The following is a 72,089-nucleotide window of genomic DNA, read 5'->3' as shown; positions in this document are numbered from 1 at the left end:
GGTTGTTGTCTCATTGCACGTCTTACTCCTACACGAAGTTCACCATTCTCGCCTCTGTAAATTTTATTCACAAATATTTGTCAAGAAATCAAGTGTATGAAAGGGATGAAAAACAACAAGTTTATGATTTGACTTTGACCTTAGAAATATAAAAGCATCACCAGCTACAAGCCTTTTTGAACTAACAAATACACTCCAACCACTTTGAAGCAGATGCCTTCGGGGTTGACCTGCCATTTTGATTTAACAAACAATTATCAAGAAACATGAAATGACACAATCTGCTGATTTTGGAGCAAATTGAACTGTATTTCAGCGATTACCTCGGAATATGTGCCTGAAACGCCATTCACTTCCATGTAAATCCTTAGCCACCAATTCCTGTGTTGGGGGTTGCCTTGACATGTCCTGTCAAAAACAAAACAAAAGAAAACCCTCATCAGAAACATTACAAATGAAGTAACTGGAAAAGATTAGTTTAAAGTAAGATCCTAACCAATGGAGGAAGGCATTCATCAGCATGACGTCTCAGAACTGAAAATCCACCATGAGTGCTAGTATCTGAAGCAGTCAGCGTCTTGCAAAAAGAATGCACACGAAACTGTGATTCTGGTGATGGTGGTGGTTCCTTCTTGACCACATTTTCGTCTTGCTGTCGTCACATAAATTTAGTAAGAAGAATAGAGGTTTTTAAATAAAGGAGCTTCGTTACAAATCTTGATAGACTCACAATAGGTTCAGGCATCAGAGTAATTTGCGCGAACACCTCATCCGTGTCTGGCTCTGCCTATACGCACATGCATCGATGAAAAAAAAATTAATTAAACCAAGACACATCAGCTAAAGCGAAGAAAAAAACCCTCTAAAGAAACACAAATTTAACGGAAAGTTCAACATCTTCAATAATTGTACCTTCAACTGGACGTTAACAACACGGCAAAGTATCTTGGCCGGAAGGTTATACACCGGCATCTGTTGGTCCGCCACCTGATTTGTCGACGCCTCAACCTAATGGACATCAATCAAAGGAAACTCCTTAAAAGTCATCAAGAGAAACAGAATCATAGATATGAACCTTCTGAAAACCCTAATTCAGAAAGTGGTGTTTAACAAGACGGCTTCATAGATTAACACAATAGATATGAAATAACCAAACTAGATTTACAAAATAATTCAAAATTAAACCTGTTCGATGTGTCCTTGAGGGAAATAGAACACTAGTTCGTTCTCGCGAGGCACGGTAACAAGCGGACCCGCACATGCTCGCCATAGATCCTTATAAAGAGCTATGTCCGCATCAGCTACACAAGAAAACAGAGAAAAACAATCAGCTACACAGAAATTAAACCCCAAAACGCTTGACCGTAAATAAAACTCGCCGGAAAGTACCTTTACCGGGACCGGAGGCAGCCATACCATTTCTCGTATCAGTAACTCCGTCATTTCTGTCACTAAAACAAGATGAAGAAAGCGTGTCTCTGTTGCCTTTGCTTGAAACCTCAGAAGATGTCATTTTACTCGATGAAAGAGCGTCTTCAACACATCTAAATTTCCTTTACTACACAAAACCTTGAATCTCCACCTTCACAAGCTATAAATCAACTCAAATCACAACCAGAACAAGAGAAATCTTCAATCTAGCATCAAATTGAGCGAATTAACTCCACAAAACACCTTATCCCCCAAGCTATAAGACAATCAACAAACTTTTCTGTCGTTTAATCCCACACAAACACAGCTGCTGAATCTTTTGTTTTCTGAAGAATCAACTAGCAATCTTATAATCAGAATATAAAATCTCTTTTTCTGATGAAAGAAGATTTTGATGAATTTAGAGAGAGAGAGAGAGAGAGAGAGAGAGGAAGGAGGCTTTTGAAGAGACAGAGGGGTCAAAACTGCTAGTGCAAATGTGCAATCATTTCATTCGCGGGTCCTAATTCTAACACCACTGTGTTTGGCGACCGGCTATCTCCGGTTGCTCGGGCTTTCTGCCCGGTTTCATGCACCCAATTGAACAATAAACAATTTTGTTTTCTGGTTAATAATTGATGAAATATATGTAAAAATAATATAAAATGGATTTTAAATAACTTTTATTTAGAAAACTAATTTTAAAAATAATCGTTTCACGATTTATGTTACAGGTTTGTTATTATAGAAGTGACTTTGTTATTAAGAAAAAAGAAAAGAAAAAACAATTATTAATAACGTGCTTTTTGTTTTAATAGTATGTCTCTTGTTTGATTATAATTCATTTAGTATCTTTTATAGATATCAACTTAATATCATTATTCAAGAGAAAATATATCAAGTGTATTTTCAAAACAAGAAAAATGAGTATAACATGAAATACAATAACCAAATCAATAAAATCTATAGTACAATGTGCAAAACTTTTGTAGGTATGCATCTCCTATATTGTAACATTCGTTTCATGACATATCGAATCCGAGTATGTGCCCATCCATCAAAAAATTTACTGTAATATATTTTTGTACAAGTACAATATTAATTTAAAGTGTCTCGCCCTATTTAGGTTATTTCGTATTTCTAGTATGTGTAACTTTTATATTTGCTACAATATATTAATGATGATCGTTCATTTGACCTACTATCTTATCGTTTACATTGTTAAATGAACCTATATAAGAAAAAAATATTGTATCCCTTGGTTAAAAAGACAAATATGATATTTACATATTTCTTCTTTTCAATAGATGTCATGACTAATATTGGAAAAAGAAGTTGTGACTTTGAAAGTAATTATCTCACTTATTAGATTTTTATTTTTTTCACTTATAGTATTTTTTTTTAATTAGATCGGAAGCCAAAAGCAATTAGACCAAAAGGTGTTGATTTCAATTTGTGTGATTATTTAATTATGTTGCTTCAAAAAGAGTGTTTTACATCATTAATATAAAAAATTGTATGATACAGCTATAACTTTAGTTAAAGTGTTAAACTATTAGATTTATTACGAAACAAGTAGACTTATGAAAAATTGAAATGTAAAATATGTAAACTAAAAGGGGGGCAGATGGATACATCCAAAAAACAGCGCTCCCTTGTAGTATGTATTCAAAAGTTGAGGGGGGCTGAGTGTCGGTTTAAAAAATATTTAAACCGGCCAATAACAGTGACCCCCGCTTTCCCGACCGTAGTGCTGTGTACCCTTGGAAGGACCGGGTGTGCAACTTGGACAAATATGTGCAATAAATTAATTGGTCAATGGGAAACGCCTTTCGATATACTTTTTTGTAGCGATATATTATTTGATAATTTACTTATTTTATATTGGGATTTAAAAAAATAGATCATGAATATGAATATGATTCAACGTATAGTTAAATTATACTCTATAAATCACCAAAATTAATAGTAATTGTTTTATATAGATGTCTTAAATTATTTGAAAGATATTTAATTGATTGATTTTCATTTTTATTATTTACGTGAACTTGTAACATTTAGGACTGATTACTTGCTAATAAGTTAGTAATGACGTGGTTTTGATGTGCCAAGATATTAAGACAATATAATTAAATAGTAATCTCAAACTTTTCTTTAAATAGTCAATAACTCAATTTTCTGTTTTTTTTTCTTACCAACATAATCTTCTTTTGGCTTTTCCTTCCCCTAAAAACATTTAGTTATTCAACATTTTGGATTTCTTGCCCAAATGGCCGAAATTGAGTTAAATCAGCTTGTAGTTCACATGTTGCTCTCTATAAAAAATATGAGTTAGTGTTTTTTATGAAATAGAACTTTCTTAATGAATGTTTCGGGTCAGTTTTTACGTACTGACTAATCATCCGCTGCAAACATAAGACTATGTCTCATGCAGTCATGCTCTTGAGTTACTGCACATGAACATTGTAACGTCCCATTTTCACAACAAAAAATTTGCATTTTTATTAGAGTAAAACTTCCAAATTATAAATCAATTATTAAGAAAACTGTTTATTCCAACATACATTTATTGAAAATCAGAGTAATATTAAAGCGCAGAATCTTCATTATGTTGACGAATGTGTAAAGTCACACGTTCGTCTGCCCATGATAACCGATGATACTTGAAACAATAAACAATTGGGTAAGCACAAAGTTTAGTGAGTTTCCCCCCAAAATACCTCATACGATAAACATACAAGCATGCGTAACGGCCCACAATCATCGGATTGGAATGCCCATGCCCAATCAGTATGCGGATTGGAATGCCAACATACAACGGGTCCAATCAGCCATCGAGTTGGAATACCCAGGGTTTGTTGGCCTATCGCCTTAACCTAACCGCTCTTCTCGAGCCTCCGTGCCTACGGCTTACAGCTGAAGGGTTTTGAGCATTCTAACACTCCTAAGGTGTACATGCAACCCTAAATACCTCGGATCTATGTTTTCTCTATTATACATGCAAACTTTCTTTTTCTAATGTATTACCCTAACTAGCATACAAAACTTTGATACTTGGGTAATAAAACAAGTTAGATAACATACCTTTTTGTAACACCCCGTTTATTTAATAAATAAATAAACGAATTAATGAATGAATAGTGGCCCTACAATTTATAATTTTATAGCAAGGTGTTGGTCTCGAGGAGTTAACTGTCATAATTTTTAGAAGGCGGGGATTAAAGTGTAAAATTCGGACTTAATTTGTAAGTATTATTGAAGGCAGTGACTAAATGGTAATTTCTGGGACTTCATTTGAAGAAATTTTAGAGGATAAGGGGCTGTTTGGTAAATTAGGGATTTAATTTGAGAGGAATTATGGAAGCGGGGGTGTAATTGGTAAATTTCGTACCTAAATGTAACGGATTTAATGTTGAAGGTTTATATGGTAAATATTGGATTTATTGTGAAAGAAATGGGGAAAGGAGGGTGTAACATCCCAAAAATTCAAGCCAATTTAAAACTTTTTAAAACATTTAAAACCATTAAGTTATTACAGTTTGTTTTCAAAATAGTTTAATCATCAGAGTATCCCCATAATCAAATCATAAAAATCATGAGATATGAGGAGCTATACGATCACGCCTTCGCCTTCCCGCGGTCATCCGCTGAACCTGAAACAAAAAACTGAAACTATACACTCGAAGGCTTAGCGAGTCACCCCCAAAATACCAACGCCATACAAATATAATCATATCATATAACAAATACAGAACAACATGCATAATGAGCCTTCAGCCTGACTGGACCACCTTGCAGGCTTTCAGCCTATCTGGACCGCTCTTCGAGCCTTCGGCACGTTTGAACCGCCTCGCAGGGCCTACAGCCTATCAGGACCGCTCGCCGGGCCTTCGGTCTGACTGAATCCCTTTGCAGGGCCTTCAGTCTATCTGGGCCGCCCTGGGTATGTTGGCCTTCAGCACAAAGCAGGACCACCTCAACCCAACCCCAAATCAAACAAACATGTGTACATAAATACCATACTCTTGCATATATATAACAGTCATACCGATCTAACAGATCATCAATCATAGCAACATCCTATAACCAGGATACCGACCTAACCATGTCACTAACATAGCATCATCCTATATACCAGGATACATGTAACGTCCCAAATTTCACGTCTAAAAATTTCTTTTAGATAATAGTTTTAACAGAAACCTTTGTAAGAAAATATTGTTAATTCATAACATCTCATAAAACATTGTGTCATAACTGAAAACCAAACTCATAAAACCGTGATAATGTCAGAGTACAATCCCAAGGAAAATCTCCTAATGCGGAACTGAGGCGTGTGTATGATGTGCAACTACCGTGCCGGCTCATTCCCCTTCGCTGAAGAGGTACCTGAAACAACACTGAAAACTATAAGCACGAAGCTTAGTGAGTTCCCCCATAATACCTCATACCATACACATATAATGAACAGCTAGGAGATACGGGCCTCGCCCACACTCATGGAGATACGGGCCTCGCCCACACTCCGCTAGCTGGGAGATACGGGCCTCGCCCACACTCCACTATCTCTGAGATACGGGCCTCGCCCACACTCAGCTAGTAAACCATAACATACAAGTATCACACAGACAACGAGTATAAACAATTCTATCATACAAGCATATATCATAATCAAACTCAACTATGAGATACGGGCTCTGCCCACACTCCAATACTAACGTATCATCTATACGGGCCGGCCTTGGTGCCTTAGACCCGTTCCTACTGGAAGGAAACTCACCTCATAAGACTGACTGCTGGAAAGCTGCTCGGCAACTGTCTGGCTATTCCGGTAACTCCCCGGCTACATTTCCATAAAACACTCAATCAGACACCACTAACTAATCTTTGGGCAAAATGACTATTTTATCCCTGGTCAAAGTCAAGGTCAAAGTCTTTTCCAGCTGTCCTGACTCGCCAAGTTGGGCCGCCAACTCGTCGAGTCCCTATCCTTTCCTTTATCCAGATCCGTGTCACTACTCGTCGAGTTTAGCAGTGACTCGACGAGTTCTCCTTCTACATGAACACTAAATGGTCCTTCAACTGGCTCGCCGAGCCGTATGAACGACTCGTCGAGTTCGCCTTCATCAGATGAACTGCTAGGCAGCGACTCGCCGGGTTGTTGAACAACTCGTCGAGCTCGCCGTCATCCTAAGAAGGTCCAGTCCCGACTCGCCGAGTTTCATGAACAACTCGTCGAGTTCTTTGAATATTGCCTTGGACTCGCCGAGTCTCAAGAACAGCTCGTCGAGTCCTATGAACTCCAGGTTCACTGCTAAGTCCCATACGTTGGGTCACTTCCCTAGGACCCTCTAAAACCCTTCTAACACTCAGCTGGGTTCATTCGCACCCTAACAGAAAAGGGCAGTCACGCCTCGGACTCGCCGAGTCCTAAGAGCGACTCGCCGAGTCCTAAGAGCGACTCGCCGAGTCGAGTTTGTCCAAGTCTTATTTCCTGATTTCCAGCGTACAACTCATGACCAAAAGATAGATCTAGGCTCCTACAATCGTTCTAGCACGTAAAGTTACAAACTTTACGTGCATGCATGGGACTTTGAGCCCAAAAGTGATGGGTTTTGAGCATTCTAACACTTCTATGGTGTACATGCAACCCTAGAAACCTTGGATCTATGTTTGACTAAGATACATGCAAATAATTATTTTTCCAAGGTTCTTATCCTAACTAGCATGGCATGGGGTACTTGAATCAAATAAAACTAGTAGAATTACTTACCTTGTAGTAGTAGTTGATTGCTTGGAGTTTGAGAGCCTAGCACCAATAATGTGGATGCCTCAAATGGAAGTCACAAATCACCACAAACTTGGAAACTTGAGAGAATAGTCACAAACTTCTTGAAATCGGCCCTCTTAGTTTACACACATCAACTAGTGCAATTTCAAGAACCAAAGCCTCCTTTATATAGTGTGGTGGATTAGGGTTACATCCATGTAAACCCTAATACCCATGTCTTTTCATTTCCATGAGATCCATGGGTTAAAGCTCCATGGAGTATCCATGGACATTCCATGCAAGCCTAGCCCATTCCAAATAAGCATTAGCCCACACTATATAAATACAAGAGCCCATATTTAATTATTCATACTTTTGATCTCTAAATTAATTATAGATCAACACTAATTAAATAATATGATTTTATATTAATATATTAGAACTTATAATATATTAATAAATCATAACTTATACTATTCTCAAAAGATTATCCGTAAATTGTTCGGGTGAAGTGCAACCCAAATGGACCATGACGGGTCGGGTCAAGTACATACCAAATATAGTTATGGACTTAGACACTATATCCAACAAAAAGGTCCTAAAACAAGCTCTTGGGTTGCATGGAGTCTTTCTTGGGTGTAAAAGCACCCACTTTCTGCCTTGTGACCCCTCTAAGGACCTAGATCTGAAGCCTTGTCCCCAACCATGCTTGCATTCATGGTTGGCTACCTAAAATGGCTTATAAAAGCCCTAAATCTCCACAAAATGGGATCTAGCAAATGAACAAGCAAGTTAGCAACTTTATACCTTCTGAGGACTGAAAATGAAGCACAAACTCGAACCCCTCTGGTCTCCTCTTGTTTCCTCAAGCTCTTCTCCTTCCTTCTTAAGACTACCAACACCAAAATCCACCAAAATGACTTAGATTGCTTCAACAACGGCTAGGGTTTCAAAGGGAGCTTTTCTGGGAGCATAGGAGACGTTGTGGCCGCAATAAAGTCGTTTAAATAGGGTGCAAACCCTCATATTAGGGTTTTTGTTCGGACAGTACCTACTCGCCGAGTCCGGTCGCTGACTCGCCGAGTAGCTCATTAAACTCCCGCGTCCAAGATGCTCCTACTCGGCGAGTTGGACCTCAACTCGCCGAGTCCCAGACCAAAATGCAAGATTACTTAGATAAAAATACATACCAGGAATCGGGTGCTACAAATCTCCCCCACTTATTTTAGACTTCGTCCTCGAAGTCTGCTGCTCGATCCTGGAAAAGTTCTGGGTAATGCTCCATCATTTCTTCCACCGGCTCCCAAGTCCATTATGAGCCCTTCCGGTGCTGCCATTGCACCTTTACCAACTCGACCTTCTTGTTTCTCAGATCCTTCGACTTCCGGTCCAGGATCGCCACAGGCCGCTCAATGTAGCTCAGGCTGTCATCGACCTGAATATCCTCTAATGGTACCACTGCCGAGTCGTCCACCAAACATTTCCGTACTGGGAGACGTTGAAAGTGCTATGAATCTGACTGAGTTCGGCTGGCAGATCCAACCTATATGCCACCTTGCCCACTCGGGCTATAACCTTGAAGGGTCCAATATACCTGGGACCCAATTTGCCCTGTTTCCTGAATCGGACGACGCCCTTCCATGGCGACACCTTCAGGAGAACCATATCTCCGACCTGAAACTCCAGGTCCGATCGGCGCTTGTCGGCATAACTTTTCTGCCGACTCTGAGCAGTCTGAAGCCTGCTCCGGACCTGCTGAATCCTCTCCGTCGTCTTGAGCACCACTTTGGTGCTCCCCATGACCCTCTGGCCAACCTCGCCCCAGCATATCGGGGTCCTGCACTTCCTCCCGTATAACATCTCAAAGGGAGGACGATCAATACTCGCGTGGTAGCTGTTGTTGTAGGAGAACTCAGCCAACGGAAGGTAAGTATCCCAACTACCACCAAAATATAACACACACGCCCGTAGCATATCTTCCAGAGTCTGGATGGTCCGCTCGCTCTGGCCATCCGTCTGCGGGTGAAAGGCGGTGCTGAAATGCAGACGAGTACCCAACTCGTCGTGGAATTTCTTCCAAAACTTGGAAGTGAACCGAACATCTCTGTCAGAAATCACGGAGACGGCACCCCGTGACGAGTCACCACCTCTCGAATATAAATATCGGCCAGCTTCTCGGCCGATATGCTCTCCTGGATCGGTATAAAATGGGAACTCTTGGTCAACCGGTCCATGATGACCCATATGGAATCCACTCCCCGCGCGGTCCTGGGAAGCTTTGTGATGAAATCCATAATGATGTCTTCCCATTTCCACAGCGGAATATCCAACGGCTGCATCTTGCCGTGTGTCCTCTGGTGCTCGGCCTCGACCTTCCTACAGGTCAAGCACCGCTCCACATACCATGCTACATCCCGCTTCATGCAGGGCCACCAATAATCAAGACAAAGATCCCTATACATCTTCGTCGCCCCGGGATGAATGGAGAATCGAGATTTGTGCCCCTCCTCCATCAGGACCTGGCGCACACCCCCGTGGTACGGCACCCACACCCTACGGTGTAGTGTCAATAATTCGCGGCTGTCATAGTCGAAGGAGGAAACCTGACCTACAATCCACTCGCTCTTCCGATGTTCCTCCTTCATGGCCTCCTGCTGGGCCTCCCGAATCCGCTCCAAAAGCGGAGTCACCACTGCTATCCTTAGACAGATATCCCTGATCGGCGCTGCCTTGCGGCTAAGCGCGTCGGCCACCACATTGGCCTTTCCCGGGTGGTAGAGGATCTCACAGTCATAATCCTTTACCACATCAAGCCATCGGCGCTGCCTCATATTCAAATTTGGCTGGTCCATGAGATACCTCAGGCTCTTGTGGTCCGTGTAAATCGTACAACGAACCCCATAGAGGTAATGACGCCAAATTGAGGGCGAACACAACAGCACCCAGCTCCAAATCATGCGTCGGGTAGTTCGCCTCGTGAGGCTTCAGCTGCCTCGAAGCGTAAGCAATGACATGCCCTCTCTACATAAATATTGCGCCCAAACCCGAGATGGACGCATCATAGTACACAACGAAATCCTCCATGCCCTCTGGCAGGGGTAAGATTGGCGCCTCGCACAATCTCTGCCTCAATGTCTCGAATGCAGCCTGCTGCTCAGGCCCCCAACGAAAGACCACGGCCTTCCTCGTCAGCCTGGTCAGGGGTACGGCTATCTTGGAGAAATCCTGGATGAATCTCCGATAGTAGCCGGCTAATCCTAGGAAACTCCGAATCTCAGATGGAGACCTCAGAACCTCCCATCTCATCACGGCCTCCACTTTGGCCGGATCTACCGAAATCCCGTCCTGGTTGACAAGGTGCCCAAGAAACTGCACCTCGCGCAACCAGAACTCCCACTTGGAGAACTTAGCATACAAGTCCTCCCTCCTCAAAGTCTGCAGAACCTCTCGCAGATGCTCCTCATGCTGCTCTCGCGTCTTGGAGTAAAGCAAGATATCATCAATAAACACTATCACAGACCGGTCTAACATCGGTCTACACACGCGGTTCATGAGGTCCATGAACGCGGCAGGAGCATTGGTGAGCCCGAAAGGCATCACCACAAACTCATAGTGGCCAAAGCGCGTCCGGAACGCAGTCTTCTGTACATCCTCCTCTCCGACCCTCATCTGATGATACCCTGATCGCAAATCAATCTTGGAGAACCAAGATGCTCCCTGTAGCTGGTCAAAGAGGTCATCAATCCTTGGCAGTGAGTAACGGTTCTTCACCGTTACCTTATTCAGCTCCCGATAATCTATACACATCCGATGCGACCCGTCCTTCCTCTTCGCAAACAGAATCGGGGCTCCCCATGGAGAACTACTCGGTCTAATGAATCCCTTGTCTAATAGCTCCTGCAGCTGTGTAGACAACTCCTGCATCTCAGGAGGAGCCAACCGATACGGTGCCTTGGCTATCGGAGCCGCACCAGGGACTAAGTCGATCCTGAACTCCACCTGTCATTCCGGAGGTATTCCAGGCAACTCCTCGGGGAATACGTCCGCAAACTCTCGTACCACGGGCACATCGCCCACTGTCGCCCTACCCGCCTCTCGGGTATCCGTAACATAGGCGACATAACCTGCGCAACCTTGCTGGAGGTAGCGCCTAGCCCTCGCTGCCGAACATAAAGCTGGTCCTCGCTGTGGCCTTTCGCCCTTAACCACCATCTCTCCCCCACTAGGGGTCCTAATCCGTACTGACTGCTGCGCGCACTCAATCACTGCCCCATTGGGGCTCAGCCAATCCATATCAATAATAACCTTGTTCCCCTGCAAAGGTATGGGAACCAAGTCCACCAGGTAACGTTCCTCGAACAGCCTCAAAACACAATCCCGGTAGACCTCTGACGCCCGTACCGACCGGTCGTCCGCAATCTCGACCTCTAGAGGACAATCCAACATGCCCGAAGACTCTGGAAACTTCTTGCTAAGCGCAAGAGATACAAACGATCGGGTGGCACCCGAATCAAACAACACCTGAACTAGGATACCGTTCACATGGAACGATCCTAAGCAAGGCACATAATATATCAAAATTACAGCGACATAACATAATAGGATAAAAACAAGAAATCATACCCGTCACCACATCGGGTGCAGCGCGTGCCTCCTCGGCTGTCAGCTGAAATGCGCGGCTCTGAACCACTGGAGCCTCCAACTTGGCCTTCCGGCCATCCACAACCCGTGATGTCGCTGGAGTCGGCGCCACTGCCGGCGCCGCTGCTGCTGTCAATCTGGGGCAATTGGCCTTTTTATGGCCCTTCTGATTGCAATGAAAGCAAATCAGGTCTGACATCTGAATCGCAGGAGTAGGGGCAGTACAATCTCTTCCAAAATGCCCAACCTTGCCACACTTATAGCAGCATGAACCCGGCCCAGTGCGGCAAGCTCCCTCGTGTGACCGACCGTATTTCCCACAGCGGTCCCGCCCTGACTGGCCTTTCGGCCTACCATCAGATCCCTTGGGCTTCTTCCCCAAAGCCCCGCCGTCAGCCCCTCCGCTGCCTTCCTCTTCCGGATGTGCTCCAGATCAATCTCCCTCTCCATAGCCCTGGCAATCATGGAATCCAGGGTAGGGCAAGCTGAGAAACTGACATGCTCCCGGATGTCAGCTCGTAACATATCATGGTAGCGGGTCCTCCTCATGTCTTCATCACCCGCATACTGGGGCACCATCAATGCCCTCTCCCGGAACTTGGCGGTGATCTCCGCCACAGTCTCCGTAGTCTGCCTTATGTCCAAGAACTCCCTGGCCAGCTGCTGAAGCTCCACAGCTGGCGCAAACTCTGCCTTGAACCGGGTCACAAAATCCGGCCATGTCATACCCTCAACAGCCGAGGCTCCCAGAGAGTCACCAACCGACTCCCACCAATCTCTAGCCCTGCCTCTCAAGCATCCTGCTGCATACCTCACCTTCGACCCCTCGGGGCAGAAGCTAGTCAATTGTGCAGACTCAATGTCTGCAATCCATCATCTGGCAGCAATGGGGTCCTTCGCCCCATGGAAATCCGGCGCACCGCTCCCTCGGAAGTCCTTGAAGGACAGTGTGCGCGTACCCGCCTGGCTAGACGCCATATCACTCCTAAATGCTTGGAGGCGATCCTCCATCAGCTCAACAATCCCTTCCTTGATCAACCCGAAGATAACCGGCGTCGCATCAAGGATACCCCTCGTGATCTCAGACGCGATGAACTCGCGTAACCCATCATCCACATGCTCGGATCCTACGCCCGAGCCCGATCCTGACCCAGATCCTGAACCTCCTGCTCCATGTCGCGTGACCACCATTCTGAAAATAAACATACGAATGTCAGGGTCACATATACTTTCAGAGGTCTCACACACTTTCCAAGTTTCCAGGTTCCATCTAAGCCCTCCTTGATTCGAGTACGGGTCCTCTGCTTTCAGTAGTACGGGCCCATACTACCTTCCACATCTACCCGTACTTTCCTCAAGGATTGCTTCGACTTCACCAAGTCCCTTCTACTACTACTGCTGATCTCTTGCTAATCTCATCCTAGGCTTGCCCTAGGGTAATCACCAACCCACTCTCTGCCATCAGCTGCATAAGAAGTCCCTGCTTTATTCCCCTAACTAGCTCGCGAATACTATTACATATTACTCAGACTAGATAATTCTTCGAATGAGAGATCCTACCCTACAACGGTTGGACTCAAACAAGAGCCACGAAATAGAGCTAGACCTAACCTTATGAAATTATTTAGTCCTTGCAATATGTAACTTAACATATTCATTTACTAGTTAGTGAAAGACAACTAGAACTCCTAAAAGCACAAAGCAGCAGCATTCGGGCGTTGAGTACACATAATCAAGCATATACTACTCTGGCTATCATACTGACTAATCTGTACTAGCATGCAGTTCTCAATTAGCTGATACTCATATCATAACATAAACTTGTATGGGTAATTTGGGAGTACTTACTTGAGCTCGGCCGGTCGCGCACATCACACACTTTGTTCTTTTTCAAAACTCTTTATCTTAACTTTTAGAAAAATAATTTTCTTTTGTAAAAATATTTTAGTCCCTTGATTTGAGTCCAGACACTCCCGAAGGTGCGTCCGAATCCCTCAAACCAGGGCTCTGATACCAACTTGTAACGTCCCAAATTTCACGTCTAAAAATTTCTTTTAGATAATAGTTTTAACAGAAACCTTTGTAAGAAAATATTGTTAATTCATAACATCTCATAAAACATTGTGTCATAACTGAAAACCAAACTCATAAAACCGTGATAATGTCAGAGTACAATCCCAAGGAAAATCTCCTAATGCGGAACTGAGGCGTGTGTATGATGTGCAGCTACCGTGCCGGCCCCTTCCCCTTCGCTGAAGAGGTACCTGAAACAACACTGAAAACTGTAAGCACGAAGCTTAGTGAGTTCCCCCATAATACCTCATACCATACACATATAATGAAGAGCTGGGAGATACGGGCCTCGCCCACACTCCGCTAGCTGGGAGATACGGGCCTCGCCCACACTCCACTATCTCTGAGATACGGGCCTCGCCCACACTTAGCTACTAAACCATAACATTCAAGTATCACACATACAACGAGTATAAACAATTCTATCATACAAGCATATATCATAATCAAACTCAACCATGAGATACGGGCTCTGCCCACACTCCAATACTAACGTATCATCTATACGGGCCAGCCTTGGTGCCTTAGACCCGTTCCTACTGGAAGGAAACTCACCTCGTAAGACTGACTGCTGGAAAGCTGCTCGGTAACTGTCTGGCTATTCCGGTAACTTCCCGGCTACATTTCCATAAAACACTCAATCAGACACCACTAACTAATCTTTGGGCAAAATGACTATTTTACCCCTGGTCAAAGTCAAGGTCAAAGTCATTTTCCAGCTGTCCTGACTCGCCGAGTTGGGCCGCCAACTCGTCGAGTCCCTATCCTTTCCTTTATCCTGATCCGCATCACTACTTGTCGAGCTTAGCAATGACTCGACGAGTTCTCCTTCTACACGAACACTAAATGGTCCTTCAACCGGCTCGCCGAGCCGTATGAACGACTCGTCGAGTTCGCCTTCATCAGATGAACTGCTAGGCAGCGACTCGCCGAGTTGTTGAACAACTCGTCGAGCTCGCCGTCATCCTCAGAAGATCCAGTCCCGACTCGCCGAGTTTCATGAACAACTCGTCGAGTTCTTTGAATATTGCCTTGGACTCGCCGAGTCTTAAGAACAGCTCGTCGAGTCCTATGAACTCCAGGTTCACTGCTAAGTCCCATACGTTGGGTCACTTCCCTAGGACCCTCTAAAACCCTTCTAACACTCAGCTGGGTTCCTTCGCACCCTAACAGAAAAGGGCAGTCACGCCTCGGACTCGCCGAATCCTAAGAGCGACTCGCCGAGTCGAGTTTGTCCAAGTCTTATTTCCTGATTTCCAGCGTACAACTCATGACCAAAAGATAGATCTAGGCTCCTACAATCGTTCTAGCACGTAAAGTTACAAACTTTACGTGCATGCATGGGACTTTGAGCCCAAAAGGTCCTAAAACAAGCTCTTGGGTTGGATGGAGTCTTTCTTGGGTGTAAAAGCACCCACTTTCTGCCTTGTGACACCTTTAAGGACCTAGATCCGAAGCATTGTCCCCAAGCATGCTTGCATTCATGGTTGGCTACCTAAAATGGCTTATAAAAGCCGTAAATCTCCACAAAATGGGATCTAGCAAATGAACAAGCAAGTTAGCAACTTTATACCTTCTGAGGACTGAAAATGAAGCACAAACTCGAACCCCTCTGGTCTCCTCTTGTTTCCTCAAGCTCTTCTCCTTCCTTCTTAAGACTACCAACACCAAAATCCACCAAAATGACTTAGATTGCTTCAACAACGGCTAGGGTTTCAAAGGGAGCTTTTCTGGGAGCATAGGGGACGTTGTGGCCGCAATAAAGTCGTTTAAATAGGGTGCAAACCCTCATATCAGGGTTTTTGTCCGGACAGTACCTACTCGCCGAGTCCGGTCGCCGACTCGGCGAGTAGCTCATTAAACTCCCGCGTCCAAGATGCTCCTACTCGGCGAGTTGGACCTCAACTCGCCGAGTCCCAGACCAAAATGCAAGATTACTTAGATAAAAATATATACCAGGAATCGGGTGCTACAATACCAATCTAATAGATCATAATAGCATAACAACATCCTATCTACCAGGATACCGATCTAACAAATCATAATAGCATAACAACATCCTATCTACCAGGAATTGATCTAACAGATCATAACAGCATTCAACATCCTATCTACCAGGATACCGATCTTAACAGATCATAACAGCATACAAGCATACTATAACTAGAATAACAATCCAAAGAGCCGGCCTTGGTGCCTTAGACCCTATTGATATAGTGAGGATAACTCACCTGGCACTGCTGAAGTCCCGCGGATGAAACTCCAGCTGTTAGTTGACAGGTTCCTAAATTTCCAACATCAAACAATACCCAGTTAATAATTGGGTTCCAAGCCCAAGGTCCAACTCACACTCCAAAGGCCCAAAAGTCCAACTATGGCTCACAGCCCAACATATGGCCCAATTTTCCAAATTGGGCCCAAACCTTTACATGGCCTTATTCAAAGTCCCAACCATTTAGTCCAGTCCAAACATTCAACATTCTAATGGCCCATTATTATCTCAATCATCAAAGCCCAAAAGAAAGGCCCAACTTAAGGCCCAAGTGAAATTAGGGTTTCACATAAAATGATGATTAGGGTTAAGTGTTCCTACTTAACCCATTAAGGAATTAATCCAGTAAGCCCAATATTGCCTTTAGGTTAATTTGCCAATGTTGTTAATTATTATTTTAGGTTTAATAATTAATTCTTGTGCGTGTCCCGAACAATTCCCACAATTTAGGGTTTTATGTCATTAGGGTTTTCCAACCCAATACTAGCCCATTGTCCATTTGTTGGGCTTCTAGGTCACTTTGGGCCTTATTGGGCCCATTAGGGTTTCTTTAGGTCCACTCTTGTCCAAGCATCCCAAACGAGTCCAATACACAAACAAGGCACGCCGCCACCCAACACGGCGGATGGTGGCGGCAGCCACCACCTCACGGTGGTGGTTTGAGTTTTCTTTTCATTATTCGCATCTCGGATTACATGTTACAATGATTTAATCAAGAAAATAACACACACACACACTAATAAATGATACACATACAACCACCTTGTGGTGGCTGGCGGTGGCACGTGGTGGCAGCCACCACCTCACGGTGGTGGTGGTGGCTTATTTTCTAGTTTCCGGCCAAAGGTTTCACACGCACACACTGCAACACACACTACAATAGACCCACCTAATGAATACAGAAATCACACACACACACAGCCACCTTCCATGGTGGCTGGTGACGACGGAGACATGACAGCAAGCGGCGACCACCATGGCTGGCGGCCATGGTGGTTCCTTTCTTCGATCTCCGACGAGCATCCCACACAATGACATCCCGCTACCCAAGCATGCACCCAAACGTCGATCTAAACTGAACCACGCACCCTACACAGCCACTTCGTGGCGATAGGCGATGGCTAGCAGCGTCTAGTGACGACAGAACTTCCCCCACGTCAAAGGCTGCTTCGAATAATAGCAACAACAGCCGAGGAGCGGACCTGCTGGTGGTCCTCGTCTTCATCAGCAGCTCTTGCAGCGACAATGGTGGTTGGTTTACGACCTCTACAGCGGGAGTGACGATTTCGGTAAGGTGGTAGCATGGACGTCACGTCGGAATGGAATGGGGATAAGTGGCAGTTGCACAGCAAGACGGATACCGATGGTCTTTGTCGCTGGCAGCAAGGGTCTCGGCAGCCTTTGGTTGCTCGGAACAGGAAGAAGCTGATGGGAGAGGCGGTTAGACGAAGGAGGTGGCGGCTAGATGGTTAGAGCCTTTAGGGTTAGGGTTCGCTGGTCGCTACATTATATACCGGCTACATCCCAAACTTTGGTCCATAATGACACTCTTAGTCCCTCCTTCCTTATTTTCTTTCAATATAAATCCCAAATTTACCATTTGACCCCTCCGTGACAAATTCATTTCAGCTTAGGTACATAATTTACCCTTCTTGCCCCAGCCATCCAAAAACCTTTCATATTAAGTTCAAATGATACCAAACGCCCCTTAACTTATGAAAATCTTTACAAATTAAGTCCCAACTTTAACTCCCAGAGATTTAATTCTTGTCGTTTTGCTTCCCGGAACCAACACCCCACTAATTATTATTTAATTTTGGGCTATAATAATTTAATACAATAATAAAATTACTTCTCGGGGTCCCGGGTTTATTATTTTAATTATTCTATTTAAAACGGGATGTTACAACTCTCCCCCACTTAAATGTGATTTCGTCCTCGAAATCGTTTCTTATCATCCCTTACACACCAGTCAACTTGAACAACACGACTATAACCCCGAGCATAACACCAGCCTTTCCAAGGCAACCGTAACCAACCCTCACAGGGTTCTAAAACCTGAAAATAAATGAATCACTTGCAATATGATCACATTTACTCATTCCGAATTTGTAGTCTCGAGATGGTCTGGCTCTTGTCAGACCTCCCATACTGGATCATTGTCGAGTTCATTGCACTTATCTCCCAACTAGCTACTCAACTGCTAATAACCTGGGAGTTTCCATCCGAAAACGGAATAACAGATCCCATACTGCTACCTGTAACTCTCTTCTAGACAAGAGATTAGGTACTCCTTCAAGAGAAACCCGTTTTGATAACCGATTCCCAAGGATCTAATGAACAACGGGATGTAAACTGGGAGATGAACCTTTTTAGGTCTGTCAAGACAATGTTTCCTTAGCTCCCGAACCACATACACATAATAATCGACTTATAAGCACCAACACTCATACCTGGCCCAATCAGCCTCGGGCTAGAATACCAGGCATGCCTATGACGGGTCCAGTCATCCCTAGGATGGAATACCCTCGTATCACGCACATGTTTGCTCTAATCAACCCTCGGGTTGGAATACCAAACACGTCAGTTCCACTCAATCGTAGGGTCCGGTCATCCTCACAATGGAATACCCTAGATTGGAATACCACTATATACATAACTCGGGTCTAACCCATAACTTGAAATCCAAGGACCTATCCTTGCATCTCATCCAAAATCCTCTGATTCGTCACAACCGAGTAACACTCATCTGAAATACTGGGTTCCAGCCCGGTCGCGGAGCTAAAGGACTCCCACATAGTTGCCTCACACGAATTCCGAACGAAATCCTTCCATGGAACTAGTTACCACTAGCTATCATGCCTCTGCGACTCTAACAACCTCCTGATCCAACCGATCGGATCCATGCGTCAAATCCAAGGCTAAAAGTGATTGCTACCTGACCAACGGTAGACTTATATCACAAACGACCTTAAGCAATTCGTTGCTTCCTTGATCTCTTAACTGTAGTGCCATTCCTACAGTCTTATCGTTGGCTTAACCAGGTCTAATCCCTCTGGGGAAACCCATAAACCCATCCGTGGATTTCCATATCCTCACTGCTACACCCGAACTGGTGGTTACTACTGTCACTTCCGCGTCCTAACAACACGCTCATGCTATCTACCAACATAGTGAATGTTGCGGCTACACTCACAGACTTACATCACTCTAGCACTATCTGCTAACCTGGTGAATGCTACGGCTACACCCGCAGACTTACAACACTTTCCATACCAGTCAAACACGCACTCGACCTAACACATAACTGAACTTAATTCATGGCTAGAATCCCAGCCTGATTTCCCCAACTTCTGTTATCAAACAACGAGAAGACGCGATTCGCATGCTGGGGAGTTTTACCGAACTCCCAACTCACACCACACTCAAACCAAGCAGCCATTAGGGTTGTCTTCCTTCCTGAAAACGATGCGAAACTTATCCCAGTTTCAAAACCGATCCTGCTTCTACATTTGTCACACCCCCGAACCAGACGGCGGAAATGTCCGGGGGCTTGATGTGACTTTCAACATTGTAGTATCATTACAGAGTATATAATTGAAACATAACATCATCATCATCACACATGTAATATAACAACATTCATTGTTTACATCGAGTATTGTATTTGAATATTACATGCCAAAATAGTCAGAGTATGATGAAACAAAATATAACAAAATATCCATTAGTTTGTTTCGCTCATCCTGCTTCAACGGTTTCCTAAGAATACAAGTTAATTTAAAAAGGTCAACATAAAAATGTTTGTGAGTTCATAAGCATGTTTTCGAAAATGATTTGTATAACTTTGAAACCACCAGAAAATCCTATATTTTCTGAAAACTGTTTAGTATGTTTGTGTCAGATCTTGTATTAATGCATGTATGTTATTGTTTATTTGAATAAAAGGGTAAAGAGAATGTAGAGAGAATGTAAAGAGAATGTAAAGAGAATGTCCCCAGACAACCCGATGTTATCTGTAAAAGAGAATGCTGCCATACCAACCCCAGAGGTTGAGTACCAGTGAGAGTATGTTTCCGAGTAATCCAAGAGAAAAGAGAATGGTCTTCCGTAAACTTCATAACGTTAATTCCTCTAAGTGAGCCGTCATAACCATACTAAATAATGACAATTTCGCATGTCTTGGCATTTTCCAAACGTCGATTTTGATTATAAGGTTTTCGTCACCCTAGACTGAGTTAGATCTATACACAAATCCCCGCTCTCCCTCCAAGAGACTATTGTTATAACTACAGGCTATGATCATACACTTAATAGGTGTCAACCGACAAAACTCACTAGATCCTTAATCGAATTTAAGCGAAGAAAAGTATAGACTCATTCCAGGCCCAATGAACCATGTAAGTGAACCACTAAGGCATCGCTAAACATGTAAATCATTTCAAGGTCCAATTGGAATGAGATTATATAACATGGGCCCGAAATATATGTAAAAGGACAACTAAGGCCCATTTCACATGTAAGGCATTTACAGGCCCAAATAGCACGCAAATAGTATCCAAGGTCCGTCGCTCATGTTAATGGGTCAATGAGGCCCAATAAACATACAAATAGTATTCAGGACCTATCACACATATTAATGGGTTACTAAGGCCCAATAACATGAAAATGGCAAAATTTAGCTCGTTTGTTATTGTATTGCTCGTTTTATTCAATTCATTTACCAAAATAGCATAAAAAGCCCACTTTTTTGTAAAAATGACATTCTTGGCCCTATAAGCCAAAAATTTACAGTTAAAGCCCAACTTTTGTAAGAATAACACTTTAGTCCCCATTTTGTTCAAAACTTGTGTTTATGACTAGTTTATGGTAAAAATAACATTTTAAACCCGTTTTTGTCAAAAACATCATTTTTGGCTTGATGTTTGTGAAAATACACAATTTTCTGGTTTTGGGCTTTTTTGACCTAGTTGTTGGAAAATTTGTAGAAAAATCATCGTATGTCGAAATTTGGATCCGTAAATTCTTGAAGTTTGGAAATTTTGTCTACTTTGTTCACATTTTTTCTCATAATTTTTAATGGCTTCTAACAAGTGTGAAATTGCTCACCTTCACAGGCTGGTCCGAAATTATTTCAAATCTGATAGGCAGTTTTGTAAAATTCGCCAAAAATTTTAGAAAATCGTATGAAAACGTGAGAGTAGTCATTTTAAAGGTAGAAACCTGAACTGTTTGCATGTAAAACAATTTTGAAAAATATTATCATTTAGGTGGTCAAAACAGTTCGAGATTGGACCAAAACATTCATGTGAAAGGCTGATTTTTGAGTTTAGTTTATAGATCTTGGAACACAACACTCATTTTTACTATTTTAAGTGTATAAATCCCAGATCTACTAGTTTACATGTATTATATGTGATAACACATACTTTTCTCAAGGTTTTCATGTAGATCCAAGTTATAAACTTAATATTCTTAACATACTTTTAGATTTATGAAGTAAATAACACATAACCACCAAATAAATCATGAAAAACACACATATTCATGCATACACACATAGATCTACACAACACAATTTATTTTCTCCCCCAAAACAAAGTAAAAATCGAAAATAGGGGGTATGAACTCACATTGGGGTTTTCAAGATGTAGATGAAGAAGGAGAGGGATTTTTGAGTCCTAGCTTGTGCCTTGAAGAGATCTCGAATTGATGGTTGCTCTAAGACCCATATTCACGAAAATGGAGTGTAAGAGGAAGGATTTTTGTTTAAACTTGGACATAACAAAAGAGTTTAACCAATGGCTTACCAAGTTAAGAAGCTTGAAGAATACTTTCTTGAATAACACCCTCACAAACCCATGAATCTTTGAAGAAGAGGAGGAGAGAATCTTTGAGTGTTGAGAGAAAAATGTGAATTGTTTGTGTGTATGTGTATGGCCGAGAGGTAGAGGAGGGAGGAGAGAAGTAGTAGTTGACTTCTTCAATCTTGGATGTGATGTGCCTAGATGTTTGGTGGTTCAAGACATGGAAATATGTTAGACAACAATGAGGTGTCACCATGTTTGTCCAATTGTTTTCTTCCTTTTTTTTTTAATTGGGCTAAGCTATCGGCCCAAAGGAGAAAGGAGAGAAAGGATTTTTGGGCTAGAAGACAACTAAGAATATATTGGGTCCAATAATGATTTTCGACCCATTAGAGCCCATATATGGGTTCTCGGCCCAAAAGGAACAAATTGAGAGGTTATCGGGCCATCAGGCCCAATAAGAGGATCCTAGTCCATGCTAAACTTGAACTGGGGTGTTTAGGGTTTTCGACTTACACTTGAATATGTGAAATGTATTCCATTTGGTTTTGAACTCACTCAGGGGTTTTGATTCAAATGAATGGTTTTGATTAAGCATTGAACGTGATATTCACTCAGATTACAAGTATTACAAGAGTTGATGAGAACATAATTTCCTAACTAGAATGCCAGTTGTGACAACATTACGGGACGATTCTCCCCCACTTAGACTCAACTAAGTCTTCACAATACATGAAAATTTGAGAATTCCCAATCCTTCTCACTTTCCAACAATCGATCTGATGACAACCAGACCTTCCCAACTAGTACTCCTTTACTAGCCAACTACAAGTGATCACACACTTCTAAGAACTAGCTGAACACTTCCTGAATCCCAGTGAAACCGAAAGTCCCTAATTCTTGAATGATCCCACACTCAATTCTTGAAGTCCAAAAGATAGATGATCCAACTAACATCTCAGCAACGATCTACTTCCCTTGGCGTTTTCCTCCGCTAACCAATAACGGTTACTGAACTACTGAATCATGAAAATGCTGCATAACCATCCTATGGGACCCTGTCTGCAGACCTCCCACATAATATCCTTCTTTCCAAAGTGTTCCAACAATCTCTCGCTCTCGACTCTATAAATCATATCATTCAGGGTCTCGCACCCTGACACACTCACCAGCTCGATCACCCATAGCTGAACTCCAGTAGCTGAAACAACCTCTGCCCTAAACGGGGCTATGACTACTCCTAATACATAGTCTACAATCCCAAAAGTGCAGTAGATCGCACAATCAATCCTTACCGCCAGATGCAAGAGATCCAAGGTGAATCAGATCTTAGCTCCTATCGGTCGGAATGGTAATCGCGTACGCCTCACAAGATACTCATGCCACATCGACCCACCTGCGCTCACCAACACTGAAATACTGTTGCCAACCCCTGCGACTAACTGACCCGAGCTGGAACATAACCTGATCCTGGGGTCCCAAGTCTGCTCACTCCTTCGAGCTCGAAAACTGAAAGGGCACAATCCTTGCCCTAGAAAACGATATTCCAATCCTACAAATTAACCATTCTACTTCCAGTTGTATAACCCCAGCTGAACATAATCATTACTCGTTTTCGGAGTCCCCGCGACTCACATTCCGACCTCGAGTAAAACCCCCGAAGCCTCTAATCTAGAAACTCATGTGCTAGACTCTCCCGCTTAACCCGCAGAATGTAACAAGTACAGAATATCTCCCTGATCCCAAGTAACTGCAGCCCTCTGCTCATCAGAATGTCCCAGTAATAAGTCCTGGTACTGGAAAGATCGACCAGCTCCTCCCCTTGCTGTCGTTACAGCTGATATAGCTGCCGCGGCAACCGTCTCGGCAATGGCTGCATATCACTCGTCAGAATACTCAACCATGGCGGTCTTAATAGACCGAAACATCCCCGGAAACTGTTTCCGGACATCGCCCGATCACCTCCTCCCGGATGATCTCACTGACACGGTCCGCTGACAATGTTGGACTATCCTGGCTGCCAGCTCCCGATCCTAACCTGGATCCGGTCTCTAGACGTCTCGTAACCACCATTTTGGTAAGACTCCAGAAAGATCTCCGAGAATCCATATAATGATAGGGGACCAACTCCCTACCCAACCCTAGGGGTTGTGACTTCCTTGGTACGCGTATTGGTCCTGTGCTTTTAGTAGTACGGGCCCATACTACCTTCCACACCCACCCATATTTGTCTCAAGTAGCACCCCAACACCCCAACAATATACATAACATAGCGAGAGCTAAATCCTCACTTCTAGAGGAATGCTAAATATCTCATAACTGGCCTCCCGGCCTCTCACTACCCACCCATCAATGAAACTTCCACCAACCCTACAGCACTAGTGTATGCTAGCCATACATAATGCTGGACCCTATAGACATTCGAATATCCAATCCTACCCTAAGCTCCCAATCAAACAAGAACAGAACATAAGGCCAAATCAAACATTCCCAGGCTATAAGATCTTAATTATGTATAACTGTGATGCATACACAAAGCAACTATAGTAATGATGTCAATCTCATATAAAGGAAACCCTAGGCTAGCAGGCATCATGTAATCAGGCAATTCTATCATGCAATTCCTGAAGATCCCTAGCCTAGCACTAACATGTTTTTCTAACATATCACATAATCAAATATCTGTATGGTATTTTGGGGTCTACTTACTGGCTCCGGCTGATCGTACACCCTGCATCCTCCTTTACTTATTTTGAAAACCATTTAAAAATCATTTTAAAATACTTTCCTTGACTTGAGACTGGATTCACACGAGTGTTCCTCCAATTCACTCAAAATAGTTTAATCATCAGAGTATCCCCAGAATCAAATAATAAAAATCATGAGATATGAGGAGCTGTACGATCACGCCTTCGCCTTCCCGCGGTCATCCGCTGAACCTGAAACAATAAACTGAAACTGTAAGATCGAAGGCTTAGCGATTCACCCCCAAAATACCAACGCCATAAAAATATAACCATATCATATAACAAATACAGAACAACATGCATAATGAGCCTTCAGCCTGACTGGACTGCATTGCAGGCTTTCAGCCTATCTGGACCGCTCTCCGAGCCTTCGGCACGTCTGGACCGCCTCGCAGGGCCTACAGCCTATCCAGACCGCTCGCCGGGCCTTCGGTCTGACTGAATCCCTTTGTAGGGCCTTCAGTCTATCCGGGCCGCCCTGGGTATGTTGGCCTTCAGCACAAAGCAGGACCGCCTCAACCCAACCCCAAATCAAACAAACATGTGTATATAAATATCATACTCTTGCATATATATAACAGTCATACCGATCTAACAGATCGTCAATCATAGCAACATCCTATAACCAGGATACCGACCTAACCATGTCACTAACATAACATCATCCTATATACCAGGATACCAATCTAATAGATCATAATAGCATAACAACATCCTATCTACCAGGATACCGATCTAACAAATCATAATAGCATAACAACATCCTATCTACCAGGAATTGATCTAACAAATCATAATAGCATTCAACATCCTATCTACCAGGATACCGATCTTAACAAATCATAACAGCATACAAGCATATTATAACTAGAATAACAATCCAAAGGGCCGACCTTGGTGCCTTAGACCCTGTTGATATAGTGAGGATAACTCACTTGACACTGCTGAAGTCCCGCGGATGAAACTCCAACTGTTAGTTGACAGGTTCCCGAACTGCCAACATCAAACAATACCTAGTTAATAATTGGGTTCCAAGCCCAAGGTCCAACTCACACTCCAAAGGCCCAAAAGTCCAACTATGGCTCAAAGCCCAACATATGGCCCAATTTTTCAAATTGGGCCCAAACCTTTACATGGCCTTATTCAAAGTCCCAACCATTTAGTCCAGTCCAAACATTCAACATTCTAATGGCCCATTATTATCTCAATCATCAAAGCCCAAAAGAAAGGCCCAACTTAAGGCCCAAGTGAAATTAGGGTTTCACATAAAATGATGATTAGGGTTAAGTGTTCCTACTTAACCCATTAAGCATTTAATCCATTAATCCCAATATTGCCTTTAGGTTAATTTGCCAATGTTGTTAATTATTATTTTAGGTTTAATAATTAATTCTCATGCGTGTCCCGAACAATTCCCATAATTTAGGGTTTTATGCCATTAGGGTTTTCCAAACCCTAATTAGGGTTTTCCAAACCCTAATTAGGGTTTTCCAAACCCTAATTAGGGTTTTCCAACCCAATACAAGCCCATTAGTCCATTGGTTGGGCTTCTAGGTCACTTTGGGCCTCATTGGGCCCATTAGGGTTTCTTTGGGTCCACTCTTGTCCAAGCATCCCAAACGAGTCCAATACACAAACAAGGCACACCGCCACCTAACACGGCGACTGGTGGCAGCAGGAGGCGGCAGCCACCACCTCACGGTGGTGGTTTGAGTTTTCTTTTTATTATTCGCATCTCTGATTACATGTTACAATGCTTTAATCAAGAAAATAACACACACACTAATAAATGATACACATACAGCCACCTTGTGGTGGCCGGCGGTGGCACGTGGTGGCAGCCACCACCTCACGGTGGTGGTGGTGGCTTCTTTTCCGGTTTCTGGCTAAAGGTTTCACACCCACACACTACAATACACCCACCTAATGAATACATAAATCACACACACACAACCACCTTCCATGGTGGCTGGTGGCAACGGAAACATGACAGCAAGCGGCGGCCACCATGGCTGGCGGCCATGGTGATTACTTTCCTCGATCTCCGGCGAGCATCCCACACAATGACATCCCGCTATCGAAGCACGTACCCAAACGTCGATCTAAACTGAACCACGCACCCTACACATCCACTCCATGGCGATAGGCGACGACTAGCAGCGGCTAGTGACGACAGAACTTCCCCCACGTCAAAGGCTGCTTCGAATAATAGCAACAACAGCTGAGGAGCGGACCTGCTGGTGGTCCTCGTCTTCATCAGCAGATCCTGCGGCGACAATGGTGGTTGGTTTACGACCTCTACAGCGGGAGTGACGGTTACGGTATGGTGGTAGCATGGACGTCACGTCGGAATGGAATGGGGATAAGTGACAGTTGCACAGTAAGACAGATACAAATGGTCTTTGTCGCCGACAGCAAGGGTCTCGACAGCCTTTGGTTGCTCGGAACAGGAAGAAGCTGATGGGAGAGGCGGCTAGAAGACAAAGCTGCCGCCAGGTGTTAGGCTCCTATTACTGCTGTGAATCGCCGCTAGCCGCCGCTTTATCACCACCATCAGCCACCATGGCAGTGAGTGACCGGTGGGAAGGGTCGTTTGTGGTACGAACGTCATTCTTGCTGTTGTTAATGTTCTTGCCCAAGCCGCTGTTGCCGCTAGTGTGCTGTTACCGTCTTTCGCCCCATAGATGTTGCTGCCGCCATTTTTTCTTCTGCCACATTGGACCACCGTGTGTAGGTGGCTGTGGGTAGATGTTGGTGTGTGTGTTTACTTTCCGATGGAATGTAGTATGAAGTGTATGTGTGTGAGTTTTGTGTGGCTGGAAAATCAAGAATAGCCACTGCCACCACCGTGAGGTGGTGGCTGCCGCCATGCGCCACCGCTGGCCACCATTAGGTGGCTGTGTGTGTTTATTTTGTGTGTGTGTGTGTGTTATTTTTGGATGTTGCATTGTAAACTGTAACCATCACGGAATAATGAAACGAAACTCAAACCACCACCGTAGGGTGGTGGCTGCCGCCACCGGCCGCCGTGTCGGGTGGCGGTGTGCTTAGTTGTGTTGGGATTGCTTGTTGGATGTTTGGACAAAGGACTAAAACCCTAATGGGCCTATTAAACCCTAATGGGCCCAATGAAGCCCTAATGGACCCAAAAGCCCAAACATGTGACTAATGGGTGTAATAAACCCTAATTGACCTAAGGAAAACCCTAATGGGCTTAAGGACTTGGTTTTGGGCCTATTGGGCTAAGATGTGATTGGAAACCCTAATTAGGGTTTAGAAAACCCTAATATTGGATTTATGGGCTTGGACTTATCGGGACCCACATTTGGGCCATTAGAATGGAATTGTGTATTAATCCCAATCACACCATATGAATTATCTAGTAGAGTGATGGACTTAATGGATTAAGTCCTTAATGGGTTAAGTGAGAAACACTTAACCTTAATTGTCATTTTATGTGAAACCCTAATTTTGGGAAATTGATCGGGACCGCACTTGAATTAATCACTAAACTCGATATATTAATTAATAATCACTGCAATCAACCTAAGTCAATTTTGGACTTATTAGATTAAGTCCTTAATGGGTTAAGTAGTAAAACTTAACCCTATTCATCCTTTTATGTGAAAACCCTAAGTTCACTTGGGCCTTGAGTTGGGCCTTTCCATTGGGCTTTGGTAATTGGATTATTAATGGGCCATCCAGGAATAATAATATGGACTAGAATATGTTGATGGGCTTAGGGTAAGGCACATATGAGGAGTTGGGCCCAATTTGGAAAATTGGGCCATATGTTGGGCTTTGACTCATAGTTAACTTTTGGGTCTTTGGATTGGGCCTTGGGCTTGAATAAAGCTAAGTTAGGGGTAAAGTAGTTTTTACCCCCAAGTATGTATTTATGGTTATGTGTTGGAACCTAATTATTAATTGGGTGATGTTTTGATATTGACAGTTCGGGAATCTGTCTTCCAGCAGTTGGGGGTTACGTCTACGGAACTTCAGCATTGTGAGGTGAGTTACCTTCTAGTAGAGGTGGGTATACGGCCACAATGCCGGCCCACCAGCACGGATTGTCGTTAGATGATTGACTGTGTGATAATTATCTAGGTTGATATTATTAGATGTGCTTTATGTGCCAGTATGATATGTTGTATGTGATAGCGGTAGTAGGAGGGAATAGTCCCTCGCCTCGGTCGTTAGGACCGAAGGGTAGGCCAGTACCCTAGGAATGCTTGATAGTATGATTATGACAGCATGATTATGATAGTATGATTATGAGTTGCTAGTAGTAGGGGGTGAAATAGTCCCCGTTGCCGGTTGAGATAGACCGGAGGGTAGGTCAGCACCCCAGAACTGCTTGACAAGGGTTGGTCAGCACCCCAGAACTGCTTGACATGGGTAGGTCGGGCACCTCAGAATTTCCCGACAATATGTATGTTGTGTGGTATGTGGTATGATGGGGAAACTCACTAAGCTTCATGCTTAAGGTTTACAATTTTGGTTTCAGGTACTTCGTTTCAAAGGAAAGGAGTCGGCTTGGTCGCAACGCATCACACTATGTTTTCCGCACATGAGATCTTTGGGATTACACTCTGATATTAATTGATGATAACATGCTTTGATTATTGGCACTTTGGCTTTGACATGGAATGTTATTACTGGCAGATTTATACTTATGGTTTTATAATAACTTATTTAAAAATGAAATTTTTGGCCTTGAATTTTGGGATGTTACAAGTTGGTATCAGAGCCTTGGTTTGAGGGATTCGGACATACTTTTGGGTGTGTCTGGACTCAAACTAAGGACTTGGTATGAAAAATTTTCAAAAGTGAAACCATTTTATAAAAAGAAGTTTGAAAAGAGAAAGGAACTTTGAAAAGAACAAGGTGTGTGATGCGTGCAATCAGCCGAGCTCAAGTAAGTTTTTCCCCAATATAACCCACTCAAGGGCCCAAGGCACACACACACACACACAGATATATATATATATATATATATATATATATATATATATATATATATATATATATATATATATATATATATATATATATATAATCCCCTGGTCCAAAACTCTAGTGCAACAAGCCCAAACTCCAGGCCCAACACTCAAGGCCCAAAATGAGACTTAGCCCAAAAGTCCACAGTGAGGTTACGCGGGGCGTACCTTCCTTGGTATGCTGAGCGTACTCACGAATCCAGATTAGCCATCGGGGAAACTTGGTCAGTACGCGGGGCGTACTGGAATTACGCTCAGCGTACTTCCCAGGTTCACTATTTCTACTCATTTGGTCTAAATCAGTTAAGACCTTGGCTCATATCACAGATCTGGACTCCCTAATAGCTCTTAATCCATAAAGTCAATGACTTTAAGCCTTTGCATGGCTGATAAAGTCAAATACACTCACTCTTTACTCCCAAAAATGCTCATATCTCATGCATGGAGAGATCTTGACGATCAAGATCTCATTTTTATGACTCCAAACGACTAAAAGCATCTATGAGGACATATATTATACTCTGGAGTTCATCAAACTCATAAAGCTCCAAGCTTGGGACATAAAACCATAAAATGGACTCAAAACAAGAACTAGCACAACAATGAGCAAGCTTCGAACTTGATACCTCTGGAAGATGCACCAACAAGTGTATAACTCAGATCCAAAAGCTAGATGCTCAAGCTATTCTCTTTCAAGACTCCTTCTTCCAAGGAAAAACATAACAAGTCATCACCCCACTAGATCCACATAAGAAAGCCACTAAGATTCAAACTTTATGCTTCCTGGAGCTAGATCAATATGATTAGGGCTTGGATCCACAAGCTCCAAGCCCAACAATGCTTCCTCAAGGAACTCCTTCTTCCACAATAAGCACCAAAAACTTCACTAAAACACCAAAAAGCTCAAGAATCACTCCAATGGAGGCTTAGGGTCGATTTCTAGGGTTTAGAGGAATGGAGGTTGAAGATATTAGGGTTAGGTTATGAGATAAGTAGCTTAAATAGGGTCCAAGACCCAAAAATAGGGTTCATGTCTGATTGGCGTACGCCCAACGTACATACAGTATGTCCAGCGTACACCGAAGAACATTCGCAACCATCTTGGTCAGTACGCCCAGCGTACTGCCTTCTTCACTAGTACGCCTCGCGTACACTTTCTGTACGCCCAACGTACTTGCCTAACCCTGAAACCACAAAACTTCCGATGGCCATAACTTCTTCGTTATAAATCCATTTCCGGCGATCCTTATATCCACGAAAAGTTAAAGAGAAGCCCCACGCTTCTATCAAATTTATTCCTTTTGAAGCTCACTCGAACTCATATCCAAATTCATGAAAAGCCCGCACCAACGCCTTTAACAATACATTTGGGCTCTAAAGCACAAACCGAACTCTTTTATCACATAACCTACCTTACCCACATCCCAAAAAGGGCCTAAAACTTTCTCCTTCAAAGCCTCAAAACCTTCTCATACTCGGATTAAGGCCCACGGGCCTTAAATCACAATACAATCCAGAACAGGATGTTACAATTCTCCGCCACTTAAATTAGATTTCGCCCTGGAAATCGTTCTTTATCTTCGCATCGATCGAAACAAATAACCCGAGAAGCACAACCGGAAAATCTCTTAACATTCAACGATCCCTCTCCCAAGAAATCCGAAACCAAATAGAAATTCCCAAGCCGAAGAAGGACGGACCCGTTTTCCGTGGAAGTACCTGCTCTAACTCTCCAGAACTGGAAACTATAGTGGTATGTCTCCCCGACAGACCGCCCATGCAGAATATCACCCTAATAATCGCTCATCGAATAATAGACTCGGATAAAATACTTCCAACTCTGAGTACCAGGTCAGCTCCCGACCCAACGGTTGAACCTCCAAGGGCTACCCCTTGCACACCCAATAAAATGGCTTTACAATCCTCATTTTCACAATAGCTATCTCAACCCATCATATGACACACAAATTTACGAAGTTCGCTTTACCTCAAGAGAATACTTCAAACCTTTTGATGTAGCCTCACCTCCGGTCTCTATCGTCTACCACTTACTAGTTCCATGCGTATCCTGGTCCTTCCCAACCAACGAACCGACCCACTCGGGTCTAAAAACATCATACATAAACCATTACCACCCAGAATGAGATCCATCTGAAATCCTGAATCTCATCCCGCCTACCCAATGCTCAAAAAGAGCCAAACTCGAACTCGAGAGTCTGGTTCAACAGCAGAATTAGAACCACTCATATCCAATCTGATACTCAACTCAAAACCCGAGATCCGTGAATTTTCGTATATATTACTTCTCCAATCCCTTCCGATTAACGAAAAACCCTCCCTAAAATCGCGATATAACAGTCCCCGACCATCATGGACACCCCAGTCTCGCCCCTGGCCCGGCCACCAGGTTCCCGAAGACTCAAGTGGTAAGGCTACCCAAGCCTAGGAACTCCTCTGCGTCATACTCTGACTAGTGAATACCGCAGCTCTCCGCTGAGTAGTATTCTCTCTTATGGACTACTGAGTGCTACGGTTTTCCCCATGTAGTCTTTACGACTCCCCACAGACTTACGACACCCTTTCACTGATTTGTGAATGCTAAGGCTCCCCACAGTATCACAACACTTTCTCACTAACCAGTGAATACTACAACTCCTCGCAGTATCACGACACTCTCTCGCTAATATGTGAGTACTACGGCTCCCCGCAGTACCAGAATACTCTCTTCCACTAACTCACCATGGGCTCACTCCATGGTTTCTCCTGATAATCCCAAGCGATTACTCTCACCCGGTTTGACTTGCTCTTTTATCACCCCATAATCTCATTATCAAGGCATCACTACACTGAGTTCACTAACTCATGCTCTGCAACTCATCATAGATAGGTGCTTACACCCACCTAACATATACACCACCACTCCTGATGTAAGTTCTCGTAGGCAAGGCACTAGTTTAAGCACAGATACACCCTTAGAGAGTCCCACTCCAACGGCAATTAACTGTTGGGTTCCCACTCGAACAAAAATCACTCGGGCACCTCGGTACACCATCACATCATCTCACGATGTCTTGCCTTCACCACTGATCTTCCACTTACGCAACTCGAAACCTAGAAATATTCCCATCTCACAAACTAAAACACGGAGGAATCATCAACGACGGAAAACACGTTGACGAAAATCCGAAGCTCCATCCTCTACTGATCACTTCCCATACGAAACTACTCATACTGAATTTGAAATTGGTTGACAATACAACTGCTGCCCCCTCTTGGAGTATAAATCACAATCTTTACCTATACCCACTAATCTCAGCTATCGCACCCTGACTCAACGACCCAACCATCTCGAACTCAACATTTGCAAACCCGAAAAAAAAATACTTGGTCACTATAAATTCTCTGAACAATGGCCACCTGCCATGGATTCACTCATCCTTTCATAAGCACATACACATACATCATCTTGCCTCGAACCTCGCCTCTTCCACCCAATACCCAAGTCTCATGTCCGCACCGCAGATCTCCATATCTAGTTCTCTACCCTCACTTCGAACAATCAATGATCCTCCCAATAGAATACCCAGTTATCCCCCACTCAGGGTTCGAACCATCATTAATTGGTATACTAACAATCTACTCCAGACTGTTTTACCAGGTACATCACTTGACTATTGGAACGTACTACGTAATCACTCAATGATCTTCCCAATAAAAACCAACCAACTCCCAATACCCCGCGACTCAGACAAAAATCTCGGAATCCTCCTAACGTGACTGCCTCTAGTCATCTCGAAGCCTCAGACCGATATACCGCCGGACACCTCAACTGTTCCGAAAATCCTGACCCTCAGTCCGGAATAATGCACTATCACACACCTCGTCTCTGACTCCTCGACCAGCCTCCCAACACGGGAATTATCATCCAAGCAGAAGACCTCACTTTCACAACCGATACACAACATAACAACGAGGGCCACCACCCCCATATATTCCTCTTGACCACCTGAAACTGCTGCTAAAAGCATGCCACACTAAAAAAGGCACCTTCCTGGGTCTCTTCCATCTCAGCCTCCACTAATGACTCCATGGTACAAGAAATACCTCACAGCAGACAAACTTCCAAATACTCTGATGAAAAGGCCACCACCAATGCTACCCCATGGGTTTACCTCCAAACTCTGAAATCGGAAACTCGTTAACTCTTTCGCTTCTCCCAGAAAACAAGGACATCGCAACTCTTGTCACCGAAGGTGACGTCTTATCTATCGGTCGATTGCTCAACTTAGACCGCGATCCTCCTATAAGCATCATCTCTACCCATCCCTGAGTCTCGCGACTCCAACTGGTATCTCACCAATAAAATCTCCCGGAAACTAACTCGATCTCCCTCTCAAGGTAGGCTCCACTAAAACTCGCTCAACATGGCCCTCGGGCCCCACGTTATCACATCTGATCTCAGTCTAATCAATCACAACGAGATAACTGGTAAAACCAGAAACACTAACCGCCACGAATCATGGTACTCGAACCATGTTATTGTTGGATATAGTGTCTAAGTCATGACTATATTTGGTATGTACTTGACTCGACCTGGCATGGTCCATTTGGGTTGCATGACATTGCAATACTTGGATAGACCAAATTGAGAGAAAGGACACTTAAGTTTCATTAATATATTATAAGTTCTAATATATTAATAATATTATTTAATTAGTATTGATCAAAGAATTAATTTGGAATTAATTAAGTGATCAAAAAGAGACTAATTAAATATATGGGGTTGATTGTGTAAATCATCTATTCTTGTATAGTGGGCTAATGATCAATGGTTTGTATGGATTGGGTTAAAACCCATAAGGTGCTCCATGGATAGTCCATGGAGGTTACAAACCCATGGATCATGGAATATGGAAAGCCATGACAATTAGGGTTTACATGGTGTAACCCTACTTGTGTCACAACTATATAAAGACCCCTGGTCTAGCAAAATCGATGACTACTTGTACAAGTAAGAGGGCAATCTGATTTTTAGGTTTAGTGAAACTTCTCTCAAGGTTATTCCAAGTGTTGTAGTGTTGTGTGAGACATTTGAGGCATCACACTTGAGGTGCTAGGCTCATAAGGTTCTCAAGGAATCCAAACTACAAAAGGTATGTTATTCTTCTAGCATTTATGTTTAAAAGTTCCCCATGCTATGCTAGATAGGTTAAGAACCTTGGAAAATCAAATTTGCATGTATCATAGTAAAACATATATCCAAGGTTTCTAGGGTTGCATGTACACCAGAGGAGTGTTAGAATACTCAAAACCCATCAGTGGTATCAGAGCCTAGGATTGTTTATTTGATACTTGATGCAAATTTGTTGAAAAAACTCAGTTTTTTGCATTCTGTAGCATGAACTCGCCGAGTCCATAGGGGGAATCGACGAGTCCATGAGTAAATTCATCCTACTCGTCGAGTAGGTTCGTGCACTCGACGAGTAGGAGCCCCTGAATGCTGATTTTCGAGTTTGGCTGAGAGGATCACCCATCGAACCGGGACCACCAGCTGCAGTTTGGGACTTCATACTTGGGATCAGATGCTGGAAGCTTAAAGGGGTAAGTGATCATGGCCAGGTAGTTTTCATGAAGAATTATGCATGCAATACTAACAACTGTAGGATATACTATAGCAATGGATGTTCTTAGCCTTGCGATCACTACCGCTGAGAGGATCACACTTGATCATGTTTGAACCGTTAAGATGAAGCACTGGTGCTTGTCCCCGAGTAGAATCCATATCCGGTCTCTTTACATCACCATATCTTTTTGCGATTTTCTTAGGATCTTAGAGAGTCTTTTAGTCCGCATATGGACATTTTCATTATTTTTGAAAAATTGCAAGTTTGAAAAGGAGCTTACATTACATCTTTATGCTCCACACATGGTCATTTTCACACTTAGACCATTCGGATTATATTATTACCCTCTCGGTTCCACTTACATACTCTTGGGAACCAAATTTTGAGTCAAAATGTTTTGTGTTTTAAAAAAAAAAAAAAAAAAATTCAAGCTGCAATAATCGTAGATAGGTGACCGGTTCAATTATTGAACAAATTTTCCTACATTTTGGTCACCCGGCGTTTGATATTCATTTATTTAGAGTTGTTTTATTGTATATAGATCGAGTTGTTTTTTTTCGCAAATTGGTGATGTTAGGGAGACTGTCGAGTCGGATACTACGGGAGGTTTGGGCCAACACTAAGTGAACCGATTCCTATAACGGTGCCCGAGCGATTAAACCCAATTACACATGAGAGTAGCCGGCAGATGTGAGATCAGAGTGTACACTTAAAAGAAGAGCTCCACACGAGCCCATCCAACTGCTTTCTCCCTACTACAGATGTTCTTCATTGTATGCATGTTCCATTGGGCTGCGACTGCTCATCCCTCCTTACTCACCTAAAGGAGTTGTCCTGGCTGTGGTTTATGGTCCCATTGTCATCAGATGAAAAATTCGTGAGGTAATAGCAAGATCAATTCTGACCATGTTGACTAACGGTGATCAGGTTCCGCGGTTCTATCCATTCTTTTTATTTTCCCTAGGATAGTTCATCCCGAGTTCATTTTAGTCTTGTCTTACTTGAGGACAAGTAAGGTTTAAGCTTGGGGTGATTTGATAGCTTCATTTTATTTACTTCTTTTTATAGTTTATTTTAGCATATTTCATTCACAATTTAGATAATTTCCATGCATATTTTCCTTTTTGTTATTTTATGACCACTTTCGGGTTCTTTCGAGTTTTGTGAGCTTAATTACAGATTTTAAGGAGACTAGCGGAGCGGGATCTTTTGGAAAGCAATTGGACTTGGAGGATAACGAGGATTTTAGGCTTGATGGCTATAGAGGTGATGCATGGAGTGGGATTGTCAATTATTTGAAGGGTTGGAAGAATTAAACTTTAAATTTGAAAGCCACGGGAGAATTCTTGAGTGTGCAAGATCGATGTTTAGGAATTTGCGGAAGTTTTGAGTGATGTGGAGAGACAAATTGGGCTCAAATTGAAGAAATATTGAAGAGAAATGGGCTAGAAGCAGATTGGATTCGAACTGGGCCAGTGGATTAGCTGTGGGGGCCCAAGACTTGAAGAAGCCCAAAAATTTCCGTCGAAGTCACGCGGCCCGCGTAAGATTCCCCGCGGCCCGCGTGGATTTCTGACAAGGGCAATTTCGGGATTTTACTTAGAGTTCTATATTGGGAAGGTTGGTGTGCCTCTTCAGCCTAATCTTGGAGGTCCGATTTTGATACTTTCTCTCTGGAGTTTGGAACATTTTTGAAGGCCAAGAACCCTCAAGAACTTCACCATTTCATCTCTTAATTCTTGTTAAATGTTTGGTACAATCTTAACTAACTTTGTTTCCTTGAGTTTAGTCATGCTTGGCTAAACTAATCTTGGTTGACTTTTGTTGAATCCTTTGAACTTTTGTTGAATATTGAAGAATCCATGAATTTTTGTTTGAATCTTTATGAAAATGTTTTGTGTTTTAACATCTTATCATTACTTGCATGTTTTTATTCATGAGTTTAAATGTGTTTGTGGTGATTAGTTGGCTAATTTCTTGATTAAGTAAAGGATCTTCAAATTAGCAAGCAACAAGTGATTCTTGTGTTAGTTTTACTTCACACAATCATAAAAACATTTTCTCCAACATGGTGGTGAAAGCATTTGACCCCTCTTGGATTTGGTGACTTTTTTGGTTCTTAATGCTAGTTGACTTTCACTAATTACATGCTTAATGGAATTAGTGACTTTAACTAAGGAAATTGTTATGAGCTTCTCTAACCATTTCAACAATTAAGAAAAGTCTAGGTAATCTCAAGCTCCTTGGATTACTATAGCCAAATTAAGGGTTTAAAACAAGTATTGCACCATTTGATTCTAATGATATGTTCATCAAAAGTCAAAGTGAGGAACCTTAAGTCAACCATCCTTCTCTTATTGATTTTACATCAAACTCTTATTTTTGTTGAAATTGTCTATTTAAATCTTAGTTAATTCTAGTTTGTTTCAAGTATTTCAAAACACCAAAACCCCCAGTTTTAATTTATTGTCATTTTCCAAGTATTTTTACAAAGAGATTTTTCATAGAGTTATTAAATTGAACCAATCCCCGTGGATTCGATCCCTTTACCACTATACACTATTTTAGTGTGTAATAATTAGGGTTATTAATTTTGTTGGCCTCGACAACCACCAAATTTTGGCGCCGTTGCCGGGGATTGGTTTATATTTAATCAGTTTGTTTCTCTATGCCCAGATCTCAGCGTACAGGTGACTTGATTTACAACCCAGAAATTGAAAAAGAAGCAAGACGTTTGGCGAAGGAAAAACGAATTGAACGTGGTCAAACTTCTAATCCTCACGGGGATCCGGAGGTTGAACCCGCTTCATCAAGCGATACGGAACCCGATTCTAGTCCCGACCCTCGCCAAGAAATTCCCGAAACACCACCTCTACAACAAAATCCACCCATTATTGAACCAATTGCAATGGCGGACGGAGGAGAAGTTCCCGAAAGAACTTTGAGGCAAATGATGGAAACCGATGTTACACAAACTCCAACCGGCATCAATTACCCGGTTTTGGAAGGAGGTTCGGAATTGAAGTCAAGTTTAGTCCATCACCTCCCGATTTTTCATGGATTGGAGAACGAAGACCCGCATAAGCACTTGAAGATGTTCCACATTATTTGCACTAGTATGAAGCCACAAGGGTCAACCGATGACCAAATCAAGCTAAGGGCATTCCCCTTTTCATTGGCCGATAGAGCAAAAGATTGGTTATTCTATCTTCCCCCGGGGTCAATCAACTCATGGACCGACATGGCAAGAGCTTTTCTTGATAAGTTCTATCCCGCTTCAAGAGTCTCAAGTCTTAGAAATGAGATTTGTGGAATCCGCCAAGGTCAAAATGAGACTTTTCATGATTATTGGGAGAGGTTCAACAACTTGTGCTATAGTTTCCCACAACACCAAATTCCGGAACAACTCCTCATTCAACACTTCTATGAGGGATTGTTGCCAATGGAGAGAAGACTAGTCGATGCCTCAAGTGGTGGTGATGTCTTTAGTAAAACTCCACAACAAACAAGACAACTTTTCAACACCATAGCCGCAAATTCCCAACACTTTGGCCCGCGCCAAGATATGAAGAGAGAAACTCAACAAAAAGTCAATGAGGTGGGAACATCAAGCCTCGAGTCTCAAATCAAAGATCTAACTTCCGTTGTCCAAAAGCTAGCCATGGGACAAACTCCACAAGTGATGGTTTGTGGAATATGTGCAACAATGGGACATCCTACGGATATGTGTCCCATTCTCCAAGAAGATGTGGAACATGTAAATGCCACGGGAGAGTTCCAAAACTATCATAACAAGCCATCCGGTTACCAAAATGCATATAATTCATGTTGGAAGCCAAATCCCAACATGAACTACAACCCAAGACCATTGCCTCAAAATGCATTGGTTAGACCATCCTATCCACCACCACAACCTCACTACCAACATCCACTACCACACTATCAATTCAAACCACACCCTCCACATCACCAACAACCTCCTCAATCCCAACCAAGTAGCTCCGGAATGTCTCTTGAAGACATTGTCAAATCCTTAGCCACTAGTACCCAACAATTCCAAAAAGAGACAAGAACTAGTATCTCCAACCTTGAAGCACAAATGGGAGATATAGTTACATCCATAAGCAAGTTGGAGTCCCGTGGGAAATTGCCTTCTCAAACCGAAAAGAACCCAAATGTCAATGTGGTGGCCTTGAGAAGTGGCAAACAAGCCGGAAAGAGTAGTTCAAAGAAGAAGCCAAGAGATGAAGAGGAAGAAATAGAAGTTATTCCCGTTGAAGAACCTATAGTCAAGAACAATGCACAAGCCGGAGTTCCAAAGAAGACTATCCCTCTAGTAACACCCATAGCCACTCAACCGCCATTCCCCTCCCGACTTGCGACTTCGAAAAAGAACATGGAGGAGAAAGAGATTTTGGACACCTTTCGAAAGGTGGAAGTAAACATCCCTCTACTTGATGCAATCAAGCAAATCCCGAGATATGCAAAGTTTTTGAAAGAACTTTGTACCAACAAGAGGAAGTTGAAGGGGAATGAGAAAATTTTGATGAATGAAAACGCATCCGCGGTTTTACAAAGGGAACTTCCACCCAAATGCAAAGATCCCGGAATGTTCACGGTTCCTTGCAAGATTGGAGATGTCACTTTTAGTAGTGCTATGCTTGATCTTGGTGCCTCTATCAATGTCATGCCCTATTCGGTGTATGAATCATTGAATGTCGGACCCTTAAGTGAAACCGGTGTCATAATCTCTCTTGCGGATAAATCAAGTGTCTTTCCTAGAGGTGTTTTGGAAGATGTCCTAGTGTAAGTGAACCAATTGGTCTTCCCGGCGGATTTCTATGTGATTGATCTAGATGAGCAAGTGTCCTCCAAATCGGCTTTAATCTTTCTTGGGAGACCGTTTTTGAAAACGGATAGAACAAAGATTGATGTATATGCGGGAAGTTTGACAATGGAGTTTGATGGTGAAACAATAAGCTTTAATATCTATGATGCTATGAGATATCCTAGTGACGTTTCATCTATGTACTTTGTAGATGTTGTTGAGCCACTGACCCAAGAATTGTTCGAGTTGTCTAATGGCGATGTGTTGGAAATGATTTTAAGCAAAGGATTTGATTTTGGGAAGCTAGTCAAGCAATTAAAGTTTTATTCCTTGGATCCGGAGGTTGAGAAGTTGGTCAATAATTTAGAGGTGAAGAAATCCACAAGATTTGATGTCAAGCAAATTGAGTTGACCCCAACCCATACGAAGTTGTCTCCATCCCTTGTTCAACCACCCGAATTGGAATTAAAGGTCCTACCTCAACATTTGAAGTATGCTTACTTGGGCAAGAATGAGACTCTTCCGGTTATCATTTCGACTAATCTAACCGAATTTGAGGAAGAGCAACTCCTCAAGGTGTTGAAGGAACACAAGGAAGCCATGGGTTGGACGATTGCGGATATCAAAGGTTTGAGTCCCTCCACTTGTATGCACAAAATCTTGATGGAGGATGAATGCAAGCCGAGTCGGGATGCGCAAAGAAGGTTGAACCCGCCTATGATGGAAGTTGTAAAGAAAGAGATTTTGAAGCTACTTGATGCGGGGATGATCTATCCAATCTCGGATAGCAAATGGGTGAGCCCGGTGCAAGTCGTTCCCAAGAAGACGGGAATCACGGTGGTCGAGAACAACAAAGGTATGATGGTCCCCACCCATGTGCAAAACGGGTGGAGAGTATGTATTGACTACCACAAACTCAATGCAAGCACAAGAAAGGATCATTTTCCATTGCCTTTCATCGACCAAATGTTAGAAAGGTTGGCCGGGAAATCTCACTATTGTTGTCTAGAAGGGTACTCCGGTTTTCACCAAACCCCGGTGGCACCGGAAGACCAAGAAAAGACAACATTTACATGTCCATTTGGCACTTTCGCATACCGGAGAATGCCATTTGGATTGTGTAACGCCCCAGCCACTTTCCAACGTTGCATGGTTAGTATCTTTTCCGAATATGTCGAAAACATAATTGATGTTTTTATGGATGACTTTACGGTATATGGGAACTCGTTTCAAGAATGTTTGACCAATCTCACCAAAATTTTGAAAAGATGCATTGAAACAAATTTGGTTTTAAACTTTGAGAAATGTCATTTCATGGTGAGTCAAGGTCTCATTTTGGGTCACATTGTGTCTGAAAAAGGAATTGAGGTAGATAAGGCCAAGATCGATGTTATTCAAAGCTTACCTTACCCGACTTGTGTTCGGGAAGTTCGTTCTTTTTTGGGCCATGCAGGTTTCTACCGACGATTCATCAAGGACTTTTCAAAGATAACAAGACCAATGTGCCAACTCTTGCAAAAGGAGACCGATTTCGAGTTCAATGAGGCGTGCAAAGAAACTTTCGACAAGCTCAAGGAATTGCTTACATCCGCCCCCATCATACAAGCACCGAATTGGGATCTCCCTTTCGAGATCATGTGTGATGCAAGCAATTATGCTATCGGCGCCGTTTTGGGTCAAAAGAATGGAAGAGCCTCCCACGTGATCTATTATGCATCAAGGACACTAGACAATGCTCAAAGCAACTACTCTACCACGGAGAAGGAGCTATTAGCCATAGTGTTCGCTTTGGAGAAGTTTCGACAATACCTACTTGGCACCAAAGTTATAGTGTATTCGGATCATGCGGCTCTCAAGTACTTGATGACAAAGAAAGATGCAAAGCCAAGACTCATCCGGTGGATCTTATTATTGCAAGAATTTGATTTGGAAATCCGAGACAAAAGTGGATGCGAGAACCTTGTTGCCGACCACTTAAGCCGGATCACTTCAAATGAAACTCCTCTCCCTTTGCGGGACGAGTTTCCGGATGAGCATCTCTTTTCCCTTATTCAATCTACTCCTTGGTATGCTGATATCGTTAACTTTTTGGTCACAAAAAGGTATCCCGACACATTCTCACGTGCTCAAAAAGACAAGCTCAAAAGTGATGCAAAATACTATGTGTGGGATGAGCCTTATTTGTGGAAACATTGTCCCGATCAAATCATTAGGCGATGTGTACCCCAACAAGAGCATCAATCCATTTTACAATTTTGTCATGAATTTGCTTGTGGGGGACACTTCGGACCTAGCCGAACTTTGAGAAAGGTTCTTGAATGTGGATTATTTTGGCCAACCATGTCACGCGATTGTTATATGTTTTGTAAAAGCTGTGAACGGTGCCAAAGGACGGGAAACATTTCACAAAAAAATCAAATGCCACAAAATCCAATCCTTGTTTGTGAAATTTTTGACGTATGGGGGATTGATTTTATGGGCCCATTTCCCGTCTCGTTTGGCAACATTTACATATTGCTCGCGGTTGACTATGTCTCTAAATGGGTTGAGGCCAAAGCCACAAGATCGGATGATGCCAAAACGGTTATCGACTTTTTAAAATCTAATGTCTTTGTGAGATTTGGTGTGCCTAGGGATTTGATTAGCGATAAAGGGACGCATTTTTGCAATAAGATGATGGAGGCCTTGCTGAAAAAGTACAACGTGACCCATCGTGTCTCTTACCGCCTACCACCCTCAAACGAACGGTCAAGCGGAAGTCTCAAATCGTGAGGTGAAGAGTATTTTAGAGAAAACAGTGAATCCGACAAGGAAAGATTGGAGTTTAAGGCTTGATGATGCCTTATGGGCCTATCGGACCGCTTACAAGACCCCGATAGGAATGTCACCCTTTAGGTTGGTTTTCGGAAAGTCATGTCATCTACCCGTCGAATTAGAGCACCGTGCATTTTGGGCGGTCAAGCAATGTAATTACAATATTGATGAGGCGGGGAGACATAGGAAGCTTCAACTCCAAGAGCTGGAAGAATTGAGAAACGACTCCTATGAAAACACAAGGATTTATAAGGAGAAGACGAAGCTCTTCCACGACAAGTCCATCACCCGGAAGCATTTTGAACCGGGGCATAGGGTCTTACTTTACCATTCACGATTGAAGTTATTTCCAGGCAAGCTAAGGTCAAGATGGATTGGACCTTTTGTTGTGATAAAGACTTTTGACCATGGGGCGGTGGAAATCCAAAGTGAAGCAACGGGACAAATCTTCAAAGTCAATGGGCACCGATTGAAGCCATTCTATGAAGGTTTTAATGCAAATGCTCTTGAAATCATCCATTTGGATGTCCCGGTGTGTTGAATCAAGCTAGAAGGACGTCTCGCCAAAGACGTTAATGAAGGGCATTTTTGGAAAGCATTATGCTTTCACTTTTTCCGGATCCAAATAAATCATTTTTCAACGCGTTTTCGGGATTTTGAAAAAATAAATTTTTGAAAGGTTTCACCTTTCACTCCCCGTTTTGTTCCCAATTTTGTCAAATTTTTGAAACCGGGCCTTATGGGGATCGTTTTGGCTTAAAAAAAAAAACAAAAAAAAAAACAAAAAAAAAACAAAAAAAAAATCATTTTTGAAGTGCAGGAATGACCCGCGGCCCGCGTGGCTTCGCGTCTTAATGTTTGCGCGGCCCGCGTAGATCAAGGATCAGATAGAGTACAGCACCCGCGGCCAACCCGCGGCCCGAGTCCTACCCGCGTGAAAGATCAGAGAATTCAGAAGTTTTTCAGCAGCTAGACGCGGCCAGCATGCGGCCCGAGCCTTACCCGCGTGGGTGTTCGAGCACTTAGCAATTTTTTGGGCCATTCAGTTCCCGCGGTCGGCACGCGGCCCGCGCCCTGCCCGCGTGGTTGGTCGAATGGCTGATTCTTTTGAGCTGTTGACTGCTTTGACTTTTGTTGACTAAGGGGTTTAATGAGTTGACCAACATTGACCGGGTTTGACCTTTCTTGACCATGGATTAAACATCTCCAGCACTCATCTTCTTCATTCTAACCTAACAAATTCCACCATTTACTCTCAAGAACACCATAACCCACTCCTCACAAAAATCCATTTTCCCGGAGTTCTACCGGTCGGAATCTCGCGAGACCACCGCCATTCTTCGCCATTTTTCATCCTCTACAAACCCCACCCAAATTCCGGTCCGATCTGTGGCCGGAATTCCGGGCGCCACCACCACCCACCACCACCTTCTTTCGCATTTTCCGGCCAACTCCGGCCAGCATTGGAGATTCCGAGCACGAGGTTTTGTTTCTCTCATCAAGGGCTTTCTAACCATACCCATCTTTTCCCAAAAACTCACGAAAAATTTCCAACCAATTCGGGTGCCGCCACTCTAGTCGCCGGAAAGTCATCTTGAAGCTCGTTTGTAGGGTTGTTTTAGCGATTAAAGCGTCAAATACGGAGCAAAAATTGTAAGCTTGGGGTGTGTCTTGACGAAATATTTTTGGTGGCACTTATTCATCCCGGGTCTAAGAAAATTGGGTACTTTCATTCCTTTATCTTGATTATTTGCATCTTGATTACCCATTAGTTGTTGGAATTGTGTGGTCTTTGGTGTCATTTGAAGATTATTGTTGATAAAATTTTGTCCCGGATAATGTCTAAACGTGCCAAAACGGGGACGGGAGCTACTTCCTCTAAAGGTGGATCAAAAGGAAAATCCAAGGATCCCCCGTTTCGTTTGTTGAATCGCGAGGACCGCACAACATATGATTTTCTCGTTTCGAACAAACGTCAAGTCAAGTCAACAAAATTCCTCCATAGGGAATCTTTTGCTAGTCTTGGGGTACTCGATGGAGTCCAAGCGTTATTTAACAATATTGGATGGGGCCAATTCCTCTATAACCGCGCCGCCACCTATGTTGAACCAACCTTGGAATTTCTCGCCACATTCAATCCCGGAGAGGAAGGCGAAACCGTCACCTTCCAAATGCTCGGCGAGAAACGATCCCTACCATATCGGGTGGTGAAGGCCCTGATGGGCACTCCAGTGGACAATCTATATCACCAACAAGACCCATGGCCCGGAAACTTCAATGAGCATCACTTTTGGCAGCAAATTACCAACGAGCCACAATACTCATCGTCTTCGTCAAAGGCCTCCTCCATAATTCACCCATGTTTGCACCTAGCGCATCGAGTACTCACATGCACCATTTTTGCCCGCTCCGAAGTGGGACAAATTTCAAAGGCGGAATTATTTTTTCTTTGGTGCATGACTCGTGAGAATGGTCCGCGGCCGGATTTTGCCTCCTTTTTCTTCACCAAATGTTACAACCTCACAACTATGGACAAAGGAGACATTTTCATTGGGGGATTGATCACCCTCATTGCATCTCAGCCACCGCTTCAACTTAATCTCTCCACTCTTCCATTCGAGAAGGCTTCCGGCCCCTCTAGCCTTGACGGCCACGCACTCCGCCGAATGCAACTCGTCCGGGATTCGGTCGTTGGTCCCATGTGGATTCTTGACAACCAACCATACCTCATTCTTCCCCACGAGTATATAGGGAGTTTCGACCCAACTGACCCCGATCAATGGATCATTCCATCCGACTACCCTCCTCCTATAGATGATGAAGATGGCCAGTTTCAGCCTCCACAGCATTTTGCCGAGCCTCAATATCAGCAGCAGCAGCAGGGGGGACACGAAGTCCCACCATATTTCCCCCTACGTTCTTTGACCAATTCGCCATAATGTTCCCCCTACGAGAGCCATCCAAGATGTGGTGACCCGTGTTGATCGATTGGAGCAGTCCTTCCCGCCCACTTCCCGCCAGGTCCAGGATATGTGGGACTACCACTATCGCCACGGGCATTTCCCGCCGCCCGACCCTCCGATTTAGGTCATTTCCGCCCTTTCCTTAAGCATTGAGGACAATGCTTGTTCTTAAGCTTGGGGTGGGGCATTTCCCTTTTCTTTTACTTTTTCATGCATTTTTTTGTTAGGTTGCATTTCATTTTAGTTTTAAGCTAATTTGCATTCATTTTTTTTTTATAAAATTCCAAAAAGATTTCATTTTCTTCTTTTCTACTTTCTATTTTTGCATAACATTTAGCTTAGGGCATTAGCATTCATGCATTTTTGTTATCTGTTTATTCTCACCCCCCTTGGATGCCATGGAACATGTTCATAGTTATTGTATCATTATTGGTCCATGATCTTGTTGCTATCTCACCCATCGAACCGGGACCACCAGCTGCAGTTTGGGACTTCATACTTGGGATCAGATGCTGGAAGCTTAAAGGGGTAAGTGATCATGGCCATGTAGTTTTCATGAAGAATTATGCATGCAATACTAACAACTGTAGGATATACTATAGCAATGGATGTTCTTAGCCTTGCGATCACTACCGCTGAGAGGATCACACTTGATCATGTTTGAACCGTTAAGATGAAGCACTGGTGCTTGTCCCCGAGTAGAATCCATATCCGGTCTCTTTACATCACCATATCTTTTTGCGATTTTCTTAGGATCTTAGAGAGTCTTTTAGTCCGCATATGGACATTTTCATTATTTTTGAAAAATTGCAAGTTTGAAAAGGAGCTTACATTACATCTTTATGCTCCACACATGGTCATTTTCACACTTAGACCATTCGGATTATATTATTACCCTCTCGGTTCCACTTACATACTCTTGGGAACCAAATTTTGAGTCAAAATGTTTTGTGTTTTAAAAAAAAAAAAAAAAAAAAATTCAAGCTGCAATAATCGTAGATAGGTGACCGGTTCAATTATTGAACAAATTTTCCTACATTTTGGTCACCCGGCGTTTGATATTCATTTATTTAGAGTTGTTTTATTGTATATAGATCGAGTTGTTTTTTTTCGCAAATTGGTGATGTTAGGGAGACTGTCGAGTCGGATACTACGGGAGGTTTGGGCCAACACTAAGTGAACCGATTCCTATAACGGTGCCCGAGCGATTAAACCCAATTACACATGAGAGTAGCCGGCAGATGTGAGATCAGAGTGTACACTTAAAAGAAGAGCTCCACACGAGCCCATCCAACTGCTTTCTCCCTACTACAGATGTTCTTCATTGTATGCATGTTCCATTGGGCTGCGACTGCTCATCCCTCCTTACTCACCTAAAGGAGTTGTCCTGGCTGTGGTTTATGGTCCCATTGTCATCAGATGAAAAATTCGTGAGGTAATAGCAAGATCAATTCTGACCATGTTGACTAACGGTGATCAGGTTCCGCGGTTCTATCCATTCTTTTTATTTTCCCTAGGATAGTTCATCCCGAGTTCATTTTAGTCTTGTCTTACTTGAGGACAAGTAAGGTTTAAGCTTGGGGTGATTTGATAGCTTCATTTTATTTACTTCTTTTTATAGTTTATTTTAGCATATTTCATTCACAATTTAGATAATTTCCATGCATATTTTCCTTTTTGTTATTTTATGACCACTTTCGGGTTCTTTCGAGTTTTGTGAGCTTAATTACAGATTTTAAGGAGACTAGCGGAGCGGGATCTTTTGGAAAGCAATTGGACTTGGAGGATAACGAGGATTTTAGGCTTGATGGCTATAGAGGTGATGCATGGAGTGGGATTGTCAATTATTTGAAGGGTTGGAAGAATTAAACTTTAAATTTGAAAGCCACGGGAGAATTCTTGAGTGTGCAAGATCGATGTTTAGGAATTTGCGGAAGTTTTGAGTGATGTGGAGAGACAAATTGGGCTCAAATTGAAGAAATATTGAAGAGAAATGGGCTAGAAGCAGATTGGATTCGAACTGGGCCAGTGGATTAGCTGTGGGGGCCCAAGACTTGAAGAAGCCCAAAAATTTCCGTCGAAGTCACGCGGCCCGCGTAAGATTCCCCGCGGCCCGCGTGGATTTCTGACAAGGGCAATTTCGGGATTTTACTTAGAGTTCTATATTGGGAAGGTTGGTGTGCCTCTTCAGCCTAATCTTGGAGGTCCGATTTTGATACTTTCTCTCTGGAGTTTGGAACATTTTTGAAGGCCAAGAACCCTCAAGAACTTCACCATTTCATCTCTTAATTCTTGTTAAATGTTTGGTACAATCTTAACTAACTTTGTTTCCTTGAGTTTAGTCATGCTTGGCTAAACTAATCTTGGTTGACTTTTGTTGAATCCTTTGAACTTTTGTTGAATATTGAAGAATCCATGAATTTTTGTTTGAATCTTTATGAAAATGTTTTGTGTTTTAACATCTTATCATTACTTGCATGTTTTTATTCATGAGTTTAAATGTGTTTGTGGTGATTAGTTGGCTAATTTCTTGATTAAGTAAAGGATCTTCAAATTAGCAAGCAACAAGTGATTCTTGTGTTAGTTTTACTTCACACAATCATAAAAACATTTTCTCCAACATGGTGGTGAAAGCATTTGACCCCTCTTGGATTTGGTGACTTTTTTGGTTCTTAATGCTAGTTGACTTTCACTAATTACATGCTTAATGGAATTAGTGACTTTAACTAAGGAAATTGTTATGAGCTTCTCTAACCATTTCAACAATTAAGAAAAGTCTAGGTAATCTCAAGCTCCTTGGATTACTATAGCCAAATTAAGGGTTTAAAACAAGTATTGCACCATTTGATTCTAATGATATGTTCATCAAAAGTCAAAGTGAGGAACCTTAAGTCAACCATCCTTCTCTTATTGATTTTACATCAAACTCTTATTTTTGTTGAAATTGTCTATTTAAATCTTAGTTAATTCTAGTTTGTTTCAAGTATTTCAAAACACCAAAACCCCCAGTTTTAATTTATTGTCATTTTCCAAGTATTTTTACAAAGAGATTTTTCATAGAGTTATTAAATTGAACCAATCCCCGTGGATTCGATCCCTTTACCACTATACACTATTTTAGTGTGTAATAATTAGGGTTATTAATTTTGTTGGCCTCGACAACCACCAAATTTTGGCGCCGTTGCCGGGGATTGGTTTATATTTAATCAGTTTGTTTCTCTATGCCCAGATCTCAGCGTACAGGTGACTTGATTTACAACCCAGAAATTGAAAAAGAAGCAAGGCGTTTGGCGAAGGAAAAACGAATTGAACGTGGTCAAACTTCTAATCCTCACGGGGATCCGGAGGTTGAACCCGCTTCATCAAGCGATACGGAACCCGATTCTAGTCCCGACCCTCGCCAAGAAATTCCCGAAACACCACCTCTACAACAAAATCCATCCATTATTGAACCAATTGCAATGGCGGACGGAGGAGAAGTTCCCGAAAGAACTTTGAGGCAAATGATGGAAACCGATGTTACACAAACTCCAACCGGCATCAATTACCCGGTTTTGGAAGGAGGTTCGGAATTGAAGTCAAGTTTAGTCCATCACCTCCCGATTTTTCATGGATTGGAGAACGAAGACCCGCATAAGCACTTGACGATGTTCCACATTATTTGCACTAGTATGAAGCCACAAGGGTCAACCGATGACCAAATCAAGCTAAGGGCATTCCCCTTTTCATTGGCCGATAGAGCAAAAGATTGGTTATTCTATCTTCCCCCGGGGTCAATCAACTCATGGACCGACATGGCAAGAGCTTTTCTTGATAAGTTCTATCCCGCTTCAAGAGTCTCAAGTCTTAGAAATGAGATTTGTGGAATCCGCCAAGGTCAAAATGAGACTTTTCATGATTATTGGGAGAGGTTCAACAACTTGTGCTATAGTTGCCCACAACACCAAATTCTGGAACAACTCCTCATTCAACACTTCTATGAGGGATTGTTGCCAATGGAGAGAAGACTAGTCGATGCCTCAAGTGGTGGTGATGTCTTTAGTAAAACTCCACAACAAACAAGACAACTTTTCAACACCATAGCCGCAAATTCCCAACACTTTGGCCCGCGCCAAGATATGAAGAGAGAAACTCAACAAAAAGTCAATGAGGTGGGAACATCAAGCCTCGAGTCTCAAATCAAAGATCTAACTTCCGTTGTCCAAAAGCTAGCCATGGGACAAACTCCACAAGTGATGGTTTGTGGAATATGTGCAACAATGGGACATCCTACGGATATGTGTCCCATTCTCCAAGAAGATGTGGAACATGTAAATGCCACGGGAGAGTTCCAAAACTATCATAACAAGACATCCGGTTACCAAAATGCATATAATTCAAGTTGGAAGCCAAATCCCAACATGAACTACAACCCAAGACCATTGCCTCAAAATGCATTGGTTAGACCATCCTATCCACCACCACAACCTCACTACCAACATCCACAACCACACTATCAATCCAAACCACACCCTCCACATCACCACCAACCTCCTCAATCCCAACCAAGTAGCTCCGGAATGTCTCTTGAAGACATTGTCAAATCCTTAGCCACTAGTACCCAACAATTCCAAAAAGAGACAAGAACTAGTATCTCCAACCTTGAAGCACAAATAGGAGATATAGTTATATCCATAAGCAAGTTGGAGTCCCAACCAACTTGCTTATGGATGTCAAAACCGCTTTCCTTAATGGAAAGTTGGCTGAGGATGTTTACATGAGTCATCCAGAGGGTTTTGTCAGTGCAGAGTACCATAATAGAGTGTGTAAACTTGAGAAATCCATCTATGGATTGAAACAAGCCCCTCGTAGATGGAATCTTTGTTTTGATGAGAAAGTCAAAGAGTTTAGCTTTTCGAGGAGTGAAGATGAGTCCTGTGTATATATCAAGGCTAGTGGGAGTATAGTCAGCTTTTTGGTATTGTATCTGGATGACATACTACTCGTAGGAAATGACATCCCAACTCTGCAAGAAGTGAAGTCCTGGCTTGGGAAGTATTTCGCTATGAAGGATCTTGTAGAAGCTGCCTATATCCTAGGGATAAGGATTTTGAGAGACAGGAGTAAAAGACTAATTGGACTTAGTCAGAGTACCTACTTGGATAAGGTGTTGAATAGGTTCAGCATGCAGAATTCCAAGAAAGTAGAATCACCGATCCAGAGTAACGCCAGATTGAGTAAGACTCAGAGTCCGAGTACAGAGGCTGAGATAGCTGAGATGAGTCGAGTACCTTATGTTTCCGTTGTAGGCTCGATCATGTATGCTATGACTTGTACTCATCCTGATGTAGCCTTTGCATTGAGCATGGTCAGCAGATATCAGGGGAACTCTGGCAAGGCTCACTGGACTGCGGTAAATAACATTCTCAAGTACCTACAGAGGACTAAGGACTGGGTCCTTACCCTCGGTGGGAGTGATGACTTGAGAGTATTAGGGTATAGTGATGCTATCTTTCAGACTGATAGGGATAATTTCCGCTCTCAGTCAGGTCGGGTCTTTACCTTAAACGGAGGAGCAATTTCCTGGAAAAGTTCCAAGCAGGAGACCATGGCTGATTCAACTTGCGAATCAGAGTATATAGCGGCAAGCGAGGCAACAAAGGAGGCTATATGGCTAAAGAACTTCATTGGAGACCTTGGAGTTATACCATCTATAAAGGAGCCTATAGAGATTTTCTGTGATAGTGAAAGTGCAGTTGCCTTAGCCAAGAAACCAAGGGATCACGGGAGATCCAGACACATCGACAGAAAATACCATTTCATTAGACATCGAATAGAAGGACTCCTCGTGGCAAAGAGGGTATCATCGGATGAGAACCCGACAGATCCCCTCACGAAGGGACTGAGCAGGGTTAAGCATCTCCAGCATGCGAGGCGCATAGGGCTGAAGGATGATATTAGTTTTAGTAGTTAGATAGCTTTGAAATGTGTAATGTGTAATTGGCATTTGATGATGAATAAAAGTTGTGTTTATTTATGAGTAAAGTGTTGCTATCTTTTGTCAATCGTTTACTATCGTTTCATTTTGCATGTTTTGACTTCCAGAATAATTATGTTATGGTATATCATATTATTCAAATTCTCCACAGTCGGTCATATGTTGGAAGTAGATATGGATCAAGACTGTCATGAGTTGGCTTGTAGATGTATAAGATGTTGGACATAGCAAAGTGTTGCTACAACACTCATGAGTGCTCACAAGTTCTGAGTATTGGATTCAACCCACGCTCGCTGGTATCACTTCATGGAATTTATCTCGAGTGATCGCGAGACGGTAATATCATATAAGTCTTCAAACCTAGAGATATGACTTGTATCCTATGAGTTGGTTATACATTGATTGTACGAAAACGCATTGGTAAATCGATGTTATAAAACGTGCCTTTGTGTATAATTCAACAAGTAGTAGAACAAGCATATGAGTCGAAACAAACCTAGAGATATGACTTGTTCCCAACATCCTCTGGGAGGATACCTTCCCAACATGGATTGCCAACCCGGTCATGGTCAAAAAACACGACGTGACGTGTCGTATGTGTATTGACTACTCAGACTTAAACAAGGCATGCACAAGGGACTGCTATCCGCTCCCAGAGATAGAACAGAAGGTGGAGTCCTTGCACGGTTTCCAATGGAAGTGTTTCCTGGACACATATAAGGGGTACCATCAAATTCTCATGAGCAACCCTTTTATACAAACCATGGAGCTTTTTGCTACCAAAAAATGGCGTTCGCATTGTAAAACGCAGGCGCAACCTACCCGAGAATGGTCTATTCCCTTTCTCTCAACCAAATTGGCCGAAACATCCAAGTCTATGTGGACGACATGGTCATAAAGAGCCCAGACGAATAGAGGCTGCTAGCGGACGGTGAAGAAACCCTACGGTGCCTAGAGAAATTAAATATGAAATTGAACCCCGCAAAGTGCACCTTCGAGTTAAAAGAAGGACGGTTCCAGGGGTATTACATTACAAAAAAAGGAATCCAACCCAGCCCCACCAAGATAACATAGCTCAAAGAGTTTACATCGCCCCACACGCTAAGGGATGCCCAAGGCCTGAACGGTAAGCTAACGGCGCTAAGCCGTTTCATCTCCAAGTCAGCTGAGAAGGCGATGCCATTGGTTGACACACTTAAAGGATGCATCGAGAAAAACAACTTTCGTTGGACGATGGAAGCCGAAGCAGCACTACACAAAATAAAGAAGGCGCTACACACGCTACCTACGTTGGCCAGCCCAACTCCTGGCGAGACACTTTAAATGTACTTGTCAGCATCTAACGAAGCCATCTCGTCAGCACTGGTAGTGGAACGACAAGGAAAACAGCTCCCAATTTACTTTTTTAGTCGAGCGCTGCAAGGACCGTAGCTCAGCTACCCCATCATCGAAAAGATAGTATTGGCATTGGTGTACGCCGCTCGGCGACTGAGGCGATATTTCCAAGCGCACCAAATAGAAGTTCTAACTATCTGCCCAATTAAACAAGTACTCCTGAAGCCATAATCCTTAGGGCTCCTTGCAAAATTGGCCATCGAATTGGGAGAACACGACATCAGCTACCATCCTTGAACGAGCATTAAAGGGCAGGAGCTAGCAGATTTTTTAGTGGAAATATCAGGAGAACTTCAAAAGCAAATGGAAGAGAGCACACGTGGGGAGCCACAACACGAGGAAGATGGGCAGGCTTGGACCCTATACACCGATGGGGCCTCCATAAAAAAAGGATCTGGAGCAGACCTTATTCTAACTAGCCCCACGGGGTGAAGAAGTGGTGTATGCCCTACGCTTTGACTTCCACACGTCCAATAATGAAGCCGAGTATGAAGCCTTGTTGGTAGGTTTAAGGATCGCTAGTAAATGTGACAACCCAAAATTTTTGCTTTATAAGTCAACCCAATCAACCTTAAGTCAGACTCACTCCTGCTATCATTTGGCACTGTTTAGAGTCTGTTTGAGTGTATTAAGCCTAGTACACTTAAGGAGTGAGTGTTAGAATGTACCTGCTAGAGACACTGTGCAACATTCAAGCCTTAACACCGCCAAAATGGAGTTTACGGCCATAGAGTTTATGGCCTGGCCGTAAAATCACCCCTATATATGAAGGACTTAGCCATTTCTTCATTTCTTTCTTTTCCTTGGCCGAAATCTCCCATTCTCTCTCAAGTATCATCGAGATTTCACTCCCGATCTTCATCAAAGGGCCTCCAAAGTGTGAGTACTCTTCCCAATACTTGATATCTAGTTAAGATTCATTCTTAGAACCTTGAAATCATCAAGAATGCAAGACCAAAAGGAGTTTACGGCCAAGACAATCTCCCTTGGCCGTAAACCCCTATAAAGGTGCCATTTGAGCCTTAAACTCTTCCTAAGGCTTAGATTTGAGGCTAGAACACTCCCTTGTGCTTTGTAAGACCTTGAAACATCACCAAACTCATCATCAAAGAGACTTTACGGCCAGGAGTTTACACCTTGTCCGTAAACCCTTGTAGTTGTCATGATTTGAGCCTTAAACACTCCTAGACCTTTGCTAACCTTTGGGACACTTGAACCTTTGAAACTCCTTACCTTTAAGACCCTAAATGGGACCATTTAGAGGGTTTACGGCCATAGGGTTTATGGTGTGGCCGTAAACACCTCAACACCCTCCTATAAGTTGGCATTTCTCATCCTTGTGTAGAGCAGTAGTCCCTCAAGCTTCCCTAGCCTTTAAACACACCCTTATGCATGTTTGACCATGATTTTACGGCCGTAAACTCCCTTGGCCGTAAACACATGGCCATGAACACAAGTTTGTGGCCGTACACTCCCCTTTGATAAATCACATGTGATTCCAACACTTGGTCAAAGTGTTTCCTAGTCCCGGAAGGTGTTTCCTTTCATATAGTTGCTTATAAACACTATATTCATTGCAATATATGTCATTTAGGACTTGTTGTGTCTCGGGGCTTCACTCGTGGAACTTCTCATCCTTACACGCATATTCGTTTGAATCACCCACATCAGGTGAGTTCTTACCCCGTAATCAATCTTTTAAACTGTTTTAGATGCTTTTAAGGGGGGGGGGGGGATACAAGTTGAACACAATGATAATTGTGTAATTGTTTGTTATAAACATTTTCCAAAGATTACTTATGTCATTTATAAGTTGTAAAAACATTTCAAAAACTCTTTTAAAGTTATGTTACTTTATAGTTTAACAAAACTCCGTTTTTAAAGTATCAGCATAACTTCGTAGAAAATGAGTCTTTTCAACAACAGTACAAGTAAATTACTAGTAAACTATAAGGGGTATAGTTTAGGGGTTCAGTTCATACTAGATACTAGAGAATACTAAGATACTATAACAAGGGAAGATACTAAGATACTATAACAAGAGAAGATACTAAGATACTATAACGAGAACATACTAAGATACTATAACTGAACAAACAGAATAAAGGTGCTGCAGCATGGGACAACTTATTAGATCTAATTATACCAATGAATCCCTAACTCATTATTCTAAACAAAATGTGATAGTTATATTGGGTATACATGATCACATAAACTTTAATGTGAATTACACGGCTTGCAATCATTTGCAGAGGTCGCGTTTGGTTCCCAGAATCTCTTGACAGGGAGAGCGTATAGTATGGGGACTAGCTTTCACATTATGACCTTAATAAAACAAACATGTTTTAAGGTAATTAGTACTACAGGATGTCAATTCAAAAGACAACTGCGTACTTATAATTTCCCATTACTTTCATTAAGTGACAGTTCCACTTAAAAGGTAATACAAACTATTTTCGAGTCAAGATAGTTATAAACTAGGGAAAACTTACATTTTACAAACGAAAAACAGAACAGTCGGGTCTAGTACATTCAGTAGAAGGGGGCCTATAATGCTAACTTTATGATTCCTTAGTGTATGCGTTCAGGGATATATATTAATCGGATCCGACAGGTAGTAGGATGTGTGCCTTCCGCTTCATTTCTTGTTCCTTGTTTGGTTGTGGGCTTAGAGCAGATACACCCAACCTACTATCTATCTGATCTTAGATATATATATGTTTCCATATACACTAAATAATCATAAGGGGTACTAGATATGGGCCAGGTCATAGGACACTATTCAATGCACAATTTTCTAGTACAAAACATACTTTTCAAATGAAGAACTTTTGGAATACAAAACTAGAAACTCAACCAGTAAAGGGTTTAATCCATTTCATTAAACCAGTAAAACTTAAAGTACCTTAGGTGGTTAATTCTATAATACCTTAATTTATACACCAAGGTTATATATAATTAATATCCGATAGGTAGTTGGATGTGTGCTTTCCGCCTCATTTCCTGTTCTTTGTTTGGTTGTGGGCTTAGGGCAGATTCACATAGTTAACTATCTGTTCGATATTAGATTATATATAACTAGTATAAACTAAGTGATTATAGAAGGAACTACTGTGGTTATCATTTTATAATAAGAAATAAGGGTTTTCTTAAAGGATCTTGTCATCAAATATAAAGGAACTATTACAGTTAACTCCGTGAGTACCGAGTGAATACGCAAGGGTTATATACAACGATGATCTAACAAACAATGGGATGTGTGTCTTCCGCCTCATTTCCTGTTCCTTGTTTGTTTGTTGGCTTAGGGCAGATACACACAACCGATTGTTTGTTTACTCTGAGGTTTATATAACTTGTATTCATTTAATACTCATAGAAAGGACTGTAGAGTCATTTTTACTTATCTTTCATCAAAGCAGGAAATATAGGATTTCCTGGAGGAACAGGCAGACTTTTCTAAACAGAACTTACTACAACTTACTAAAACTTTCTTACTACTCACATTACATCACTAAAATCTTATGAACTCACCAGCTTAAATGCTTATCTACGCTTTCAAAATAACTTGTATTCTCAGGAGACCAGTAGACAGGTACGCGCTCTGGGATTCAGAAGATGGAGCATTTCAGCTTCATGTCTTTTGTTATTTGATGTGTATTCTATATTATGTGAATCATACTTTGTAAACACTTTCTTTCTAATGAAATGGTTGTTCATTACTTGCTTACTATAATGCATGACTTGTGATACTAAACATGACGTCCTCCGCCCCAGAACGTTTCCGCCGTTCCTGTTTTGGGGTCTGACAGTAAAGATGGGAACAGAGAAAGTAACGGCCCTCACCGACTCTAGACTGGCCGCTAACCAAATCAAGGGGGAGTTCGAAGCAAAAGATAAGATTATGAGAAAGTATGTGAAAGCTGTTCAGCAAATCACAAGCTCACTCAGAAGTTTCTCCATCAAAAAGTTACCTAGGGGAAGCAATAGGCGCGCTGACGCCTTGAGTAAGCTAGCATCAACATGTTTTGGCCACCTATCCAAAGACGTTTTGGTAGAAGTACTCATAGAAAGGAGTATTAACGAGCGACTTGTCCATTCCGTATCTACAACATAACCAAGTTGGATGACATCCATCATAGAGTACCTACAACATGGCGTCCTTTCGGATGACCACGTCGACGCTCGTAAGACGAGTATATGGGCCCTTCACGAGGATACACGACCCCATGGCTCAGATGCATAGATAGGGCATCGGGGAAGCAGGCCCTTCACGAGGCTCACGCGGGCCCGACATGACCCTACAAGGGAGCCAAAGCCCTTACGGGGAAGATACTCCGAATGGGACTCTACTGGCCAGACATCTATGAAGACACCACCAAGCTCCTTCACACATGTTCATAATGCCAAACTTTCTCCCCGGTGCAGGGCGTTCCCCCAACGCCGCTAACGAGCATTGTCAGCCCATGGCCATTCTACCAAAGGGGGATCGACATCGTAGGACCATTACCAGAAGCCCCTGGTAGAATCAAATTCCTAGTCGTAGCTGTGGACTATTTCACAAAGTGGATAGAGGCAGAATCGTTGGCGTGTATCGCAGGAAGGCAGATGATCAAGTTTCTATGGAAGAACATCATCACAAGGTTCGGGACACCCAAAGTATTAATCAGAGACAATGACATGTACTTCGCCGAGAATCCATTCAAAGACTGGTGCGCATAAAGGGGCATTGAACAAAGGTTCACATCTGTGGCGTACCCTCAGGCGAACGGGCAGACGGAAGTGTCCAACCGGACACTGGTAAATGGAATCAAGAAGCGACTCGGGAAAGCCAAAGCCAATTGGGCAGATGAGCTACCATGAGTACTATGGTCATACAGAACCACCCCTCGTACAAGCACAAGTGAAACTCCGTTCAGCGTGGTATACGACACAGAAGCAATGCTACCAGCAGAATTAATGATAGGCTCAATACGAACAACACACTTCTAGAGCCAGGAAAACGACAAGGACCTGAGACAAAATTTAGATCTCGTGGAGGAGCATCGAAAGTGGTCCAGCATGCGCCAATCCGCATATAAAAAGGCCGTGGAAGGATATTACAATCAACGGGTAAAGGAAAAATCTTTTCGAATACGAGACCATGTCTTGCGACGAAACGAGGTCGGCCACGCGCAACCGCACGACAAGCTAGGAGCAACATGGGAAGGGCCATACAAACTGGTCGAGGTGCATCACAATGGTCTTACTCTCTCGAAATGATCGAGGGACGGTCAATACCAAGGACATGGAATGCAAGGCATCTGAAAAAATTCTATTTCTAAAATACGTCTCGAGCCATCGCTGAGAAAACCCCTATGCAGAAGGGGTAGCACACATCAGAAAGTGCACTATGGCCGAACTGATCACCCGAACCAACAAACGAACACTCAGTGTGACCCAATTTGAACCTTAGTGTGTCGAAATGCCAAATATCTTAGCATGATAACGGTAAATTTTGTATATCTCTAAAATGAAAATCTTTGTGTGTTTGATAATACAAGTTGTGACAAACCGAAATTTCTATCTTGTATAACATTTCAACTCAATCAAAGTCAGACTCGTATCTGCTATCTTCTAGCACTGTTTAGGGTCTATTTGAGTGTTCTAATCATAATACATCCAAGGATCGGGTGTTAGGAAGTATCTGCTTGAATCCATTGTGCACCAAGAAAGCCATAAACTTCATCATGTGGAGTTTACGGCCACATCACATGAGTTTACGGCCGTAAACTCAAGGTGGCCGTAAACTCATGCCATAAACATGATATTCCTTCCTTATTCCTCATTAGTCACCATTTCAACCTCAAGAACTTGATTTCTCTCTCAAGTATCATAAGGATATTCATTTTTATCTTCAAAAATGTAAGTATTTCATCCTTTTTTTGTTGATACATCTCATTATCTAGTATCACCCCTTTGATTTCATCCATTAACTTCATCTTTTGGGTTTGATCTTCAAGTGTTCTTCATTTTCACCAAGAACAGCAAGAACACATACTAAGTTCTTGGACTTCAAACACCCCTAAAGGCTTCTAAACTCGTAAGTACCTCCCTATGCTTATTACTTTCTAGTTATTCTCCTTGAAATCATCCAATATCCAGGATCAAAGAGAGTTTACGGCCAAGAGCATCTCCCTTGGCCGTAAACCCTTGTTAAGTCTACTAGTTAGACATGAACTCTTCATTAAGGCTTGGATTGGGTCTAGAACACTTCCTTGTTGTTTACAAGACCTTGAAAACACTTTTTGGCACAAAACTTCATGAGTTTACGGTCGTAAACTCGTAGGGCCGTAAACCCTATGGCCGTAAACTCAAGGGTCGTAAACTCATAGGGCCGTAAACCCTATGGCCGTAAACTCAAGGGCCGTAAACACATGGCCGTAAACACCATAGTGTGCCCGTAAACTCCTTAGATGCAATCCTTTGTGATTATAACACTTCCATATAAGTGTTTTCTAGTTCCTAGGGTGTGTTCCTTATATGATTAGTTGTTTAAGCACTAATTATATACATATATGTGTCATTATATGCTTATTAGGATCCGTTGTGCTCAAGGCTTCACTTGGCACTTAGCATCCTACAAACCGATCTTTCATTCGTATCACTCACTGCAGGTGAGTTCATACCCCTTTAACTTACCTTTTAAATGGTTTTAAATGATTTTATCGGGGGAATACAAGTAGAAACATTATAGTTATTATATCAATCACATGTGATTAATAACTATCAATCAATGGATTTCTTACACTTCAAACTGTGTTTTCAAACAAATTGCTTCAAATCATTTTACGAACTCTTTTATATGCAAAACTCTTTATTAAACTCTTTTAAACTTAGACTTTGTCAAAAGCATATCTATATAGATATAGTTATATAAGTAGGATTGAAAGGACTTAGGACTGATAACTCGCCTTACTTCCTGTTCCTTGTTTGGTTGTGGACTTAGGGTATCGGTTGTTTGTCCGAAGGTCGTTTGAATCTTAGTTATATATTATATGTATGTATATAGATATAAAAGTTCTTCATTCAGTTCAAATCGTTTGGGTAGCAAAGGTGTACAAACATGTTCATTCATACAAACAACATTGCTAGTAAACTATAATAGGTATAGTTTAGGAAGTCACTAATACTATCACTAGAACAATGAAACATACAAAGAGTCAGTTCATACATGAGTCAGAATATACTATAACGAGAGTCAATACTCACTATAAAGAGAAACAGATAGAGAATACTATAACGAGAGTCAATACTCACTATAAAGAGAAACAGAAAGAGAATACTATAACGAGAATCAATACATACTACACACTATACACTAGAAAACATACTACATACTAGACAGAGAGAACACTACACTAGTACATACTATACAAATACAAGAATACTATAACATTAATGTGAGATACTACTTCATGGCACTGCATATACTGCTGTGTTACGTTTTGTACCCAGAGTCTCCTGGAGGGAGAGCATGAATTTGTGTATTGATCTATACGGGACTGACCCTCCTACACCTTGCTGCTAGCTACAGTGGGACCTACAGGTCTACGGGTGACGAATATCATATCATTTCGACGTCTCGAACGACGTGTTATTCTAGTCAATCAAGTATGGTTACAATCATATCACATTTTACCTTAATTAAACTAACAAGTTTAAGGGTAGTTAGTACATTAGTAGTTACCTAGATAAAACTACCAGTACATCTTTATTTTCCCATCTCATTTACATTGTGATCTTCTCACATAACCGGTAATGTAAAACTATATTTTAGTAATGATAGTCATACATTTGGAAAATACACACTTTTACAAAAGAACAAACATAGAGAACAATTGAGTCTTGGTAGAAGACTACTTTAGTAGAAAATATAGGATTTTCTAGGAAGTTTACAAACACTTACATCAGACACTTACAAACTCTTACATCAAACACAAACACATTCTCCAAACTTATACAAACATTAACACTAAAATACTTATGAACTCACCAGCTTAAATGCTGATCTACGCTTTCAAAATAACTTGTATTCTCAGGTCGCCAGTAGACAGGTACCAATGACCAGGTTTTGAGAAGATGGAGCACATCTTATTTTGATATTCATTTTTGGTGTCTTATAAACTTCAGAACACGCTTGTATTAAAACTATTACTATTAATGCAATGGAAGATGTTGTTGTTTGTTTACTATAATGCCTTGTTGTGATACTGTACATGACGTCCTCCGCCCCCGAACGTTTCCACCGTTCCGGTTTTGGGGTGTGACAGATTGGTATCAGAGCATTGTTTATAGTGAATTGAGTATATCAACCCATAAAAGATATACAACTATAAACACAACGGGATTAAAATACTCTGACCAAGAGTTTATACTTTTAAATAATAAAATATTTAACCAAAGTATACATACCTGCATTCATACTAAAATCAGTGTCACTAGGACATAACAAAAGTATAACGATTGTTGGACAGCACGAGTAGTCTTGGGGACATATAATCAGATCTGGGAGTGATATAGCCTGATCAACTATATCTTTCCGAGAAGTGATTAGCATGTATCCAGGAATGTTTGTGATGTTGCAGCAAGTCTAAAAACTTGCCAACACTACTACAATGAAAACATTAGAACAAAACATAAACTTAAAATATCATAGGAGTATTTTGTGTTACTATAATTACTTATGTGCAAACTAAAAAAAAGATCTTTATTAGTATGTCAATAGTTGCAGAGTGGATACTCTAAAGTTATATGTGACTAGGGTGTCATAGACTTAGAATATGTGATCTTTGCTTTACTTCCTATTCCTTGTTTGGTTGTGGGCTTAGAGTTAGGATCACTTATTCGAAGGTCTATCCTGTTTTGGTTACATATGACTGGTATGCACTACGCAAATGTTGGAGTAACTGGTAAGGATCATCTTATAATTATATTAATTTAGTACGTCTATTAATTATTTCTTTTATCCCTATTCTCGCGTAGATAACATGGTTGGATTCCATATCCCCGGAGACCCGTACTTTCCCAACAACGACAATGGTGGATGGCTTGGTGATGAGCCAGAGGAGAATCATGAAATCCCATTGGACGACGACTTCGTGAAGAACTTCCCGGAGGATTCTGACTCCGAGCCGGAAGTCAATGATCAACCCCAGGTAGCTCCAATCCCGAATCCTAACCCTCGTCTGACATTTCAAGGCCCGACGCCTCTGTAGGCGGAAAACTTGGGAACTTGGAGTCAAGAGCAAGGTCAACCCATGCCTTACAATGGAGACCGAAGCTTCTACAACCTGAGCGAGGGAGGCTCAGCGGACAGAAGCCTACCCATCCTAGTCCGAAGGGTTGCTCGTAATAACGAGCAGGGTAGGGCAGCCATCAACCGAGTCATTCAGGTTGATGCCGATGCAGGAGTCAACACTGTCTGCATTCGTCATCTTGAAAGTGCTCGAGAGAGAGCTGCGAGAGACCACGAGTCTCTACAACGGGATCTAGCTGTGACTCGAGTTGAAGTCATAGAGCATTGCGTGCGCCAGCGAGTGTACGAGCGACGCCTTCTCGACATGGAGCGCCAGCTGGATGACTTAAGGGTTCGCCAAGGGGTTCCCGTCGCCAGTAGGGAATGCTCTGCTCAAATTTCATTCTTTTCTAAGGATTATCCTTCTTAGCTATGCTCTAAGTAGCACTTTCCCTACAATTTCTGTTATTTTAAGACTTTAAACTTTCGGTCGATAAGTCTTTATTCTGTCAAAATTTTCTTATCTTGGTTTGATGTAAGACCTACTTTTAGGTCATTATCACGAACTGATTACATCTGTAATACCAGTATTATTGGCATATATCTAATCTCTTGAAAATTTGTATTCAATCATGCTTTCTTATGTGTTGTTGGGCTATGGAGAGTTAGTCAATGAGTCACTCTCATCACTCTCTCTATTAAATTCTTACCAATATCTTGATCTTTGTGCTTTTATAGCTTCAAGATGCCTCCGCGGAGATCAAACAGGCGCGCTACTCCAATAACTCCGAATCAAACTCCTCATCCTCCTCAATACAATCTAGTAGCTATTCAAGTATCTGTGAATACGGCTGTTACGGCAGCCCTAGCGCAATTCAACACCACCGGTACCAGTGGGAGTGGGACGAATGTGCCTCCCACTATGGTCGAAACTCCAGTGCGCTCTAGGGAGTGCTCATACAAGGACTTCACCAGCTGCAAACCCATGGCCTTCGATGGAACTGGCGGAATCATTTCCCTCTCGCAATGGTTCGAGAAGAAGGAGTCGATCTTTGAGATCTGCTCCTGTCCGGAAGGGAGTAAAGTAAAATTTGCCGCCTGCACCTTCGCAGACCGAGCTCTGACGTGGTGGAACAGCCATGTCAAGTCACTATCTCTAATAGTGGCGAATGCTATCGGCTGGGAAACTCTTAAGGAGGTTATGATCGAGGAATACTCCCCGAGGGGCGAAGTTCAGAAATTAGAGCAGGAGCTCTGGAACCTAACCATGAAGGGCTCCGACATAGTCTCCTACACTGCCAAATTCAGCGATCTGGTGGCGCTATGTCCGGGAATGGTCCCTTCTGAGGCAAAGAAGGTGGAGAGGTATATTTGGGGGTTGGTGCCTCCATTTCTGGGGAACGTCCTAGCTTCCAACCCCACTACCTTCGATAGTGCCAAGCGATTGGCACAAAGGCTCATTGACCATGGGGTCCGAACCCCTTCAACAACAACAACCCTAGCCATATCAGAACCCTCCAAAGCCGCCGAGAACAAGCATAAGTTCTAGGATGACAATAAGAAGAAGAAAGTTGCCAAAAAGTAGCAGGTCGTAGCTGTTCATGCTGCGATGGCACCTGCCGCTGCTGCGCCGGTAAAGCAGTACGCGGGGAACTTGCCGAAGTGCAACAAATGCAGCTTCCACCACAACGGACCCTGCCGGGAAATGCAGTGCTCTAACTGCAACAGGAAGGGGCACACTGCTCGTTTCTGCAAGGCACCGGCAAGGCCAATCACCCAAGTCCCCAACGCTGGTGTGGGCCAGGCTTGCTATGGTTGTGGCGAGGCGGGCCACTACAAAAGGAACTGCCCGAAGGTAGGGAACGCCGACGGATTGGGAAGAGTTTTGGATATAGGCCACAAGGAAGCGGTTGCCGACCCCACAATGGTCACTGGTACGTTTCTCCTCGATAACTCATATACATCCATACTGTTTGATAGTGGAGTGGAGAGGAGTTTCGTGAACCAGAAATTTGCTCACTTGCTTAAACATAAATCGCATGCACATAAAGAACCGTTGACCGTAGAAATGACTAACGGGAAAACAGAGAGTACTAGCTGCATTTACATAGGGTGTACACTAACTCTAGATAGCCATTCATTTCCAATCGACCTCATGCCGGTATCAATTAAAAGTTTCAACGTCATAATTGGCATGGATTGGTTGAGTTCTCATCGTGCTGACATTATGTGTTACGAAAAGGCTGTTCGCCTTAATCTGCCATCTAGCGAAATGCTAGTTATCTACGATGACAAACCCGGTACCAACCTTCGCCTCATCTCGAGCATTCAAGCCCATAAATTCTTGCGAAAGGAATGTCGCGCATTTCTTGCTCATGTTGTCGACGTGAGCCAATAGACGAAGGACCTAAAGAACATTCAAGTGGTGCGTGATTTTCCTGACATCTTTCCAAAAGAACTCCCAGGATTACTTCCACAACGACAAGCTGAGTTCCGAATCGAATTAGTCCCAGGAGCTGCCCCAGTAGCCAAATCGCCCTATCGTGTAGCACCGGCTGAGATGCAGGAGATGTCCAGTCAACTTAACGAAATGCTCAGCAAGGGCTTCATTAGACCAAGCTTCTCGCCATGGGGAGCACCGGCTTATTCGTCAAAAAGAAAACGAATCGTTCCGTATGTGCATCGACTACAGGGAACTGAACAAACAGACCATCAAGAATCGTTACCCTCTGCCTCGCATAGACGGTTTATTTGACCAACTTCAAGGGGTGAACTTCTTTCAAAAATTGACCTGAGATCCGGGTATCACTAGTTACGAGTGCTAGGGGAGGATGTTCCGAAGACAGCCTTCCAAACTCGTTATGGACACTACGAATTTGTAGTGATGCCGTTCAGATTGACCAATGCGCCCGCTGTATTCATGGATTTAATGAGTAGGGTGTGCCGTCCTTACTTGGATCAGTTCGTCATTGTCTTCATCGATGACATACTTATCTACTCTCGTAGTAAGGAGAAGCATAGTCAGCATCTTCGATAGGTCTTAGAAACGCTGCGATCAGAGAAGCTCTATGCGAAGTTCTCGAAATGCGAATTTTGGATCCGAAGAGTCGAATTCTTAGGGCACGTGGTTAGCGAAGAGGGAATACACATGGAAACTTCCAAAATCAAAGCCATTGAGAACTGGTCAGCACCGAAGACGCCTACAGAAATTCGTCAATTTCTAGGGCTCGCTGGCTACTATCGCAGGTTCATTCAGAACTTCTCACGGATTGCGAAACCGCTTACGACATTGACCCAGAAGGGCGTGGCCTTTGACTGGGAAGAGAAACAAGAAAAAGCATTCCAAATGCTAAAGCGAGCCTTATGCACCGCACCGATACTGTCCCTCCCCAAAGGGACAGAAGTCTTTGTGGTTTATTGCGATGCATCCAACCAAGGGCTTGGCTGTGTTCTGATGCAACGAGGTAAGGTCATCGCCTATGCCTCAAGACAGCTGAAGACATACGAGGTCAACTACACCACACACGATCTTGAGTTAGGAGCGCTGGTATTTGCTCTGAAGATCTGGAGACAGTACCTGTATGGTACAAAAAGCACTATCTTTACATACCACAAAAGCCTACAACACATATTCGACCAGAAGGAGCTCAACATGAGACAATGACGGTGGGTCGAGCTACTCAGTGATTACAAATGTGAAATTCGTTATCATCCCGACAAGGCCAACGTAGTAGCTGACGCCCTAAGTCGGAAAGAATACTCTGGTCGTAGAGTCAAATCATTGACTATGACTATCCATTCACACTTGTCCACACAAATTAAGGAAGCTCAGCTCGAAGATTTGAAACCTGAAAATGTGGCGGGTGAATCCCTGAGAGGGATGGATAAAAACTTGGAAGTCAGGAGTGGCGGAGCCTTATATATCGTGGATCGGATCTGGACACCGAAACACGGTGGTTTCAGAGACTTGGTCATGACCGAAGCTCACAACACTCGATATTCCGTCCACCTGGGTTCAGATAAGATGTATCTGGATCTTAAAAAGTTATACTGGTGGCCTAACATGAAAGCAGAGATTTCTACCTTCGTGAGTAAATGCCTTACTTGCGCCAAGGTTAAGGTCGAATACCAGAAACCATCAGGTTTACTTCAGCAACCGGAGATACTTGAATGGAAGTGGGAGCGAATCACGATGGACTTTATAACCAAGTTGCCCAAGACAACGGGTGGTCTCGATACCATATGGGTGATCCTAGACAGGTTAACAAAGTCCGCACACTTCCTGCCGATCAAAGAAACTGACAAGATGGAGAAGCTAACAAGAACATACATTAGGGAGATCGTACGACTGCATGGTGTTCCCATATCCATTATCTCCGATATAGATAGTAGATTCACTTCGAGGTTCTGGCAGTCGCTACAAAGTTCCTCAGGAACTAGGCTGGACATGAGTACAACCTACCATCCTCAAACCGACGGACAAAGTGAGAGGACTATTCAAACTTTGGAAGACATGTTGCGAGCCTGCGTGATAGACTTTGGGAAGGCATGGGATACTCATTTACCCCTTGTCGAGTTCTCCTACAACAATAGTTATCACACAAGCATAACGGCTGCTCCATTTGAAGCCCTCTATGGTCGTAAGTGCAGATCCCCTCTGTGCTGGGCTGAGGTGGGCGACACGCAGTTAGCTAAAGGACGAGTTCCTGACAGCACTCTCACGGGTCCAGAAATCAGCCGGGAAATGACAGAGAAGATCGTTCAGATTCGTGAACGATTAAAAGCCTCTAGAGACCGACAGAACAGCTACGCAGACAAGAGAAGGAAACCATTGGAATTCCAGGTGGGCGACCGTGTTCTATTGAAGGTCTCACCCTGGAAGGGCTTGATACGCTTCGGAAAGTGTGGGAAGCTAAATCCAAGATACGTAGGGCCTTTCGAGATTCTCACTAGAATCGACCCTGTAGCTTACAAATTCAAACTACCTCGCGAACTCAGTAACATACATTCTACTTTCCACGTCTCGAACTTGAAAAAGTGTCTGTCCGACGAGACTCTTGTAATCCCACTTGACGAGATCGAGATCAACGAGAGCCTCAACTTCGTGGAAGAACGTGTAGAGATCATGGACTGAGAGGTAAAGCAAACGAAGCAAAGACGTATCCCGATAGTGAAGGTTCGCTGCAACGCCAAGCGAGGACCTGAATTCACTTGGGAGCGCGAGGATCAAATGAAACTGAAATATCCTCATCTTTTTGCTTAATTATTTTGTAATTGCTTAAACTCTAATTTCGGGACGAAATTCCTTCTAACGGGGGGATGATGTGACAACCCAAAATTTCTATCTTGTACAACATTTAAACTCAATCAAAGTCAGACTCGTATCTGCTATCTTCTAGCACTGTTTAGGGTCTATTTGAGTGTTCTAATCATGGTACATCCAAGGATCGGGTGTTAGGAAGTATCTGCTTGAGTCCATTGTGCACCAAGAAAGCCATAAACTTCATCATGTGGAGTTTACGGCCACATCACATGAGTTTACGACCGTAAACTCAAGGTGGCCATAAACTCATGCCATAAACATGATATTCCTTCCTTATTCCTCATTAGTCACCATTTCAACCTCAAGAACTTGATTTATCTCTCAAGTATCATAAGGATTTTCATTTTTATCTTCAAAAATGTAAGTGTTTCATCCTTTGTTTTGTTGATACATCTCATTATCTAATCACCCCTTTGATTTCATCCATTAACTTCATCTTTTAGGTTTGATCTTCAAGTGTTCTTCATTTTCACCAAGAACTCGAAGAACACCTACTAAGTTCTTGGACTTCAAACACCCCTAAAGGCTTCTAAACTCGTAAGTACCTCCCTATGCTTATTACTTACCAGTTATGCTCATTGAAATCATCCAATATCCAAGATCAAAGAGAGTTTACGGCCAAGAGCATCTCCCTTGGCCGTAAACCCTTGTTAAGTCTACTACTTAGACATGAACTCTTCATTAAGGCTTGGATTGGGTCTAGAACACTTCCTTGTTATTTAAAAGACCTTGAAAACACTTTTTGGCACAAAACTTCATGAGTTTACGGTCGTAAACTCATAGGGCCGTAAACCCTATGGCCGTAAACTCAAGGGCCGTGAACACATGGCCGTAAACACCATAGTGTGGCCGTAAACTCCTTAGATGCAATCCTTTGTGATTATAACACTTCCATATAAGTGTTTTCTAGTTCCTAGGGTGTGTTCCTTATATGATTAGTTGTTTAAGCACTAATTATATACATATATGTGTCATTATATGCTTATTAGGATCCGTTGTGCTCAAGGCTTCACTTGGCACTTAGCATCCTACAAACCGATCTTTCATTCGTATCACTCACTGCAGGTGAGTTCATACCCCTTTAACTTACCTTTTAAATGGTTTTAAATGATTTTATCGGGGGAATACAAGTAGAAACATTATAGTTATTATATCAATCACATGTGATTAATAACTATCAATCAATGGATTTCTTACACTTCAAACTGTGTTTTCAAACAAATTGCTTCAAATCATTTTACGAACTCTTTTATATGCAAAACTCTTTATTAAACTCTTTTAAACTTAGACTTTGTCAAAAGCATATCTATATAGATATAGTTATATAAGTAGGATTGAAAGGACTTAGGACTGATAACTCGCCTTACTTCCTGTTCCTTGTTTGGTTGTGGACTTAGGGTATCGGTTGTTTGTCCGAAGGTCGTTTGAATCTTAGTTATATATTATGTGTATGTATATAGATATAAAAGTTCTTAATTCAGTTCAAATCCTTTGGGTAGCAAAGGTGTACAAACATGTTCATTCATACAAACAACATTGCTAGTAAACTATAATAGGTATAGTTTAGGAAGTCACTAATACTATCACTAGAACAATGAAACATACAAAGAGTCAGTTCATACATGAGTCAGAACATACAAAGAGTCAGAACATACTATAACGAGAGTCAATACTCACTATAAAGAGAAACAGATAGAGAATACTATAACGAGAGTCAATACTCACTATAAAGAGAAACAGAAAGAGAATACTATAACGAGAATCAATACATACTACACACTATATGTGACAACCGTCAAAATTCGAGTTAGTTCTAGATTTGATAAACTTAGTTGCACATATAGGCACAACACATATTAGACTTAGTAATTAGAAGCTAAGTTATAACCTACTAGAAACTTGGAAACAGATAGAAACAATGGATGGTGTACTTAGATTTCACCTTGATATGTGAATTCTACATCTACTAAGCTGTAGTGACTATCCATATTTGGATCACTCTTTGACTCGAACAATATTTCATGAATCATGTACACACATCATGCACTTGACCTAGAAGTAGAAGTTAGTTCAAAGTCTCATAGAAACTTAAGTCAAATTTGAAGACTAGGACTAGTATACTTGATTCCTCAATTTCGCTTGAATCTCGGAATCACTACATAGAATGCCAATAAACCGATAAAAATAAATTACAAACATTATTTATAACTATAAAAGAGTTATAATACCATAAGATAATTTAAAGTCTCAAATATTCTATTTATTTTGATATTCAAAGTTTATTAAACTCCAAAACCCTAAAAGCCCTAAAAACTCATATTTATAAACTTTAACCTTAAAAATCCTATAAAAACAATTATGAACCTTATAATATTATCTTATCATAATAATTATTATGAAATAAAATTCAATGAAAAATAAAGATTTAGTTATTAACATTTACCCTTGATTTATAAGTCAAAAATCAAGAGTTTTATGCATAAAAACTAGGTTAAGGTGCACATTTTATAAAAAGTTGGATATTTTTATAAAAGATTTGAATTTTTATAAAAGAAACAAGAGAGAGAGAGCCTCTCCTCCCCTAAAATCGGATCCCTCTCTCCCCATATCTCTCTCACACTCTCATTCTCCAACATACACACATCTCTCTTCTTTCTCTCTCTAGAAAACTCTCTCTACCTTCTCTCTACTTTTTCTCTCCAAACACCACTCCATTCTCTCTTTCTCCCTCTAAGAACCAAGAAATTTTCCAGAAAACAAACCCAAGAACACTCCTCAAACTCGAAATCTTCATCATCTTGTGTTATTCTTGAAGGTAAAATCGATTTCTACTTCACTTTTCCTTCAAGTTTTGCTCTTTTTCTTACACTTTCTCCTTCTTCATCTTCTTCAAACTTGTTTTCTTTTTGTTAAAATGGTTTTTACAACATGATGGATGTGTTTTAACACCATGCATGTATGATAAACAAGGTTGCATGTTCATGATCTTAGTGCAAAAATCGATTTTAAGGAGTAAAACATCAAACTCAAGTTAAGAGTTTTTGAGAAACAAAATTTTGTTCATAAATGCATGTATACATTTTGATAAATTTTAATCTTTTGATCTCTGGAAACATGACTAAAATATGAGTTTATCATGATATATTTAAAATACTTGAAAAGATTTACTCAAGGAAATGATGAAAACCCACATTTCTAACCAATCATCATGCATGCAATCTGCCAGATTTCTTTACCTGACTTTAAACTGTCATATCTCACTCATTTCTTAGCCAAAATTCGTGATTCTTTTTCTGAAATATAATATTTTGAGTTAGCTTTCAAACCCATCTGACCTCACTGGAAAATTCCAATATTTCGATTTTTACCAATTTTTACAAAACTGTTGCTCAAACAGCACTTTCCTTATGAACATTTGTTTTGTGTTGCATGTTCAAAGGACTTATTCATCACTACAAATCATTCAAAAATTATTTTAAACTCTTAATATCATGTATTAATAGGAACAAAAAGATCTTGATTCAAAAGTCTTTGTAACATGTTGCAAAAATTGTCAAAGTAACATCAATAATCTTTACATAAATCACAAGAACCAAGTTTTCTCTATACATTTTATTGAGTCTTTAGGCATGGTTTTCAAAATCAAAAATAAGAAAACAATTTTTCATTGTTGTTAAATTGTATGAAGATGCATTCTGGAAATTTTCAGCTCAATATATATTTTCTTTATTTTTATATGAAAATAATAAGAAAATAGAGTGTTAAATCATATAAAATACTTACACTAGTAAATAAATTCTGGAAAAATTCTTGGATGATTCTTTAAGTTAATAAACATCTCCCATGAAGTTTCAATGACTTTTGTTACTGTTTAATATGGTTTTGAATTTTCTTTTTGTTTAGCCCCAATAAATCATAAAACCACTTTAGACAATTGGAAAAGGCTGTATAACAATTTTCGCAGCTTCTACCAGAGGTATAAGACTTAGAAAAATATTTTCAGAATTTTTCATAATGCATTCCTGTTTTTCCCCGATTTTTGTATTTATAATGGCCTAAAAATAGAAAAAATAGTTCTGCTCACCCAAAATTCATGAAAATTTACCAGAACACTTTTTAGTACATTAGGAGGCTACATAAAATATTTGATGATTTTTCTCTTCTGTATACT

At 42.1% G+C, this 72,089-nt stretch overlaps 3 protein-coding genes across 4 annotated transcripts in view; 2 read left to right on the top strand and 1 right to left on the bottom strand.

The window, feature by feature from the left end:
- Window positions 1-1,911, bottom strand: part of LOC145115742 (auxin response factor 2B-like) — a 4,352-nt gene extending 2,441 nt beyond the window's left edge. The window contains exons 1-8 of one of the 2 annotated variants that reach the window (XM_079052098.1): window positions 1,390-1,911; window positions 1,186-1,301; window positions 913-1,008; window positions 731-787; window positions 497-652; window positions 324-408; window positions 140-230; window positions 1-54 (exon numbers count right to left, since the gene is read on the bottom strand). The exon at window positions 1-54 is cut by the window's left edge and continues 111 nt beyond it. In XM_079052098.1, the coding sequence (XP_078908224.1) occupies window positions 1-54; window positions 140-230; window positions 324-408; window positions 497-652; window positions 731-787; window positions 913-1,008; window positions 1,186-1,301; window positions 1,390-1,513 (779 nt within the window). In that variant the 5' untranslated portion in view covers window positions 1,514-1,911. The remainder of the gene's footprint in view (window positions 55-139; window positions 231-323; window positions 409-496; window positions 653-730; window positions 788-912; window positions 1,009-1,185; window positions 1,302-1,389) is intronic. The other variant, XM_079052099.1, reaches the window with a different exon arrangement.
- Window positions 1,912-39,443: 37,532 nt separating this feature from the next.
- On the top strand, window positions 39,444-40,154 carry LOC145111123 (uncharacterized). The gene has a single exon (XM_079047422.1). The coding sequence runs from the start codon at window positions 39,444-39,446 to the stop codon at window positions 40,152-40,154; it is 711 nt and encodes a 236-aa protein (XP_078903548.1).
- A 2,899-nt stretch (window positions 40,155-43,053) lies between these two features.
- LOC145111122 (uncharacterized) lies at window positions 43,054-43,527 on the top strand. Its single transcript, XM_079047421.1, has one exon. The coding sequence runs from the start codon at window positions 43,054-43,056 to the stop codon at window positions 43,525-43,527; it is 474 nt and encodes a 157-aa protein (XP_078903547.1).
- The last annotated feature ends 28,562 nt before the right edge of the window (window positions 43,528-72,089 follow it).

The sequence above is a fragment of the Lactuca virosa genome, chromosome 5 (genome assembly GCF_052849685.1).
Source record: "Lactuca virosa cultivar CGN04683 chromosome 5, Lactuca_virosa_CGN04683_v6, whole genome shotgun sequence".
Taxonomy (NCBI): Eukaryota; Viridiplantae; Streptophyta; class Magnoliopsida; order Asterales; family Asteraceae; genus Lactuca; species Lactuca virosa.
Note: the sequence above shows the minus strand (reverse complement) of the source record. Positions and strands in the feature narration are given on the sequence as shown.

Excerpts from the sequence above, each read along its gene's own strand:
- LOC145111123 (XM_079047422.1), top strand. The coding sequence starts at position 39,444 with ATGGGAGATATAGTTACATCCATAAGCAAGTTGGAGTCCCGTGGGAAA.
- LOC145111122 (XM_079047421.1), top strand. The coding sequence starts at position 43,054 with ATGTCACCCTTTAGGTTGGTTTTCGGAAAGTCATGTCATCTACCCGTC.